Genomic DNA, 72089 nt, shown 5'->3' with positions numbered 1-72089 from the left:
CACGTCAATTTCACTCGTAATATACAAACGAAATTTTCGGATGCACCTTTCTCTTAAACTAAAACTCCTACCGCGTTTCTAAAAGCATGGGATTGTTCGTTTAGGATTTCCGCAATTCGCCAGCTTTTCATGAACGTGCAAGATCTGAAACTCTTATTGTGATGCAACACATATTGTGATGTGTTGACTACAAAAGCCGATAACAAAACTGTAAGTCTTTAATTTTCTTCCGTTTTTCGTATTCAAATGTAGCTGGCGATTTGCGTTGTTGTCGATACTTTAATTGTGGAGAAGGATTTTTCAGTCCATAAACACAGTTATGAGAAAGGTGCTTTTAAAATTTAATGATAAAACAGGACACTCCAGCATCCCCTTAACCTCTTAGGCACGGCTGAATTTTGCGCGGGGCTCTCTTCTCTGTACGGCACAGTTCAACGCGAATTACGCGTAAACGATACAACACTGTAACGTGTGACGGACAATGCTGTTCTCTACGCGAGTACATTGGAATGAAGTTTTTGATGATTAAATTATAATTTTTCTTAAAGATATGATATACATACTTTAATTTTAACAATTTACTTTAATAATTAATAATACAATTGAGTATGATAGTATATATTTTAAAGCACGGTACGACACATAGACCCATGTTACAATCTTCACACTCATAGTGCGATCTTCATTTTTTATATTCTTCTTATCAGGCATGTTTTTGTTTATATCATTTTCGATTTCCGAGTCTATTCTTGAATTGTAACAAATTGCTCTTCGTTTTCTATTTATTTAAATGAAAAGCAACAATTCATACCTGACATTGGCGTATCAAAAACAAAGACTGTATATTCTGTCTGTATATTGTTAACATTGTTATAAAACGTTGTGAAGGCAAAAAACGTGTGAAACAAAACATATGAAAACGATCATTTAATTCAAACGGTGAGCGAGTGAGTCACAAGAGTGAGCCACTATAGTGGCGCGTCGTTCAGAAAGATGACGTCCGCGAAAGCCACTATAATGGCGCATCGTGCCTAAGAGGTTAAGAGAAAACGCAATTTTTATTCTTCTTCTTTTGAGTAACGATTATATCATTATAAAGAATATTTTCTTGATAATATAGTTATAAAATACTTTCATTATTTACTTGAAACAAATAATATTTACGTATACATATATATATATATATATATATATATATATTAGGGGTTTGCATTAAAAGCCGCTGCTTTTTCTTTATATTTGAGCACTTATTTCAATAACAAAATATATGAATACTTCAATCAAAGTATTTTCCCTCGGAAGCTATGACTTTTTGCCACTTTTCAGGCAGAAGTTGAATTCCACGACGAAAGAATAGTCTGTCTTTTAAGTCAATCCATTCAGCAACTCAATTTTCGACTTCGCTATAATTATGGAAGTGTATATCTTCTAGAGCATGTTGCATCGATCGGAACAGATGATAATCGCTTGGTGCTAAGTCCGGAGAATACGCTGGGTGTGGGAGAACCTCCCATTCGAGATCTATCAGTGTTTGTTTCACGGCTATAGCAACATGCGGCCGAGCGTTATCATAGAGTAAAATCACCTTTCGACGATTTGATGCAATTGATGATCGTTTTTGCATCAAATTATCATTCAAACGTTCCAATTGTTGTTGATAACGCTCGGTGGTGATTGTTTCGTTCGGTTTAAGCAGCTCATAATACACGACACCTTCCATATCCCACCAAATACAGAGCATTGCTTTGTGACCGTGGATATTTCGCTTTGGAGTCGATATTGATGGTTGGCCAGGATCAACCCATGATTCTTTGCGTTTTGGGATGTTGAAAAAGATCCATTTTTCATCGCCAGTCACGATACGCCACAAGAAACTCTTCTTGTTATGCTTTGCAAGCAAAGAAATTGAGATGTTTAAACGATTGGCAATGGCATTTTCGGTCAATTCATGTGGCTGCCATTTTCCTTCTTTCTGAATCTTTCCCATAGCTTGTAAACGTAAAAAAATAGTTGATTTATCGACTTTCAATTGTTGAGACAATTCTTTGAGTGTTTGAGCTGGATTTTCTTCCAATAGAGTTTGCAGTTGTTCCTCTTCGAATTTTTTCGGTTGACCTGTTTGTTGTTTGTCGTGAACGTCACAATCACCACTTTTGAATCGTCGAAACCAGTCTCTACATACTGTTTCCGATGGAGCAGATTCACCATAAATTTCCGCAAGCAATCGAGTTTCAGCTGCACTTTTTTTCAAATCAAAAGTGTAAAAGTACACATCGGAAAAACAACTTATCACGTTCCATTTTAATTCAGTTATAGAAAAGCACACATGTAAACAAGGATGACGTCTGTTGATTGAATTTTAGTAGGAAATGTTCACATTTAAAAATGATATAAGTAGCAGATGTCTCTGACCATAGCATACGCAGTTACTGCCATCTAAACGTGAACAGTGGCTTTTAATGCAAATCCCTAATATATATTGGATCATCTAAAAAATATCCACGGTTTTTTCAATTTTTGAATGAAATTTTTCTTTATTGAAAATCAATTGTAATCAAGTATATATTGGCCATTATTATCTATAACCTTTTTCCATTTTTCGGGTAATTTCATAATTCCATCCGTGTAGAACTTTTGTGGTTTATCAGTGAAAAACTTTTTCAAGTGATTTTCTGCAGCTTTTTTGTCGGCCAAGAGAGTTTTTCTATCAAGAGAGTTCTGCAGAGATCGAAACAAATAGTAGTCAGACGGTGCAAGGTCCGGGCTATACGGTGGATGCGTCAAAACTTCCCAACCAAGCTCCCTCAATTTTTGGCGCGTCATCAAAGATGTGTGTGGTCTGGCGTTGTCATGATGGAAGACAACACCTTTTCTGTTAATCAATTCTGGTCGTTTTTCCTTAATCACTTCCTGTAATCTATCCAGTTGTGAACAGTAGAGCTCTGAATTAATCGTTAGGTCATGTAACATCTCATGATGGACGACTCCCTTCCAATCCCAACATGCACACAGCACCTTATTTGCCACCAATCCAGGCTTTGAAGTCGTATGTGGTGGTTCGCCGCGCTTATTCCATGATCTTTTACGAACAATATTTCACTCATTTTTCATCGCCTGTGATGATTTGCTTCAGAAATGGGTCGATTTCGTTGCGTTTTAGTAGTGTTTCGCTGATGGAAATTCGATCAATCAAATTTCTTTGCGTTAATTCATGTGGCATCCAAATATCGAGTTTCTTTGCGTAGCCAGCCTTTTTCAAATGATTCCAAACTGTCATATGGTTGATTCTTAGTGCATTAACTATCTCCTGACAGCTCACATGCTGGTCTTGTTTGACCAGTTGCAAAATTTCATCGACTTTTTCAATAACTGGCCGACCAGAGCGAGATCGATCTTTGACATCAAAATTTCAAGAACGATATCGAACAAACCACTCCTGCGTCCTACGTTCACTTACAGCATCCGCGCGTAAACTTCACAAATTTGTCTGCATGTTTGTGCTGCGTTTTTGCCTTTTTTGTAAAAAAGCATCACATAGCGTATTTCTTCAGATATTTCATTCACTTTCAAACCAATATAACTTTTGACACGATTGATGAATCACCAAACTTTGTTTACAAAAAATGTAACCTAAAATGTCATCTTTCAGACGCGCGTTCGTTTGACACATTAGTGTTGACGGATTAGTGTTGCCCGATATATGACCATCAACATCTAGTGACAAAAAACCGCGGATACTTTTTAGATGACCCAATATATATTATATATATATATATATATATATTAATTTATATAAAACATTTTTTTGTATATACATCTGCACGCTTCAGAACGAACTAAACTGAGTTTTTTTCCAACAGTTCTTAATCATTTTGCAATTTTCGTAATCGAGATATTATTTCTAAAGCGCCGAATATAGTTATTGATAGCTTGTCGCGCGGGGAGTGAGGAAAGCGCCCCGCTCATCGTCGCGAGTCGCTAAGCTTGAACGGCGCGATGCGCCTGCTAGGCCATTCCCGCTCCTCGCGGTCCGCGCGCCGTGCGCTCGGTGGGCCGTACCTTCGACAACAATAGGTCGGGAGGATGTGCGTATTCGGCTATCTTTAAACGTTAATATCTCGTTAATTATTGCGAGCATTGCAAAATAGTACAAGACTTTTCTACTCAGTTTAGTCCGCTTTATTTGCTCAGGATGAGTGGGGTCATATATTTATGACACATGAACATACGTTCATACATATGTTTATACATACGCTTATACGTACGTTTATACATACGTTTATCTTCGATGGCGGTGGACTTGGCGGACTTGGCGACAAAGGATGGTACCCCTTTCGCTCGATCGATTTTCGATGTATTTATTCTTTTACTCGGTCCATATCTTAACGCTCGTAACTGAAGCTTACGATTGAATGAAAAAAGTCTTATACACTACCTATATACATTGCATATATGTACTATCAGATCGGACATGTCGCGATGCGTATAACAGAAGCGTCGATGTTTTCGGATACATATATATGTTTATACGTATACGTATAAACATATACGTACGAACGTATATGTATGAACGTAGGAGAGACCGGAGCTAATAGACTTTTTCAGTTCGAATTTTTACAGACAAAATTAAGAGACTTATCGAAAAAATGAATTCTACACCCATTACTACATACATTTGACTACCTAATAATATTTTAATAATAAGGGGTAACTGATAACTAATATAAAAAAAAATGCATTCCATTTGATTCAACTAGCCCCGAGACTGGGGTAATTTGTCTAAGATTATTAAAATAAAGATTAATGTATTTTAAGCTATATTTTTGGCTATATATTAATAAAACTTCTATAAAAATATATTTTAAACACTAACATTCGCTTCCCAGAGCAAACAATACTTTTTTTTGCAAAATTTGTTCATTTTGTGCAAAAACACGTCGAATAAGCCTAGTTTTCGAAATTGGACATGAGGGAACTAAATATAACTTATAACATTTATCACTGACGAAAATCTCTTTAAAAGAATAAAATTTTGAGTAAGTATTATAAGAGTCGTCACTAAATGAGTGATACAGTTCCATGCTGTGGATAGTCTATTATTCTCATCCGTTCATTTTTTAAAAATATTATTGTAACAATATACGATAATAGAAACACATAAACAAAAAAAATCTGTTGGACTTTATTAAGTAAGAACTACACTCACTATGTAAGTAGAAATAAAATATCTTAGACAATCATATACGATAAATAAAAACTTTAAAAATAAAAATATTTACTTAGGTGTACGATTTTTTAAAATTGTGGCATAACTTCTATTATAGATATGTTCGCAACAAGATGTTACAGCAGACTTAGCGGCAGTCGCTGCTGCGTGCTCAGACACGCATTTCTCGCGTATTTTGTTTTTAATGTAGCCTCGATTATTCTACTTATCGCTGTATTCAACTGACCCCGGTCTCCCCTATATGTATCCCAAAACATCACTTCTTATACGCATTGCGACATGTCCAATCTGACAGTACATATATGCAACGTATATAGGTATAAGACTTTTTTCATTCAATCGTAAGCTTCAGTTACGAGTGTTAAGACATGGACCGAGTAAACAAATATATACACTGAAAATCGATCGAGCAAAAGAGGTACCATTCCTTGTCGCCAAGTCCACCGCTTTCAAAGATGAACATACGTATAAACATATGTAAGTATGTATTTATGTATTTATTATGTAGATATGTGTTGTATATACAGGGTGTCCCATTTTAATTGCCCACCCCAAATATTTCGAAAACTACACATCCTAGAAGAAAAAGTTTTAGACAAAAGTTGTAGGGTTTCGAGGGGGGCATCCAACAGTGACCTTGACCATGACCGTTACCATGGCCGTCAAGGTCATTTCAAGGTCAAGTCAAAATTTTCAAATGGAACGCCCCTTTTTTCACACCGCAATTGGAAAGAGGAAGAAATTTTACGTCCGAATATGACCTTGACCGTGACCTCAATGTCAAGATCATGTCAAGATGAAATCCAAACTATGTGCTATCTTGAAAACTATGTGCTCTTGCAAAAATGTTCGACACCAAAGTTGTGAGGTTCGGCGGGGGTTACTTAATAACCATGATCATGACCTTCAAGGTCATTTCAAGGAATTAGAAAGAGGAGGAAATTTTACGGGTCTGAATTTTGTGTGATCATAAAAGCAAACTCCCAATGAAGAAAACTAGTTATAATGGACCATTTTATGAAAATTAACCCTTACTCCATAGCCCTTTGTTTCGGCACCTTAAATCTGTAAACCATGGTCTTTTAGATCCTGTGCCTTTTTTAAACGGTAAAAATGCTTTGAAAAATCTGCAGAAATTCATGAAGCTTCTTAAAACTCTTAACTACAAATCCCAATTAAATATTTCGGGAAAAATAATTTTTTTATACATTTCTTACTTGAAGAAAGTGGAAAAACCTATGGAAAAATCACTTGCTCTTGCACTTGCGGCAGGGTCTTGTAGATCCTGGGTTACAGGTTAAGGGTTAAAGATTTACCTTCGACATTAGTGTTAACTGACGTGTACGGCGTGGAGGTCCGAATGGATTTCACACGTCATTGGCCTTGAAAAGGGCCGATATTAGTCAGCAGTTGTTGGACCATGTAAATAACTGAATGCCAACAAAAGTTGGAGGAATATCTTGGCATGCCCTTCGAATTCTGTCCTTCATATCTTCCATTGTTATGGGTTCCGTTTTATAGACTTTCTCTTTGAGATATCCCCAAAGAAAGAAATCCAAAGGAGTTAAGTCCGGTGATCGTGGTGGCCAAATTTGTGTAGTACTTCCCAGACCAATCCATCTGTTTGGGAATCACTCATTTAAGTAATTTTTTACTTGTCGAGATCGATGTGCCGGGGCCCCATCTCTGGAACAACATTATTTCCTGAATATTATGAGGTACATTTCTTAAAAGATTTGGTAACTCAGTTCGAACAAAATCTAAATAGTTATTACCATTTAAATTTTCCTCAAAAAAATATGGTCCCACAATGTAATCCACAATGCCAGCCCAGACATTAAGCGACCATTGACGTTGGAACTCCTTATGTCTTTTCCAGTGTGGATTAACATCTGCATAATAATGCATATTATGCCTATTAACGTCACCTCTATTGGTGAAGGTGGTTTCATCGCTGAACAGTACCTTTGCAACGAATGCTGGATCTGCTTCCACCTGGCCTTACACCCAGTTGCAGAAAGCTAAACGTCGAGGATAATCAGTCTCTTCTAATTTTTGAAGCATGTGAATGTGATAGGGATGGAATTTTTGAGTCTTCAGGATTCGATTGGCCGTTGATTTTGGGATACCATGTCTTTTTTCTATTTCTCTTGTTGACATATAAGGATCCACAATAGCAGCTGCCACAACAGCTACAGATTTTTCTTCACTAGCACCTGATTTTCGTCGCTCTCTTTTTAGACTTCCGTTCTCAGCTCTGGTGCAAAGCCTTTTTATAGTCTTCCTATCAGGATGACGCCTGTTCGGATATTTTTCAGCATAAAAGCGCGCTGCTAGTGAATAATTATGCTCAGCTCGACCAACTTGGCGAATCATATCAACAATTTCATTAGACGGATAATCGCCCATGATTACGGTTTACAGAAAAAAAAGACAGAAAAAAATCTAAAATAACCGTTAAACTACTACAAACAACAGAAATCCAAAGATCTTGTTATTGCTCGAGACAACATCAAAATTTCTTACTTTATGAAATAAACATTGAGTATAACTAGATTAAATGATAATCTGCCTTCCGCATGAAAATTAAGAATCTTCCAGTTATTCAAGTGAATAAAAGAAACTAAAACGAAACATGGGTTACATAAATAGAAATTGACAACTTTTCAGGTACTACTAAAACAAATGACAATCTGCCTTCCGCATGAAAAATAAGAATCTTTCAGTTATTCAAGTGAACAAAGGAAACTGGCTGGATGCTTAATTACATCTGGCCTTTGTTGGCATTCAGTTATTTACATGGTCCAACAACTGCTGACTAATATCGGCCCTTTTCAGGGCCAATGACGTGTGAAATCCATTCGGACCTCCACGCCGTACACGTCGGTTAACACTAATGTCGAAGGTAAATCTTTAACCCTTAACCTGTAACCCAGGGTCTACAAGACCCCGCAAGTGTAAGAGCAAGTGATTTTTCCACTTTCTTCAAGTAAGAAATGTATAAAAAAATTATTTTTCCCGAAATATTTAATTGGGATTTGTAGTTGAGGGTTTTAAGAAGCTTCATGAATTTCTGCAGATTTTTCAAAGCATTTTTACCGTTTAAAAAAGGCACAGGATCTAAAAGACCATGGTTTACAGATTTAAGGTGCCGAAACAAAGGGCTACGGAGTAAGGGTTAATTTTCATAAAATGGTCCTTTATAACTAGTTTTCTTCATTGGGAGTTTGCTTTTATGATCACACAAAATTCAGACCCGTAAAATTTCCTCCTCTTTCTAATTCCTTGAAATGACCTTGAAGGTCATGGTCATGGTCATTAAGTAACCTCCGCCGAACCTCACAACTTTGGTGTCGAACATTTCTGCAAGAGCACATAGTTTTCAAGATGTTTGGATTTCATCTTGACATGATCTTGACATTGAGGTCACGGTCAAGGTCATATTCGGACGTAAAATTTCTTCCTCTTTCCAATTGCGGTGTGAAAAAAGGGGCGTTCCATTTGAAAATTTTGACTTGACCTTGAAATGACCTTGACAGCCATAGTAACGGTCATGGTCAAGGTCACTGTTGGATGCCCCCCTCGAAACCCTACAACTTTTGTCTAAAACTTTTTCTTCTAGGATATGTAGTTTTCGAAATATTTGGGGTGGTCAATTAAAATGGGACACCCTATATATATATATATACCGGGTGTCTCAGAGCACCCGTACCACCCTTTTAAATGGTAGGGATGTGTTTGTACAAAAAAATGGTTCAGACAAAATTTGCAGGATTTCGGGAGATCTATCTGATGGTGACCTTGAATTTGACCTTGAGGTCGACCTTGGGCATAACTCAAGGTCAAAGTACCGTTTTACAAATGTAAACCCTTATTCATGACATCACAAATGAAAATAGCGGAAAATTTTACGTCCGAATACGTTATCAAGCCTAGGTCAAAATTACCCTTAGAGGTCATGTGGAGGTCAAGTTACTTTTAGAGCACCCGTACCAACCTTCTAAAAGATATGGATGTGTTTGTACAAAAAATAGTTCAAACAATACTGGGTATTTACATAGCTATGATGCATCCATCTGCTGGTGAATTTGAATTCTACCTTTAGATTCATTTGTAGTCGTGTACATCGATTTTTAAAGATTCCTAACTATCAAGATCTTGAACAGTCGATGCCGCCTGTGTCAGCGTTACCCAAGATGTACCACGTGGAGGTCACAAGATCGGACTTACACCTCGTCGGGGTGCTTTTTTAAGGTGGTTCCCCTTGCCGTCACCTTTGTTCGTACGCATGTGTTCAGTCTAGATTTTCGAAGTGTCCTGCACGTGCATGTATGCAGGCTGTTATTCTTCGTTGAAAATCATCCGTCACCCGACGAATTTCGACAGGATCTAGAGACTGAATGGCTTCTCGAATTCTGTTCTTCATGTCTTCTGAAGTCGTAGGTCGTTCGCGGTATACGAGGTCTTTTATTCTTCCCCACAAATAAAAATCCAAAATTGTAAGATCCGGTGATCGTGGTGGCCAGTTATGTGGACCATATTTACCTATCTATTGGCCGCGAAATATGCGGTTCAGTTGTTGACGAGCAATGACAGACGTGTGGGCTGGACATCCATCCTGTTGAAACCACATATTTAGACGTAGTTGAAGTGGAATATCTTCAAGTAAACGTGGGAGTTCGTTTTCGAATAAATTATGAATCTCTATAGCTATTTTTTTTTGTTAACAAGGTCTGATTTGTCGATTGACTGACTGACAATGAGTGACTGATCTATCGTTGAAGAGTTCTACGAGCACGAGTTGCATAATGCTCATCCAGACATATATCTCCGGACGTGGAGAAAGTACTGCGCAGAAAGGGAGACAGATATGTCAAATGTTTAAGATTCGATCACACGTTCGTGGACGAAAAAAAACCAATGTCATTTGATACAATTTTTGATTTGTATATATTATTTTATATGAGATAATACAAAATAGTAACATATAATATATAAATGTATATAAATGTAAAAAAAAGAAAACATAAAGTGTAAATTAAAATAATAATACGTATAAAAAAAATTAAAAAAAAACATAATATAAAATAATAATACATATAAAGAATTAAAAAAAAACATAATATAAAATAATAATAGATATAAACTATTAAAAAAAAACATAATATAAAATATTATATATAATACATATATTACAAAGTATCCGCTAATGCCCCCACGGTAACGTCTCCGTCGAGTCCAATACGACGTATCGTTTGTCATCGTATGGATTCAGAACGATTTTCAATTCAGATATCGTGTACATCTCATGTAGTTTAGATCGTATACACGATTTTCGACGAATCATTTCGATTTCTTCGTTCAAACACCGCGTGTAATCGTCGAATGTTATCGTTCGCGCTACGACGTTACTCTTTACACCTTTCGCCTTTTTAATGTCCTTCTTGCCGTCCATCCTCATCGCGTACATCTTCGCTTTGAGTCTAACAAATTCGATTACATTAATACATCGTTGTTCTCGTCCTTCATCAGGCCGGGTACTTTTTTATTCGTGGCATACCATACACGTTATCCGCCGAATAATCGCTCGTGTCGTATCTAGCGATATCGCATTTCATTGCATCGTACATCATCACATTTTATATGATAAATGAGATGTCAGTGTCAGTGTATATAATTTTGCATTTTTCGCGATACATCGGTAACATATCGTGATGAAATTTGTACAAACAGACTTATGATATGTCCAGTATGCACCCACGTAAATCAGCTTATTGAACTTTACCTCGAATTTGCGCATTTCGACGGCGATCAAATTTTCCGCAAAGACGCTGCGGCTATGAAAATTCGATTTTGCGATCATTGCTTCCGCGCCGTCCGTCCATCCCATTTTTTATTAATTTTACATCAACATGATGCGTACATTCTCCATAGTCTTATCGAATACCGCGTTGCTCATTAGTTTATACAAATTTTTTTCGAAATCGTTTTTCGCGCGCGTTCTAAATTGTGTATTAAGTTCAATGTCAATCGCAGAGCCATGGAGCGAATTGTAGCAACCGGTGGATCTTTGTTACGCGAAGACCGTGACGAAACATACATTGCTGCAAGTTGCGGTAGTGGATGACGTAACACTACTTATCGTACAACATCATAGAAGTTTATCTTCGCGCTTGCCGGGCGGTTTATCGCAGTGTTAAGTCGAAAGGTAGGTCAGTGTAGATGTTACGGATACTCGAGAATATAACCGGTAGGTGAATCCAGAGTGATCGCGCTCACGTTCGCAGCGTTTTCGACCCATCGAAACTCGCCGTATGGCAGAGGTTCGCCCATTCGTACAAATTATTCACATCGTAATACGTCAAGTACGATGACGGTTTTAATGGGTCGAACGAACACATGTACTTGTTATTAGCCTGCGCGTATCTGCCGGAACATTGACTGAGACCGCCGCGTATACCGCGCTCGATAATCATATCAATGTCGTTGAATCTCGCTGAATCTTACGCGCGTATGTTTCAGCATGGCGTTCCATGTGAAACCTGGGAATATAATAATGCGCGGGATCGATAGTAACTCGTGACGCAACTATTGTGGAAATTTTTGGCTAATAACAAGACATCAATTTTCAAGTATAGATCACTGTACTCACCGAGCGTTCGGATGGAGAATCGCTGCCAGACGTTCGCGGCGTGAGCGTAATCGCTTTCAAATACTGTATCGTCTGTCAACGAACTGAAAAATAATTCGCAAGGTGGTAAGCGTGTGTACTGCAATTTTTCGACGCAGTCAATGTATTCGTACGGAAAGACACTTTTCGTGAGAAAATCGAAATCTTTCGCGCTGAGCTTGCAAAATTCGAAACAACACAATTACAATTTTTAATTTATCTTTGTCGAGATACGACGCCAATTTATCGAGGCTTGCATTTAGAAATTTGAAAGAACCAATAAACCTTAATTTTACACAATTTTTCTGAAAATTCTTTTCATTTTTGTCTTTGATGCTCGACATATTTAGAGAATGAAATATATTTTTCTTTAGTTGTCGGTAGTAAATCTACATGTCCATTGTACGCGATAGCAATTTCCTTAATTATAAAATGCGCATCGTAGCCTGATAAATTGTGAAATACTGTGACGACGACGTGGAATATAAAACGAATTTTTACAATTCTCACAAATGCGCAGCACCGCGGTATTTATCGATGAGATGACAATGATCGCGAATCCGCGTATCGTCTGGCGCGAACGATTTCTCGCACATATGACAACGCGTCGCGCTACGCCTCCCATTGCTGTTTAGATAACGTTTCCATGGGCACGTTGACGGATACAATAGTTTTCATGCGATGCGCCAAATCGTTGAGTTGTCGCGCGAACCATGTTATACAGCCTTCATCGCGATGGACAACGATAACGCCATCGTACTCGCATCGCACGAAGTAACCTATGCTAAACACTTCATGCTGTTGATACGCGTACGACGACACGTATTCCTTGTCGAATTCCATCTTCCGTAGGACGCATTCCAGTAAACGATGAAGAGCACTCGTTCCTGATTGTTATAGTTGCTGAATTCGAACCATTTGTGGTCTTCCCTCGGCAATCGAATGGCACAATCGTTCACCTTACCAGTCTTCACTGTGGATCTCCAACTTTACGCTCGTGAGCTGAAGTAATGAAGGCACCTGCAAATAATAGAGAAATCATTTTTCTATTTCTTTTTACTGTTTTAAAATATTGTTTTTTTATCAATTTTTCTTATTATATTTACCGATCGCAAAAATATTTCCTGTTCTCAGTAATTTGTGATCTTATAAGGCGGGATAGATTGTCTATCTATGCAAAGTGTCTAATGTTGTCGTGAATCTTGCAGGTACAGGATATTGACATACTTGTCTCTCTTGTCATTGGAGTCATAGAGGAAAGACCTGCTTATCTTCGATGCTGTACACGTTGATCGATATGTTGTTGAGATTTTCGAATTTCGAAATGTCTTTGAACGTTATCGGAAATTCGATAACCGCGAGATTCAACATTGTCGTGTAATACGGATACGACGATTTTCTATCCACATGACTTTTAGCTAGGTATAAAGCAGTTACCACCGATCACGCGAAACACGCATTGTCCATGATTTGATAATATGGATGCGCTCGCTTTAAAAGCATTATTAGAATATAGTCGAATAAGTACAATAGAAATAAAAATATATATTGGGAGTACAAATTAGTTCGGTCCATTTTTTTGTGTGAATGACTCGAAAATTTCATTTATATGCTACGTCTGCTACGAGATTGCCGCTTGTCGTTCCAACATCCGACCAGAATCAAAGCTCAACCAAAACATCGCGTTCCAAGCTCTGATATATGTATATGTAAATAATTCAGTAAATAAAGTTATTTGGAAAGTTTAGACATGTATTGTATATTTGTACACACCACACACGCACGCACGCACGCACGCACGCTTGCATGCTCGCCCGCTCGCACCCTCCCCCCCCCCCACACACACATACACACGCATACACGCGTGTGTATGTACTAGATGGGGTGAAAGGTAACCTCCTTGACCGCCAGAATGCGCCACTACTGCAAAAAAGTTTATGGTGCCTTGTAGTCCGTTCATATTTAGGCAGACATGCCAAGTGGCAGTGCGACACTGCCCTTAGTTTTGTTTTGAGAGCTGATTGTTGTTGACGTGTTTGCGAAAACGATTTTCGTTCTCTCATAAAACATTATTTTTTGAGAGGCAAAACGGCGAAGGAAACAAAAGAAAAGTTGGATAAATATTATGTGGCTAATACTCCGTCAGATTACACCGTCAAATATTGGTTTCGAGAGTTTCGTGGTGGCCGCAACTCCACTACCGATGAAGTCCGCAGCGGCAGGTCCTCCGATGCGGTTACCGAGGAAAATGTCAAAAAAATACATGAAATGGTGTTGGCTGACCGGAAAGTGAAGGTGCGCGAGCTAGCAGATGCTACAAAGATTAGTACTGAGCGAACACGCCATATTTTGGGCGAGATTCTGCATAAGAAAAAAATTTTTTTCATTCCCAGGGAGGTTACTTTTCACCCCACCTAGTATGTCTATTATATATATATATATACATATATATATACACATATATATATACATATATATATATATATACATATATATTGTGCGAGAGCGAACCAGAGCGAGAGCGCTGACGTGAAATTTTAGAGTGATGCGGCGTTTGTCTAACAATGTTTCTCGCTAGTTCAAATCCGGCTCGAAGGATCAGAAAATGTGCGAGAATGCACCGCGCGGAAAGGTTCGAGTGAGAGAACGGCACACGGTTGATATGATACGACAGTAAAAAGAACTTCGTTTCCTTTTCAATTTAACAAAAGAATTATCTTTAATATGATCAGTTACAGAGTCAAAATTATAATTAATTAAATACTAAATTAACAAAATATCAAATGCGGTCACCTTTTCCAAAATTGTATTTGGAATCGCGGTGATGGAAAATCTCGGCGATTTTCTCGGAAAGATTCGTTTTATAGCGGTTTTCACTGAGCGGTTAGCACGGCGGTTTTACGAAGCGGTATAGTAGCGAGACTATGATTCTGAGAACTTGAAGAACTTTTAGAAGTAAGAACTCTAAGAACTCTAAGCGGTGTAAACGGTGTAAGCGGTGTAAACTATCTAAGCAATCTGCCCCGGAAGGAACGGCGAGATCGAAGCATTTATTGCTTTTGGTCTGGGCTTTCTTCTTGGAAGAAATCCAATTAAATTTTGCCACAATCGTAATTATCACGTGGCATTGGTTGTACAAAATTGATTGGCGCTTTCGATTCTTTTCCAACGACGTTCAACGTAACAGTCATGCGCGACAGAAAATCCGTACGCGGGATTGGTGACAACGCGTGACGTATTCGTCGGAGCGCGGCGCTCGCGTGCGAGAATTGAATTGTTCTAGAACTTTCGATGGTCCGTCCGTTGCCGGTGCCTGTTTGCGTGAACCGAATTGTTATGAAAAGACTAAAGAACAATGAATCCCTGACTTTGACGAGGCTTAATGTCAGGCTCGAGATGAAATCACGAGCTCGCCTTGTGCGTGCGTTCAATAACAATTACAGTCGGTCGACCGAAAGAATTCTTACCTTTTTTTTTGAATTACCGATCTCAAACATATACAGGGTGGGCCATCTATTGGTACGTTTTTGAATTTCGTCGTATGGCAACACCGAACGAGCTACAGACCCGAAATTTTGACAGTTTATTAGTCATACCGTCCGCGGCACGAAACAACATGTTTTCTCTTGAAGAGCGTTTTGAAATTTTAAAAACTTATTTTCAAAGTCAGTGCTGTGTCGCCGAAACTGTACGAATTTTGAAAAGAAATATGGGTCGTGATAGAGCACCCACCGAAGGAGCTATACGCAAATTGGTGAGGAAAGTTCGTGAGAAAGGGATGTTAGTGGATGACATTATATTACGACTGTTTTGAGTGAAATTGGCGCCGAGGTAGTCCAAAATGTCATTAATAATTGGGGTGACCGAATGGCATACTGTAAGGCCAGTAGAGGGAGCCACATGAACGAAATCGTTTTTCATTCTTGACGCGGATACTTTTAGCTTCACAACAAAAAAAAATTAATAAAAAATATCAATGTATGCTCATTTGATCGCATTTTTAAAAACGTACCAATAGATGGCCCACCCTGTATATATATATATGTATATATATATATTTACAAAAAAAATATATATATATAAAAAAAAAATAATTGGAAAAAATAAATAATAATATGATAGTAATAATAAAAATTAGTTATAAAGGTTCTATATACAAAAATATGAACATAAATACATATATATATATATATATATTATATAATAAGAGAAACTCAGGGATAATATAATAATAATAATAATAATAATAATAATTTTTTTTCTCTTTTCTAGAATCACTACACTAAGGAATACTAACAAGAGATTTATATAGCTGATTCTTACTGGAGTAAGATTAATTAAGAACAACATCTTTCCTTTATTCTTAGACAAATTGTCTTGCTTTCCTCCTCCCTCTTAAAAGAATTTCTCTCGTATGCAAAGCCACCTGATCGTCAATTATAGCCTATAATTCGCCAGTGCTATCACCATCTCCGGATCACTAGATCGTATAAAGATCTTTGTACTCCAATTAAATGGAAAAATTTAATTGACAGTTTCGGTATTTGATCGAAACCCCAGTGCATTATGTCATTGAAGGAACGCAGAGTCTATCCTGATAAAAACCTGCGACCGTTGCCAGAAATCCCAAATAAAGGATACTACATGGCCCTTGCCTCGTCCATAGAAAGTCTGTGGAAGACTAAACTACAAAACCTGTTCGATCTGCGGTAAAACGACAATAAATGTCAAGCCGCGAAGGAATAAGTGTCGAAGCCGCATCAAAAGATTTTGATAAGACACTTTAGACTGGAGATGGGAAGTATCTTCGACCATTGCATAGGTCAATGCAATAAATCTTTTTTTTTTGAGAGGTTGGCGACTTTCAGGTATTCATTCTTTCAAATATTCCAACACCCATTTGCCAATACTAAAGGAAAAGGAAAAAGAAAAAATAATATATATATTTAACATTAAAATATACACGCATATGTGTAGAGTTATACAAATTCTCCAGTAAAGATTGGTAAATCTTAGCGTTAAAATTATATCGCAGAAGTATCTTTCAATGAGCACTTAAGTACTTTAGTTGCATTATTATAAGTATATACACATTATGGCATAACAAGGAGCACGAAAGAATTCCAAAAGAATCTTATCTTTCTTTCCTGCTTCTTGATGACATGAGCTATAAACTTACGAATGGATATCAAAATGTTGATGCATATCAAGATATTCCGTTTTACCTGTAAAACGGAAGGACGAAAGAACTGAAGAGGCGAATTTTGGAAACGTCCTATTCTTTCCTGCTTCTCTAGTAAACCAAGGGACACACATGTAAAGAATAACACTTAAATGTGAGTCCGACCATATGTTCAAACCCCTCAAATTGTCGAAAGAAAAAAACCGACACCTTTTTTTTGCAAATGTTGCGTTTTCACACCCCAACATTTGTCTAAGGTTGGGGGTGTTATGTCCTACAGATGCCACGATTTTTTTTCTTCGCCGCGACTATGGTTGGCGTCTACGAGACCCGAGCGGCGCCTTCTGATAACGGACTGACAGAATTAAAAAAGAGACCGGAAAAACAGGCGCCGCGAAAACTCGTAAATGTCAATCAACCTGGAAAGAATAATAACCTTAATGTAGAAAAGAGACAAGATTGCAAAGACATTATAAATATACCGAAGTCACGCAATAGTAAAAATCTAGGCTTTATCATCCGAGACTGACTAACAACTTTATCTTAGAAAACAGGCGCCATGTCGCACTTAAAAAAACGTAAACGCATAGAATAACTTCCAACAGGAGCGTTATCTAAAACCAGACTCGCAACTGACAATGGTAGCAGGGTAACCATCAGCTTATCTAGCCATATTTTCCGCGAGAATCAATCTTGGCTCTTTAAGGAAAACCATAAATCACTTTCTTTTTTTTTCGAAACTACTCTATGTACTTTAGATCAACAACGATAGAACGTTATAAAAATCGTAAATCCCGAATGACATTGCAACTTAGCATCCTAAACAAAGGGCTCAATATCCTTTTTTCGGGGTATAAATAGAGGTCCCGCGGAAGTACAAAGCGTCAGTACGAAATCTTGAAGCACCCGGTTCACGTTACAATACATAATTTTAAACCATTCGGTCCACGTCAGTGGAGTTCGCGCTCAGTTACATTGTCTCGGGCAATCCGAAAATTACTATAACCCGCGCTAATCACGCCAGTTCGCGATCCCGTCCGAGTGCGAACTTGTAACCAAATCGCAACTGAAGTTACCAGCTTTACGCCACGGCGATTCCTTCGGACGCTCTTCGCTGACGGATCTTCTTGGCCACCCGTCTAGAATATATTATATATTTTGGGCCAGCTAATAGTAAGTCGCAACCATTTTCAGTCCAACCCCCCCCCCTCGCGTTTCCCCGCATGGAAAAACATATTCATTGTGCATAAATACATTTATATGCGTTTCCCACACACACACGCATTCATCCACAAAATAGTATATATTTTTTCTATAGATATTATAATATATATTTTTTATGTAAAGAGAAGTTACAATGTACAAAACCCTTTGTTTATTATTTTATTAATAAATGTAATTTAAGGCATTCCCCTGTCTTTTATTGATATCACCCCTCGCATTCACTTCCCTTGAATATCTGAGATCGCACGAGGTCCAGTCCCGGGTCAAAGAGATTAAGTTCCTTGACCGAAAAAGTAGGACCGATGTTCGCACTGTCCAGCGGAACAGGTGTCATAGCGTCCCTTCGGACGTTGATCCATATTCCGGGACTTAAAAGGTGCGTATGACTCACAAATGTTCGCCTCCGCACGTATACCTGTGAAATTGAGTCTGACCGTCCTTCCGTCTTCATACCCTCTCCATTCTCCCTCATTGTCTCCTTGACCAAATTTTCAAGGGTTTTGACGTAACACATGTCATGAAATTAAAAAACATCTTTATCTCTTAGCTTCCTAGAGAGATGATTAATTTCGATTCTCTTCGCATTGTCTAATCGATAACACATCATTTTGACACATATAATAAGAAATATGTTCGTCCTTATTCTACATACACAATCCGGAGGAACACATTGTTGTCAACTATAACTTTTGTATAATTTTATTTTTATATTAAAACGAGTTCGTTTTCCGAAATCCGTTTTCCAAGAGATGGAAAAACAGCTCCGGCTGTTGTGAATAGTTCATAGTGACAGCTGATTTTGGCGTTTTCAGAGAGGTTAGACATTTGCTAATAATATTCAATTTATATCGCTTTGAATTTCATATAAAAACCTTGATTTTTACTGTGTATGAAATGTCGAATTTTGTGTTAACCAAGCAGTATTTGCGGGAGGTTCTAATTTTCTGCTTTAATTGAAAGAAAAGTGCAGCTGAAGCTCGAATGCTTGTCGAAGTTTATGGTGACACTGCTCCAACTGATAAATCATGTAGGGAATGGTTTCGACGTTTCAAGGATGGAGATTTCAACGTTGAAGACAAGCCTCGCTCTGGATAGCCAAAAAAATTCGAAGACAAAGAATTAGAGGCATTACTCGAAAAAGATCAGAGTCAAACGCAAGAGGGCTTGCAGAATCATTGGGAGTAACTCAACAAGCTGTTTCTGCACGATTGAGAGCCATGAGAATAATTCAAAAACAAGGAAATTGGGTGCCTTATGAACTGAAACCGAGAGACGTTGAAAGGCGATTTTTCATTTGCACAACTGATTCAAAGATAACAAAAAAAAAGTTTTTTGTATCAGATTGTGACTGGAGATGAGAAATGGATATTCTACGACAACTCCAAGAAGAAAAAATACTACGCTAAGCCCGGTCAATTGTTGCCATCGACCTCAACATCAACACCAAAGCCGAACATTTATGGTTCGAAGATCATGCTCTGTATCTGGTGGGTATTCAAAAGGGTATTATTTACTATGAGCTGAAACCTGGCGATTCCATTACGAGCGATCGGTGTCGGCTACAATTGATTCGTTTGAGCCGTGCATTTCGAGAAAAACGGCCGGAATACGAGCAAAGACATGATAAAGTTATTTTTCTTCATGACAACGCTCGGCCTCATGTCGCAAAAGTCGTAAAAAAATATTTGGAAACGCTCAAATGGGATGTTTTACCGCACCCGCTGTATTCTCCGGACATTGCTCCGTCTAATTACTGGTTGTTCCGAAGAATGCAGCACGATTTGGCAAGTCACCGATTCACTTCTGCAAAATTGAATCGCCTCCAAAGACGAGTCATTTTTTCGAGATGGAATTCGAAAATTGCCTAAGAGATGGGAAAAAGTAGTAGCCAGCGATGGACAATACTTTAATTAATCTGTTCATTCATTTTGTTTTGAAATAAATGCATTTTTAAACACAAAAAAACGGACCAAACTAATTTGTACTTCCAATATCAGTTGCTGGTTCAAACGTTACGGCTAAAATTGCTGTTATGGCTAAAAGTTGAAAATAAAATATATTTGTTGCCGACAATTTTATAATATTAGTTAAAATTAAAAGCGTGCTTAAGGGAATGCTGAAGTGTCCTGTTTTACCATTAATTAAAGACTCTTATCTCTTAATTGTGTTTATGGATTGAAAAGTCCTTCTCCACAATTAAAGTATCGACAATAACGCAATTCGCCAGCTACAATTGAATACGAAAAACGAAAGAAAATTGAAGACTTACAGTTTTGTTATCGGCTTCTGTAATCAACACGTCACAATATGTGCTGCATTTAAAAGTTTCAGACCTTGCACGTTTATAAAAAGTAGCCGGCGAATTGTAGAAAACTTGAAAGAACAATCCTATGTTTTAGAAACGAGATAGCAGCTTTAGTATAAGAGAAAAAAGTCGCCGAAAATTTCGTTTGTATATTATGAGTGAAATTGATGTGAAGCCATGAATCGAGCAGTATTTTAGTTCCGCGATATTCCGACAGCGGCTCTGTCATGAAAAGTGCATCGCTGAATCATAGAAATAATCTAAATTATCGACCTATTCAGGTCCATATCAGTAAACGTTCTTACGTGCCCTGGTCAAAGTTTTTTCTTTTGAGAGGAAAAATAATAATAAAATAAATATGATATTAATTATTTCAATTTTATTGAAATAATTTCTTCATAAACAAGAAACGTTATCATGTTATTTACATATGAATACAAATGAAGAGAATTATTTTAATTGCACTCTTCTGTCTTTTACATACATTTTATTTAGTAAATTATTGATGCATGTATATAAAATAACATATATGTAATATATCTATATATACAGGGTGATCCAAAAGTATGGAAACGGCCAAATAACTGTGGAGGAATGCACTTTGGGGAAAAAAGTTTCAGACAAAAGTCTTAGGTTTTTTTCCTGGCTATTCAATCGTGACCTGAGATTTGACCTTGACCGTGACCTTGAATGTCATTTCAAAGTCAAATTTACTTTTTTAAATAGGAACACATATTTTTGACCACAGGAATGGAAACAGAGGAAAATTTTACGTCCGCCTGTGACTTTGATCATGACCTTGACCATGCCCTTGAAGGTCAGTTCAACGTCAAGTTGACATTGTCAATGGAAATTCCTGTAAATTGGTATCTAGGGGTTTTCGGGGTCGCTGATTGCGATTTTGAAGTCGATTTTCAAAAATTCAAGATGGTAGATCCAATATGGCTGACGAAATTTGAAAAAACTATTGAATTTTTCTGCAAATTGGTATTTGGGGGTTTTCGTGGTCGCTGATTATGAATCTGAAGTCCGTTTTCAAAAATTGAAGATGGCGGATCCAATATGGTGGACGAATTATTGAATTTTCCTTTAATTTGAATCTAGGAATGTTTTGTGTTGCTGATAACGTCTAGGATCTGCTATACCTGAAAAAGTAAGGTACACCCAGGATGTGCCACGGGGAGACTCCTAAGTACGATTTACATCCCATTTTTTTAACTTTTTTTATTTTATTGTTTTTTTTTTGGTTTATAAATTTTTTTGTGTTTTTTTTTGTTTTCTTTTTATTTTTTATGATGAAGTGAGTACCCAGCCAACTAAGGCAAGATGAAGTGAGCACCCAGCCAACTAAGACAAGATGAAGTGAGCACCCAGCCAACTAAGGTAAGTGTTAATGTAGCGGGTTAAGATGATCTTTGTACACAAGCTTTTAAGTGTGTCATCTTAAAATTACTCTCTTCAAAGCTTGTGTTCAAAGTGATTACCGTCAACTTCTTGACAAAACGCCATCCGATCGTAAAAACTTGATACTGCCCTCTCAATCATGTCTTGTTCAATGGCAGTGATTTCATCGTGTATTCGCTGTTTAAATTCTTCAATATTCGCCGGTTTTGTTCGATACACTCTTTGAGATAACCCCATAAGAAGTAGTCAAGTGGTAAGATCTGGTGATCTCGCTGGCCATTCTATCATTCCTCGCCGACCTATCCACCTGCCTGCGAACACTTCTTGTAGATAATTTCGAATATCTCTTGCGTAATGTGGTGCTGCACCATCTTGCTGAAACCAAGTGTGATCGAAATGAACTCCTGCAAAGACCTGAATAGCGGAGACAATTTGGTTTCTCAACAACTCCTCATATTTTCGTCCATCAAGATTACTCTCAATGAAGAAGGGACCAATTATCGTATTGTTTATAATTCCGGCCCATATGTTCACTTTTTGAGGATATTGAGTGGAGCGACTATCGATAATCCATTCTGGGTTGCTCTCACTCCAATAAGACATGTTATGCCTATTTGATGCTACCATTCAGAAAGAATGTGGCTTCATCTGAAAATACGATGCGCTTCAAGAAATTAGCGTCAGCATCCATCCTGTCCATCATCAACTCCGCAAACTGTACGCGCTTATCAGGATCATCGTCATTTAATTTTTGTACAAACTTTACTTTGTAAGGATGGAATTTCAGCATTTTTGTTAGAATCCGTTGCACCGAACCATAAGATAAATCATGCTGCTGCTGCAATTTTCGAATAGTATTATGAGGATCTTCCGTAATAGAGAGAGCCACATTTAACTGATTTAATTCAGTGGATATTGTTACTGGACGACCTGATTTTGGGAGATTTTTTACACTGCCAGTTTCACGGAATCGTTTCACAGTTTTATAAACAGTCGCTTTTGAGATTTGTTCTTGTCCTACCCTAAATGATTCATTGAATAAATGTACAACATTTTCAAATGATCTCTCCTTGTCACCCCAGCCTCTCATCATCAAAATGGTTATTCGCTCACGTTCAGTTAGCAGTGCCATTTCAAAATCCAATAGTAAACACTTAAGGTCAAATAATTTGAATAGAGTAGAAAATAATTCAGAACAATGGAGATCTTGGTAAAAATGCCTTCAACAAAAAAATATTCAAAGTAACCGTAGCCTTTTTCCTACTTAACAAAAGTAGGAAGAAGACACAAAGGCTTCATTAATTAAATTTAAAATCAGGTCGTCCAGTAACAATATCCACTGAATTAAATCAGTTAAATGTGGCTCTCTTACGGAAAGATCCTCATAATACGATTCGAAAATTGCAGCAGCAGCATGATTTATCTTATGGTTCGGTGAAACGGATTCTAACAAAAATGCTGAAATTCCATCCTTACAAAGTAAAGCTTGTACAAGAATTAAATGACGATGATCCTGATAAGCGCGTTCAGTTTGCGAAGTTGATGATGGACAGGATGGATGCTGACGCTAATTTCTTGAAGCGCATCGTATTTTCAAATGAAGCCACATTCTTTCTGAATGGTAGCATCAAATAGGCATAACATGTCTTATTGGAGTGAGAGCAACCCAGAATGGATTATCGATAGTCGCTCCACTCAATATCCTCAAAAAGTGAACGTATGGGCCGGAATTATAAACAATACGATAATTGGTCCCTTCTTCATTGAGGGTAATCTTGATGGACGAAAATATGAGGAGTTGTTGAGAAACTAAATTGTCCCCGCTATTCAGGTCTTTGCAGGGGTTCATTTCGATCACACTTGGTTTCAGCAAGATGGTGCAGCACCACATTACGCAAGAGATATTCGAAATTACTTACAAGAAGTGTTGGCAGGCAGGTGGATAGGTCGGCGAGGAGTGATTGAATGGCCAGCGAGATCATCAGATCTTACGCCACTTGACTACTTCTTATGGGACTATCTCAAAGATAGAGTGTATCGGACAAAACCGGCGAATATTGAGGAACTTAAACAGCGAATACGCGATGAAATCATTACCATTGAAAAAGATATGATTGAGAGGGCAGTATCAAGTTTTTACGATTGGATAGCGTTTTGTCAAGAAGTTGACGGTAATCACTTTGAACACAAGCTTTGAAGAGAGTAATTTTAAGATGACACACTTAAAAGCTTGTGTACAAAGATCATCTTAACTCGCTACATTAACACTTACCTTAGTTGGCTGGGTGCTCACTTCATCTTGTCTTAGTTGGCTGGGTGCTCACTTCATCTTGCCTTAGTTGGCTGGGTACTCACTTCATCATAAAAAATAAAAAGAAAACAAAAAAAACAGAAAAAAATTTTAAAAACAAAAAAAAACAATAAAATAAAAAAAGTTAAAAAAAAATGGGATGTAAATCGTACTTAGGAGTCTCCCCGTGGCACATCTTGGGTGTACCTTACTTTTTCAGGTATAGCAGATCCTAGATGTTATCAGCAACACAAAACATTCCTAGATTCAAATTAAAGGAAAATTCAATAATTTTTTTTTAATTCGTCCACCATATTGGATCCGCTATCTTCAATTTTTGAAAACGGACTTCAGATTCATAATCAGCGACCACGAAAACCCCCAGATACCAATTTGCAGAAAAATTCAATAGTTTTTTCAAATTTCGTCAGCCATATTGGATCCACCATCTTGAATTTTTGAAAATCGACTTCAAAATCGCAATCAGCGACCCCGAAAACCCCTAGATATCAATTTACAGGAATTTCCATTGACAATGTCAACTTGACGTTGAACTGACCTTCAAGGGCATGGTCAAGGTCATGATCAAAGTCACAGGCGGACGTAAAATTTTCCACTGTTTCCATTCCTGTGGTCAAAAATATGTGTTCCTATTTAAAAAAGTAAATTTGACTTTGAAATGACATTCAAGGTCACGGTCAAGGTCAAATCTCAGGTCACGATTGAATAGCCAGGAAAAAAACCTAAGACTTTTATCTGAAACTTTTTTCCCCAAAGTGTATTCCTCCACAGTTATTTGGCCGTTTCCATACTTTTGGATCACCCTGTATAATATGATGCAAAAAGGTTAAAGTTATTTAGGAGAAAAGAAACTCTCCTTGATAAGAGAGACGCGAAGCTAAAAATAGTTATAATAAAAGCAAAAAAGCGGAGTAAGCAAAATAATAATTTATTACAGAATTCTTGGAGTTGATCTCGCCATTGGACGGATGATCAACTCATCGTACAATATTGAAAAGTTTACGCAAAATTCGGATGTTTACTTCGAGAAGATAGGGAAAATCCCGAAGTCCATTGGAAGTTAGTCATACATACGGATGTGACAGCATTAATTAATTAGCGGTATTGCAGGAAAATGTTCGCAAAGCGGAAGAAATGTGTGAGTACACTATTCCGCATGTGAATACATGTAAAAATTTATATACGATCGCTCAAAAGGGCCATGATAGAGTTAAAAATTTAATAGTCGCTATTCAAATAATTTACAAGTAAATAAAAGACATGGACTAATAGACGGATTAGGAACCATAGAGCAAAGACGTTATGAGTATTTGGAACAATGGACGCTAACGACGAAAAAGTTATTAATGAACAACTAACGTTTTTACATAATGGGAATGCGCTAACTCGATATATTATAAGCAATCAACTCAAAATCATAAATTCAACAATTAGTCACATATACAATTTAGAGCACGCAGTAGAGAATAATGAAGATAAATTAGCCGAAGCAGGAAAAATCACGAAATAGGGATTAATATTCAATCAACAAGAGTTAGATGAATATTTTACACTAATATTTTACATGACAACTAATGATTTGATACGCGAAACGGAAGATGTATTAAAATATTTAACATACGCTAAGGAAGGAATTTTACCAATAATTTTATCCATTAATGTCTATAAAACATATAATAGATAATCTTAGGGAAGCAGCCGCGACCTTACTAGAAGGATTATATTTTCCATTTACATTAAATGAGCAAGAATGGATTAATATCGAAGAAGTGATTAAAATTAGCGCCTTTTGCAACGAAAATATATGCAGTGTTGCGATTCCCATTAACAGCGTCACCGGTATATGAAATACTACACGATTACCGATGACCATGATAGTACTTGTTTGAATAAATGTCAATAACCTATAGCAATAAGACTGAACAACATACATATATACGTTATAGACAACGATCTTCATGAATGTATTAAAATAATTCGAATTAGCTATGCGAGCGAAGCTTTGCTGTAAATAGAATAACTCCCAAAGCGATTTGTCAAGTACAATTATATAATACTTAAGACATGAGCAGCATTATAAATATTGTGATTATAAATATGTATCATCTCAGAATGTAATTTGGAAAAGACTTGAGAATTCTCGGTAATATTCTACATCTACAAAAGAAGTAATAAATATAAAGTGCAAAAATTCCTCAGAGGTAAAAGAAACTGTAACAGACAAAATAGTATTACAGGATGACTGTAGAATAATTACAATGAATATCGTCATAAAATCACAATTATCCGAATTACGACGATAGATTCCTATTTACCAAGTATGAACATAATACTATTACGAGACGTACGACTACTTGAAAATAAGACAGAACAGATAAAGCTAAAACAACTTGTTCGAGATCTAACTGAATTGAAATATCTAGGTATGAAATTAAATAAAATACATGAAGAGTTACAAAGTGATAAAAAATTCTACAAACAAAAACAATTTATTTATCCCATGGCGACTAGCGGAATAATTATTGTTATTATGTTAACAATATTAACTCATTTTTTATGCAAAAAATAAAAAGAAGCTCAATCCTACCTTCACTATCTTAAATTATAGGAAGGATGAAAATTTATACAATATATACTATGATAGCGGATGATTATATGATAGCAGAAAACTTCGTGCCATCTATCATTACTTATTTTTCGTCTAAAATGGGGGAGGGATGTTGTAACAACTCAACTATTAGGTGTATAACTTTGCTTATACCTTTTTCGTATAAATGGCTTTAGCGGTAAGTGAAATAAATAGATCATAGACGTCACACAATAAACTTGGGCATCTGTCAACATAACCACATAGAAACATTAGTCGATTTGTGTCTGCATCATAAAGTTATTCTCGAAAATGTCAATTTACGAGCCAAATTCTTGTCATTTGCGGGAGGTTTTAATTTTCTGTTTCAATATGAAAAAATCTGCGGCTGAGGCTCATCGAATGCTCTCAAATATTTATGGTGAAGCCGCTATTAGTGAAAGAACGTGTCGTAAGTGATTTCAACGCTTCAAGAACGATGATTTTCACGTCGAAGACCAGCATAGCGATGGAAGAGAGAAGGTTTTCGAAAATGCAGAATTGAAGACATTACTTGATCAAGACTCTTGTCAAAATCAAAAAGAATTGGCACGATCATTAGGAATGACTCAACCAGCCATTTCAAAACGTCTCAAAGCCATAGGAATGATTCAGAAACAAGGAAATTGGGTGCCGTACGAGTTGAAGCCGAGAGATGTTGAACGGCGTTTGTTTGCTTGTGAACAGCTGCATTGTGACTGGGGACGGGTTCATTACGATAATCCCAAGCGCAGAAAATCATGGGGAGTTCCCGGCCATGCTTCCACGGCCAAACCGAATATTCACGGCTCCAAGATCATGCTCTGTATTTGGTGGGACCAGCTCGGCGTAGTATATTATGAGCTGTTAAAACCGACTGAAACAATCACAGGCGATCAGTATCGAACACAATTGATGCGTTTGAGCCGAGCATTGAAAGACAAACGGCCGCAATACAACGAGAGACACGATAAAGTGATTTTGCATGCTCGACCCCATGTTGCGAAAGTGGTCAAGACATACTTGGAAACGTTGAAATGGGAAGTCCTACCCCACCCGCCGTATTCTCCAGACGTTGCTCCCTCTGACTATCACTTATTTCGATCAATGACACACGACCTGGCTGACCAGCACTTCCGGTCTTATGAAGAAGTAAAAAATTGGATCGATTCGTGGATTGCCTCAAAAGATGACCAGTTTTTTCGACGCGGGATTCGTATGCTGCTCGAAAGATGGGAGAAAGTAGTGGCCAGCGATGGACAATACTTTGAATCATAAATGTATAACCAGTTTTTTACAATAAAGCCTCGAATTTCGGAAAAAAAGGTATAAGCAAAATTATACGCCTTATACAACTAAAATTTAAAATAACATTTAATCATGTAGTAATCCGAATTGCATTAATATATTTTTAATTATTTTTTTGCGGAATATCGATCCAATTCAAATAATTTAAGAAACGCTTTATTCGCGATTGTGAATATGTTTCAGTAGAACAGTTGCGATGAATTAAACCATGCATGAATACTGTATCGCATAATTACAAGAGATGCCAAATGCGATCGGTCAGCACCGACCGCAATTGACAATGGAACCAGGGCAAGCCCCAATTAAACTGACCAGCTCAGCATCTTAGAATAAGATATATACCCGCTTCTTGGACCGAGAAAACAGAAGTCAAGTAAGCGCGGATACAATATCTTGCGTAATCAAAAAGTACCACTCTATAAGTGGGAACGGCCGATATCTCTCGATAACGTGATACCCGAGCCACGATAAAGTCATTGATTGTATGATAAATTGATCAACAAGCAAGTTGTGTATTATTAGTGAGTAAAAAACCATTCTGAGATTCTTCTAACCCCACGACCTGAATCCTCGTTATTATCCCTATGAGGAGTATAACAGTAATTACATTGTAATTATATTTGGTCTTTGAATAAGTTGTTACGTGCTTCAATTCGAGTTCTAATACATCATTGATTTCGGAATTAGTCGACATTAGAGCCGTGAAAAATTCTGAAACATCTTGTATTCGTTATTCAAAATGTTCTCTGACAGATCTTCTAATCGCTAGAATATTGCAACACTTACGCTCAGCATACGCGCAGATAGTATCAATGGGTTCGATATTTTATTTTTCAGTATTTGTTGCCTGATGATGACCCAATAAAACCTACATTGCAATATTACATTAGCGTAACACGAAACATGATCGTCATTGCGTCAGAAGCTGTATATTTTCCATGTATACTTTCTGGACTCTTTCCAATTATACTTTCTGGTTCCTCGCAACCATAATTCTGTACATCATCAATGATATTAGGTATAGCCCATCGACAGTTGTGAACTTTCACAGTCTTTTTCTAGAACGAATTGATTTGTGATAGCTGAGCTTTGAACACAGACCTCAGTCGATTATATTCTACAATGACTCCCGAGTTTGCTTTAACGGATGCCGGATTAAAATTTATCAAATGTATCTTCCAGTGTACTCACTCGTGACAAACCTATATAGGCATGACCATCACTGAACACACTCGTTCCTAGATCCATCATTGTATTTTTATACGTAATTCCTTGATTTTTGTGTAGTTATTTCATAACTGAGAGACAATGGAAATTATTTCCGAACCACCATTTTGTGAAATACTTTGAATTTAATATCTACTTTTGTTATTGTGATTTCTTTGTTATCTGAAATAACTATTTTAATGGAATCAACGATTTCCGTCAATAGAGCGATTAACTGCAATTATATTGTCTATTGTTCCATTGACAAATCCCAAAGTTACATCAATGTTTCGTTGAATCATCATTTTAGCGTCAATTTTAATCTCTATTACTCTTTCAATATTAGCTGTTTCCGAAACTTTGTCATCTTTTTCTTCTAAAATTTTGTACATTTTTTTTTCCATTGCTAGAACACAATTGACATCATCTCTGTTATCAGTACAATTTCATCACCGTCAATTTTATCGAGCATTGTCGTGTTCAAAACCTTGCACAAATAACACGTGAGTAAACATGTTGTATCAACCAAAAATAATTGATTGTAATTGATTCATATAAATGCAAAGTTTTTTCAATCTTTCGTCGCAACTATTTCCTTTGAAATTGGATTTTTTTTGACTGAAGAATATTGATATCAGAATCCATTAATAAATCTCGTATTCTAGAAAGTATATCATGATATCTGTTATCACATTTTTGTCGCATATTAATCAAGAGTTCGTCGTAATCGAACAATCTCCACAAATGAGATCCATTATGGTACCTAAATACTTATGAATTTCTGATCGAGACGAACGGAGAATGTTCTTTTACTGAGGAGAAAGCTGTAATAAGTCTCCAAAGAGAAGAATGTTTTCTACCAAAGAAACCATCATCTATATCTGTCATATCAAAGATTTCACATAATTGTAGACTAACTTATCAAAGATAAACATAAATGTCACATTCGAAAATCATGAATACTTCATCGATTATAAATAATTCGACTCTAATAATTCGATTCTAAATAAGTCTTTAATTTATTTCTCAAAGTTTTCAAACTATGTCTGACAAGTGCGTATATTTTGCCGTAGATTCATAGGTGATAGATAGCTGAAATATTCTATGAATCATCAAGCCATCGATATTGAATGCTGCGATACCTGTGAGAACAGGAAGTAGCTTCTTTAAATGTATTCTGATCCAATATTTAATCATTTCAATAAGAAAACTTTTTTCTGTACTACCTTCGCCATTTACGCATAATCTGATTTTTATTTTGTAAAATTTGACATACTGTATCGAAGACTTTTTTCTGGTCTTCGTTCAATCGCGACATCATTTGCGATAAATCAATCGGGGCGTCAATCTTACCAAAATTTATCAGATCTTTCATCGTGTTGTCAGCTTCTATCGGATTGCAATCCAGTTCATTGTCATCAAATTTATCTCCTTCTGCTGTTTTCAAATCATTTTCGCGCTTCTCGATTAATTCGCAAAGCGTTCAAAAGCTGACTGTATTTCATCGAGCGTTTCGTGATATTTCATCGCCTTCGTCAAAGCAGACGCTGAATCTTAAAAGCATCCGTGTCACATATGCACGTCTGATTTCATTCAAATCTCTTCACGGTTTTAACAAAAGAAGCAGCGAGTAAAAATATTTTTCGGGTTCAGTTTTTACATTAAATTGATAATGGTTAATTAAATAACACCTTCGTTTTTTTTTTACCAGGTATACAAGTATGAAGTGTGGATTTGAGACAACAGATGGTGCAGTGTGTAGTATAAAGATTTGACATATATGCCATTTTGTTGTGCCATTAACAAGTGTCAAACGCGCATAAGTGATAAATTGAAAAAGTGCATAGTATTTTGCTGTGTTCAATATGTTGAAATTTGTGCCAAATAAAGAGCATTCGCGGACAGCATTAATTTTTTGTTTTCATTTGAAGAAAACTGCTGCTGAATCATACCGATTACTTCGAGAAGCTTATGGTGAACATGCTCCATCGCAAGATACGTATGAACGATGGTTTCGGCGTTTCAAAAGTGGTGATTTCGATGTTGCAGACAAGGAACACGGAAAACCGTCAAAAAGGTACGAAGATGTAGAATTGCAAGCATTGTTGGACGAAGACGATTTACAAACATAAAAACAACTCGCAGAACAATTAAGCGTTAGTCAACAAGCTGTTTCCAATCGCCTATGAGAGATGGGAAAGATTCAGAAGGTCGACAGATGGATATCACATGAGTTGAACGAGAGGCAGATGGAGAGGCGCAAAAACACATGTGAAATTTTGCTCAAACGATACAAAAGAAAGTCGTTCTTGCATCGTATTGTTACTGGGGATGAAAAGTGGATATATTTTGAGAATCCCAAGCGCAAAAAATCATGGGTATACCCACGCACCATCCACATCGACCGCAAGACCGAATCGCTTTGGCAGGAAGACGATGCTCTGTGTTTAGTGGGAAGGGTATGGTCTATTATAAGCTGTTAAAGCCTGCTGAAACGGTTAATACCAAACGCTACAAACAACAATTGATCGATTTAAACCGTTCGCTATTCAAAAAACGACCAGAATATCGAAAAAGGCAACACAAGATCATTTTTCTCCATGATAATGTTCCATCACATATGGCAAAACCAGTTCGCGACACGTTGGAAGCACTCAGCTGGGAAGTGCTAGTCCATGCGGTTTACTCACCAGACTTGGCTCCTTCCGATTACTACTTGTTTGCATCGATGGGTCACTTGCTGAGCTGCGCTTTGGTTCGTGACGAAGATGTGAAAAAATGGCTCGATGAATGGCTCGTGGCAAAAGGGGAAGATTTTTACTGGCGTGGTATCTACAAATTACCCGAAAGATGGGAAAAATATATAACTAGCAATGGAGCATACTTTGAATAAACCACTTTTTATCATTCTTCCGAATTTAACGTATTTTTTTCGAAAAAAAATCCGCATTTCATATTTGTACACCTGGTAAATAAATCCGATACAAGTTTATAATATTCATCTTTTTCATTTTCAGTCTCGTAATTTCCCAAAATCTAGCAAAATCGTACAAATTCAATGATTCTAATTCCTTAGGACTGCTTGGATAGTAATAGTCGATGAACGACGGACAATAAATATTCGTAGAGTTTTCATCGAGAGCTTTAATTTCATTAAATTTTAACTTTTCTGCTTCTCATCTCATTAACATCAATCCATTTGACAATGGTATCACTGTCTGTACCATACAAGGGATTCCCTAGCAGTCTGTCTGCAGCTTCTAAAGCATCACATTCTCTGTTATTTGATGAACGCATCGCAAATTTCCACAGTTTCGATGCCAAGAGCCTATTGGAATATATCATTGCAAAGTCTATATTGCATTTCTCCTACTTTGTCGTGTATTTTGTTAAATACGAGTTTAAAAACTCTGATTTTTCTTCAATAAATTGTATGTCCATAATACCTTCCCGGACTAACTTGACAGCCAGATTATAATCATTGATAAACCTTTCCGACTTTTTGCGAGGAAGATTATACAATCTGCTCTTACTGTATAAAGTTTTTCTGCCCATTATCGAAGCAATGAGGTCTCTTAAAACGAAATTGTCAGTAACTGGCTGAGGAAAATCGAACCGATATTTTCTGTAAATATTCGTTTCGGTATTTTTCGTACGCATGCAATATGAGTTATGTTTATGATTTTGATCCCTTATAATCGTTTCATACAACATTGGCGAAACGTTTTCATCTGGAATTTCGCACGTCACGTATTTTCGAATAAACGCAACAACTTCTTCATCTGGCGATTTTCTTAGCACTAGAGCATCTTTTATCCAAATCATACAAAGCACGTGCTGGATACCTCTCTTTTGATATTCCAGTTACCATAAATAGTGAAGAATCTCTCCTATTAGGTTATCGGACGAACAAATAAAATCAATTAAGGTTTTAAATTTTATACACATGAATCTAGACGTACTTACAGGATCATAAGCGATTGATTAGCTAATAAGCAACTTCTGTTTATCAGGATTCATGTCTCGTAAATATTCACCCAAATCGGATCATTTCCATTCACTAGACTCAAAGTTAAAAATCACGTCGCCGGACCATAATGCAAAGTCATGCATTTGATATTATTGGACGATTGTCTCCAAAATTGATCCGTATTTCTCAGTTTTGCAAAAATACTCAATGAATTCGATTCCAATTTTTTGTCTTTTAATTCATTCAAGCAGCAGCGTATCTCTCTCGTGAATTAGCAATCATCATAATATAACAGACACCATTTTTCAATTGTCAGTAATTAGCATCATTGAAGAAAGAACAGATATTGTAGATTCAACCTGAATCTATTGTGTTTCGACATCTCTTTCTGATAAATAAATAATCCGGCAATGCAAAGTTTCTATCTTCGCGTTGTCCCTCGGGATATAAATCAGGGAAACACATGATATTTATAACGATCCAGATATTTTTAACGATTACCTATTGGAACATCTTCAATTTTCAACATTTGATAAAACTTGAATGCAGATTCGTTATCGATTCTTTTCGCATGCATTGGGTATATTGTATATTGATCATTAATATCCGAATCTTTAGTGATTGCGAGGAAAGTCTTACGTTTTAAAATGACTTTATCATTATTATCCTTGTTATGCTGTACAGTGTTCTCAATCACCTCGTCTATTTCATCACTGTTGCTTCCGTCACCGACGATCCGATATTCTATTTCTTGCAACTTATCATTTATAAAATCGTCAGATGACGCTGGAAGACGAATTTCCGAGTAGTAAGGATTATGGTCTTTCAACCATTGTAAAGCCTTATACACTTTATTAATATCCATCAAATTTTCCCAAACAACTTTAGACCTTTTGGATATATCTCGAACGAGGATGTGCAACTTGTGATTTAAATTTGTAAGAGGACATACCTTATCCAATGTTTCTTGTAAAGGCAAAGGCAAATGAAATGATGTTCTATCTTTTACTTTGCGAATCATTTATCTGTGCGGCATATGTTTGTTCGAAACACAACCCATCGTTTGCACCACTTGGAAGCTGTTCACTCTCCTGATTAACATTTCTTCGTAATCATTGAAATTCGATAAAACATCTGATGATGATTTTATGGCAAGATTATACAAAATGCAAGCAGAAGGCAACAGGCCTCTGTGAAATTTGTTCAAACAAAGCTTACAAATGAATCTAGTATTGGTATTGTGATCTGTAGGTCAGATCTTTCCAGAAAGGTTCATCCACTGTTTTTCTCAATTTCTCAAGTTTAGAAACGTCTCTACTCGCACATAATTTTTCGCATGAGATATAAGGGAGACATGGTAGATCCAACAATCGCTTTTACATAACTTTAAACGCTTCGTAATTTTGCGAGAAAATCTTTTCCTCGTCCAAATTAACGTCCGTTAAATTTCTTGGATAATATCTTGTTTTATTCTTTAAATCATTGGAAATTTCAAGCAATTTATTCATATTGACGAATCTCAAAGTTGAAAACTGACGAAACTTTTCATAATTGTCTATCAATTTGTAGACATTTCTTCGAATATTCCTCACGAAAGGAAAATGAGGCAATAAAATGCTTATCGTTGCAATGTATGACTTGCACAGATTAGGATTTGTATAGCATTTCGGAGGATGTCCTAATCTGGTACTCGCGTGTGAAATGGAACAATTATGTAAAACGGAACAATATTAAAATATGGTTGCGTTCTCACGAGAGTCAGCGAGAATCCCATTCTGGAGAGTTTCATTCTTTATTTTTAGTATATTCGTACAATCCACACGATCCAGATTGTGACGAATCATGGGTGCTTTGAGGCTTACCTTTTTGATATACAGCGTCGCCGATTTGTGCGCATTGTCATACGATTGCGGATACGGCGATGCACACGCTGTTGTTTTGCCCATCTTGGGTCGCGGAGAGGACGTCACTTTTTGAGCGATTGGGGATCAATGTCCTTGAATATAGTCAGACTCCATTGTCAGAGCGCCTGTGTGCTTCGCTGCGTATTGGACGGCCCTCGCGGATTTCTGCGAAACCGTCATGCGTAAGAAAAAGCGGGCCGAGTAGAAGCGTCAGGCCCTAAAGAAAAGCAAAGGGCTCTTTTAGCTCGGGCCCGTCTGGAGTTTGACGGCAATCATAAAAATGTACATATTTAGGATAGTATTTGGCTATGTGCTCCGCTGCGTGTTGGACGGCCCTCGCAGATTTCTGTGAGGTCATGCAAGAAGGAGTGGGCCAATTGGGAGCGTCAGGTCCTTTAGGATAGTATTTAATATAATATAGGATAGGATTCTAGCTTTAAGTAGTATACCGGACCTTGGAGGTGGGAGCATATACTCCACGACTCGGGTGCATTCTGATGAAATGCCGGATAGGAAGTTCCGAGGTGTGCCCAATGTAGTCTTGCGGAGATGCTGAATAGGGGAAGTTTTTTAGGTAAGCGATGATGTCCATTGTCCTTCCTTGTAGGAGGGACGCAGACTCATCGAATCCTGCACAATTAGGAGACCGATTCCTGGGTATCTTCCCCTCATTCACTTAGGTTCTCCTTCGGGAGCATCCCGGATAAAGAACTATGTAAAGATTTTTCTCCTCCTCGGAAATAAAGAAAGAGTATTCATACAATATTAAAAATTTATTCTGTTGCAAACGAAATAAATATTAAAGGTTGAGTTAAAATCGGAGAGACAAAGAATATATGGTTGCGTCCTCACGATAATGGGCGATGGAGGTGCCCATTCTTTATTTTAAGTATATTCATAATGACATGCGCTACATCAACTGGGACGTAATGTCAGCTTTATAACAGGCGATAATGACCATCAGTACACGTCCACTAGAAGTCTGTATATATATTTTTTTATCTCTTTATCGATCAATTTAAAACCGTTCTATTTTAAATGTATATATATATATATATATATATATATATATATATTTATATATTATATATATGTATATATATAAATATATAAATATATTATATATATGTATATATATATTATATATATATATGTGTATATATATATATATACTTGTCACTTTGTAATTATAACATTGAAAATGACCCAATTGGGCTCGAAATGCCGTTTATTATTTTTAATTTCCCTTAATTCTTTATAATTATATGCAAACTTTGAATAGTCTTTTCATCATATTTCTTATTTCGTAATTTTTATTTAATTTTATTCCTTTTTTCAAACTGGGATTATCATTTATTAACATAGATCTGCAGCATACGATACTTGTCCATTATCTATTTCCTGCAATCTTCGAAAGGTTAAGAAGTCACCCATCTCACGTTAAACAATTATTAAAAATGAAATAAAGAATTCAACTCTGATGACGCTGACCGTAATATATAGTCAAGGTAATGACCCTTAGTGATAGGATAATTCATCTTCGATGTCCTTGATCTTTCCATACATTATGAAGATTATCACACTGAACAATCTTCGAAAAGTTGTAGCAGTCACCCATCACGCATTACAAAGCTATCCAAAAAAAATTAAAATGACCCTGAATCATATTGTTAAAGTCACGACCCCGAATGACCATCGGACTTTCAACAGGCGACAATTGCCTATTGAGAAGCTATTAAAATTAAAATGGACCATTCACCTCCGATGACTTTGACTCTCCCAAACATTATGAAGGTCAGCCCGCGAAACATTGTAGCAATCACCCATCACGCATTATGAAGTTATACAAAAAAATTAATTCGACTTTGAGTCACATTATCAAGATCACGATCCTGAGTGACTATCGGATATTTTCAGCAGATGAAGATGAGAAGGACGAAAGAGAATGAGATGAGGCAAAAAGATAGGGGTGGTGGGATTGGGTGATGGAGAGGAAGGGCGAGGGGGGTGGAGAGATGTGAGTGAAAGATGAGAGAGGTGCATGTGACTGCGGATAGAGAAAAAGAAGAAGAAGAAGAAAAAGAAGAAGACGTTACTTTATTTTTCACGAAAATCACCATCTTTGACCGCTATATGTCTAGAACGGCTTGACCGATTTTTATTTCTTTTGACTCAAATTATTCGTGGCGATGCCGTCTTTCAGGATATGTGATTCAAAATTTTTTATATTTTAGTTCTGTACTCCCAAAAAATGGACTTTGGTGGCTCGAGATAAGAGATTTGTAATGTCTTTATGTCTTTTACTTTTTTTTTTAACATGGCCGAAGACATGTTAAAAACGTGTCTCTTGATATTTTTTAATATTTCATTAATATTAATAATCAGGGTTGGGAAATAATACGTTACTTATAACGCCGTTCCCCCTCGTTGGGCGCCACTTTGTCGTAGTGAAGGGGCTACTCGCGTGCCGTTCTCCGCGAGTGGGGCCGCCAACAGCGCTTACTGTCGAGGGATGCTGATGATTCCAAGAGCGTCTAGTATGAACTCCCCGTTAGATAGGGACCCCTTGACAGTCCGTCATCCTGGTGATTCCAGGGTGTCGAGGGCTACGCAACCTTCTATCAGAAAGATGAGAGTGATCCTCGAGCCTCTGATGGAGGTGATCCTCCATTACGGGCGCCCCATGGGGAGCCTTTTCAGTGGGTTTCGCGCGCCGGTTCTTCGAACCAGATGGAGGAGCCGAAACCTCAGTAAGCGAAGTCTCGACTTCACGGGCTTTCGTACTCCGGGGAGGGGGGGGATAGCCCCAGTACGGTGTATTCCGGCCGGTGCGTCCTAGACTCCCCCCCCTCCCTCACACGAGTCCACAGCGAGTTGACTCGCTGATGAAGAGCCGAGCGCTGGGATCCAGCGCAATGCTAGATGTATGGGGGAGATGAATGCTGCACGCGTGCCTCCCCCTTCCTCTGATGCTGCGGTAGTCTTCCGCGGGGGGGAGGAGGAGGGGGTTCAATGGGTAAGGCTCTTCCGTTTTGCGCCTCGCGGAAGAGGAATCCCACTACCCAGGTTGGTCGCTCCTCAGTGTGCATAAGCATTTCCCCCGTAAAAAAAAAAACTTGTAATGCCGTTATCGCTTTCAATAACAGTTACTTAATTTTTTCTGTCATGATAATATGTCATTAAGTACATTTCTATAATAACAGTAACGAATTTAGTCATTATTTTTATCATTTTCCTCTAATTTTTTGTTATCTTTATAATTATTCACTAGATCGCACATTTCTTTAAAGGAAGTACAAACATAATGTGATTTTCATACAAATGTGCTAAAATTTGAAATACAAGTAATCTGAAATATTCTCTATGTTTGTGTGCAATTGGAAGCATATTGACCGTTTAGTTTTTGAGATAATTACAATTAAAATGTATAATATTTAAACATTTGATGCAATTCAAATTAATGTCAGATCTTTAATTATCCAACAAACGAGAATACATTGAAATGGATTCAAATAGATTCAAATTTCCAGAAATATAGATTCATGAATGTTAAAATGAATCCTTTTCAATTCTGAATGCATTTTTATTCATTTATAGAAATTGCATAAATCAAATGTCTATGCTTTTTCAATCCTGAATGCATTATTATTCATTTATAGGAATTGCATAGAGTATACTTCTATGCCTTTCAATCTAAAAATAATATTAGCATTTTCTATGCATCGTGAATATTACTCAATTCCGAATTGTAAATAGAAAGTACCATTGTTTTGATTCAGTTAAATTTAAAAATAATATCAGCAATTTTTGTGCAATGTGAATATTGCTCCATTCAATATTCTGAATATGAAAATTTTTTTTTTCATATTCAGTTTTTCAATTTAATTGAATAAGAAAAGTTTTTATTTAAAAATGGACATACTATAAATGCTACTTAAATTATTCAAAATTGTAAGTAGGAAATTTTTCGTTTTAATCCAACTAAGTTCAAAAAAGTTGTAATGTAAAAATAATTGAACTATATTCTTTTGTTTCTCTTTGATTAGAAATAAAAGATCGATGTGAACACTCGCAAACCAAGTCGAACACAGCCCGAATATTACACTGATCACGGTGCACGACATCGGTCAAGCGAGATTAGATTATCCGACACTTACCCAATGTTATCTCATAGTAATGTAAATTATTTATATTTTATTATTTTTGTTAAATAATGATATTTTTATTATATCTATATAATTTTGTTACAAGTTTAACTTACTTAACTTGTAATTGAAGTAGAGAATGAATAATACATTTACCGATTGAAAATCAAAATATTATACTAATCGGGCTCTCGAGATTTAAAAACTATTAAATAATTTACGGGACAATTAGAGCGTTACACAGCGTGGGAATTGGTACGCAATTTATATAACAATCTTAAAAGTTCACATAATATATTAAAAACAAAGACTTCCAATACAAATTTCTTAGAACGTTTCGGTTTACTTCGAACCATCTTCAGCCAATTCGTATAACATTATAATAAATGTATAGATAGGAAAACGTTGAATAAGATTGAAATTATGATTTATGTGAGGATGAGTACCTCCCTACTATAATATTTGGTTGGGAGTAGCCCAATGCAAACTATGTTGGTCAAAAAGGACATCTATTAAAAACGAGAATAAAAGAATATTGAAATGACATCAAAAATCCTGTTATATTGTAATCACATAACATAGGTTGGAACATAATCATGAATTTGAATGAACGTAAGAATCCTACATAGAGAAAGACAATTAAGTAGGAGGCTCATTTCGGAGATGCTGAATATTAGATTACAATCAAATAGTTTAAATTTGCAATCAGACATGGAATTTTTGCATTCGTATGTGAACATATTAAAGAGATTCAAATAATGACATTGTGTATCCGCTTTTAAGGCATTTGTTTATTATACTTTACGCTTTGACGTATAGTTATATTTATTTCTACAGACGAGGCGCTTGATTTGTATATGTTGGCGGTTATTGCGTATTTGATTTCCATTTGGATAACACATGTGACGATTACATATTTTATATTGTTCCATTTTATATTCTTGTTGAATGACAATGTGTGTCTTGTAATAGCACCTCTTATAATTGACTTGCACTTTGAACTGAGTTGATGGAGAAGGAGGGTGAGTGAAATAAGTATTCATTGAATTATAATGTCTAATAATTATGTCTATTATACTCTTTAGTTAGTCACTTGGCTAAATAGTGAAGAGACAGAAATTGGGCTACTCCCAACCAGACAGTAGGGGATACTCATCCTCGGTCTCACATAGAGCATAATTCACCTTATTCATTTAACAAAAATAATAAAATATAAATAATTTACATTACTATGAGGTAACATTGGATAAGTGTCGGATAATCTAATTTCGCTTGGCCGATGTCGTGCACCGTGATCAGTGTAATATTCGGGCTGTGATCGACTTGGTTTGCGAGTGTTCACATCGATTTTTTATCTCTAATCAAAGAGAAACAAAAGAACATAATTCAATTATTTTTACGTTACAACTTTTTTGAACTTAGTTGGATTAAAACGAAAAATTTCCTACTTACAATTTTGAATAATTTAAGTAGCATTTATGTCCATTTTTAAATAAAAACTTTTCTTATTCAATTAAATTGAAAAACTGAATATGAAAAAAAAAATTTTCATATTCAGAATATTGAATGGAGCAATATTGCACAAAAATTGCTGATATTATTTTTGAATTTAACTGAATTAAAAAAAATGTACTTGCTATTCACAATTCTGAATAAAGTAGTATTCATGATACACAAAAAATGCTAATATTATTTTTAGATTGAAAGGCATAGAGATATGCTCTCTGCAATTCCTATAAATGAATAGAAATGCATTCAGGATTGAAAAGGATTTATTTTAACATTCCTGAATCCATATTTCTTAAAATCTGAATCCATTTTAATCCATTCTTATTTGCGGAATCACAAGATTCTTTGAATATCCATTTTGGAAATAAACTTTGTAAAAAGACATGTAATTGGTTTATTGATCTTATGCCAGCGTAAGTACGCCCTGCCGAAAATGGCCAATTAAAACTGATTAAAATATAATCCATTTCAATCAATTGTAATCAGTTTCAATCGGTTCAATCCGAGCTCAGATTAAAAAAATAATAATCGATTTCAATTCCGAAAAAATCGTAATCGATTTTGTCATTTTCACGGATTATTTCCGATCCGAATACATCACGTTCTAATTCATATTGTTAATTTATTATTAATTCAAATAGATCCGATTAATTGGATGAATATGTAATCCAAAATAATCCGCTCGAATCATATATTTTTCTTGTAACGGCTCAATCCATTTCATTTACAGGATCACCGATTCAATTGGTTTTAATTTTATTTGCTAGGAAAGACGATATTAATCCGGTTGATTTGATTGGAAGTTCTCCGATTTCGGGGATGAAAATAAACTCAGATCTAAAGATCTTTAATTCATAACTAGTAATCAAATTTGTCTTTCACCGACAAAAGTAATCAGATTGAATCACAACTTCTCCGATTTTGCGATATTGAAATCTGTTTTTAATGCAACGAGGATTAACTTTTTTTGACGGTATTCGACTTATACTTGTTTCCACTAAATAACATATGTTATGTTCATAATTAAATATTAAGTATAATATTTTTATCGCATACTTTATAAGAAATGGGATATATAAATAATTTTGAAATCATTAAAATTAAAAATGATCCTTTTTGGTCAAATTATTTTAGACTAATAGTGTTTCTTTGTTTATTGGATACATAAGAATTTAATTTTTGTTTTTATTATACATACTTGTAACGATGAAAATAAAATTTTACAAAAATTTGTACATTGACAATTTATTTTATTATAATTTTTATTGAAAAATCGGAGAAATTCTGATTTAATCGAACGATTTTTATTAGTCATGACAAAATCGGATTTACGTTGCAATAAATCCCATTTAATTTTCAACCATTAATTGAGAGAAATTCCGACTGAATCGAATATTTTTTGCTGATCACGACAAAATCAGATTCTCGTTATATCAAAACCGATTTCATTATCGTCCGCAAAATCAGAGAAATTCCGATTAAATAGGATTACTTTTGCCGATTGCGAGAAAATCGGATTGTTTTAAAACGGATTCCAATATCGTCTGCAAAATCGAAGAAATTCTGATTGAATCGAATTACTTTTGTTGATCACAACAAAATTGGATTCAGGTATCAAAATTACATTAAATACGATTTCGTTTTCATTCATGGAAATATATAGGAATAGGGGAATTTATGATTAAAACAGATTCATTGATCCAATTATAATTCGTATGAAGCGCATTAAATCCGATTTATTTATTTTTAATCGCTTTTAATATTCTATTCTCGATGCAAGAATCCCGATCGATACAGATTATTTTGGTTTTAATCGATTTTAATCGACTGTTTTTGGCAGGGCGCCCCAAGAGACAGTCAATGAAATTTTAAACTTGACGTTTTCACACATACATCACATAAAGTGAAAACAAATGTGCATGATCTCACTAAAATATTGAACTCTGAAATAATGTTAATCCATTTAGTAAAATATTTGAGAATTTATAAATGTTCAGAAAGTACTTTGTGTCAAGAAACTGTTCGACGAAAATTAGTTCAATGTATATAATATATGAATTAATAAGAACTGAAGAGAAGAAAAGAGATTCTGCAATTTGACGCAATACTCAAAAATTTTGGGTAAGACCAATTTTTACTATTGAAAGACGAGTGGCACAAGGAGTTAGCAATAATTTGGTGCAAGAAATTATTTTCGAAGACAGAGAAAAATTGTTTAATTATTTTTGAATAACCTTAGAAACATTTGAAAATCTGTTGCAGATTGTTTCACGTATATATATACAAAAATAATTTCTTATTCGTGAGTTAATTTTTGCTCGCATTCGTTTTCAAATCTGCTAGCGATATTTAATTTGTGCGTATGTGTGTAACGTATGTTGGAACGCTAAAAAAATCAACGAGAATTTGTGGCATAACGGGCGTCAAGCCTGTGATTGGCCTAGTTCCTTTACACCTTTATGCTGACTCCATGGGATTTTACCTTAAGACTGGTGTCTCATGGAGAAGAAATTTACTTAAAATTAAATTGAAAAACTGCATTTCAGAATATTGAATGGAGTAGTATTCACGTTGCACAGAAATTGCAGATATTATTTTTGAATTTAACTGAATTAAAAAAACTGTCCTTCCTCTTCAATTCTGAATTGAGTAGTATTCACGATGCACAGAAAATGCTAATATTATTTTTAGATTGAAAGGCATAGACATTTGCTTTATGCAATTCCTATAAATGAATAAAGATGCATTCATAATTGAAAAGAATTCATTTTAACATTCATGAATCCGTATTTCTGAAAATTTGAATCCATTTTAATTCATTCTCGTTTGCTAGATGACTTATTGATCATTACGCTGGCACAAATGTGCTCTATGGGACACTCGATATTTGTGCTGGCGAGAACGGGCATAGATCCTGTGATTAGCTTCCTTTACGCCATATACTGATATGCTGTACGCTGGGATTTCACCTTTAGACGTATTGTTACGCTAGTATGACCTTAAGGCGATGCTGAAGTGACAGAACTTGATGTCGATAGTGTAGACTTTTTAAATTTCAAAATAAAAAAAAGCGATAATAGTGACATCTTTAATTCATTACTTACATTATCATTCTGTCTCATTCAAATGCATACATTTAATGCATACATCTAATGCATACATTTAATACATCCTTATCTAACATATTGCCATTTCGTGCACCTATTGCTAGACATAATTACTGTTTTATTTATTACTCTGAGTCTTCGCTCAACATGCGTATACACATAATTTGCAGAGATCAATGCGAATCTTTTTAAATAAAATAAAAATAGAATCAAATAACAAGAAATACAACCTTGTCGAAAACGCCCGATTAAAATGTAATTCGTTTTAATCGGTTGTAATCGGTTGTGATCGGGTATAAGTTTTAATTGGTTCAATCCGCGCTTGGATTAAAAAATAATTGGTTTCAATTCCGGAGAAATCGTAATCGGTTTTCATGTCACTTTGGAAGATTATTTCCGATTCGAATTCATTACGTTCTAATTCATATTGTTATCAATCCAAACAGATCCGAATAATCGGATGAATAGGTAATCCAAAATAATCCGCTCGATTCGTATACTTTTCTTGTAACGGCTCAATTCATTTCAATTACAGGAACACCGATTTAATTGATTTTAATTTTATTTGCTAGGAAAGACGACATTAATCCGGTTGATTTCGAAGTTCTCCGATTTCAGAGATAAAAATAAACTTGGATCTAAAGGTCTTTAATACACAACTAGGTAATCAAATTTGCCCCTCACTGGCAAAAGTAATCAGATTGAATCAAAACTTCTCCGATTTTGCGGGATATTGAAATTTATTTTAATGTAGGATTAACTTTTTTCGTATCCGTGATAAAAGTATTCGACTTATATTCGTTTCCATCAAGTAAACATATATTATGTTCATAATTAAAAATTAAGTACTTTTATCGCGTACTTTTTAAAAAACGGGATATATAAATAATTTTGAAATCATTAAAATTGAAAGTGATCCTTTTGCTCGAATTATTTTAGACTAATAGCGTTTCTTTGTTTATTAGAGACATAAGAATTTAATTTTGCGTATATTAATTTTAATTATTCAGCTTATTTATACCTAATTGATACAACGAAACATCAATATTTGGCGATTTTGGTAAACACCCTTCTTAAGGCCGATTGTTCCACCTTTCGGTAAATTTTACCTGTTAGGCAAATAAAGCAGATAAATATGGCAATTAGCTAACAACAAAACATCTGTCTTTAAATATAGATCGCTATATTCACCGAGCGTTCAAATGGAGAATCGCTGCCACATGTTGACGGCGTGCGCGTAATCGTTCTCGGATATGGTATCACACCTGTCAACGATTTTTTAAATTTGACTCAATGTCATTGGAAACTGGATGTCTCTAAGATTTAATACCGTCGTACAATGTGGATATGGTAACTCTCAATTTGTATTACTTTGAGCCGGGTGTAAAGCGGCTATCACTGACCTGGCAAAATATACATTGTCTAAAGATTGAACGTTGATTACAACTTTCTTCGTTTTAATTTCCCTCGGTAACTCCAATGTGACATCCCACATGCAATAGTACTTGTTTATGTTAACAGTCAAATTTAAGATACAGCGTCCATCCGCTATTGCGCTTCTGAAATTCCTCGAGCGATGCTAAGATGGGCTTGACAATGCATAACGCGTACCATTCTTGTAAATCGGACGAATTAAAAAATTCATAGTTTTTCGTACTGATACTTTTATTCGAGCGTTTATCATCTGATATAAATTCACCATTAAACATAGTATTTACTTTAATATTGTTATGTCTCTGCATAACAATTTGCACACGCTCAAGCACAATTTCTCTCGCGTCTTATTGTAGCGCTATCATATTACGCGCGCCGCCAGCATCCGCCACCGTATTAAACGTTCTCTCTATTTAAGTCATTAAATAATAAACATATGAAAAATATTTTTGTGTGCGAGAAGAAGATATAACGGAAGTAACAACGCGGCGGAAACATAAGAGGAAGAGAGATATGGTAAGTACAATATATGCAGTAAGTGTATGCAAGCCGATACATTTTTGGGGAAGGCGGTGGGCAACGGCGGGTGGCGGGTAACGAAAAAAATACGGAACGCATAGCAGAATGTCATCACGCGTATCATGTTTATGTAATTCATCGATCGGAGTCTTATGTTTACATAAACAGCGATGTCGCCGCTTGGAGACCTTCCTCGCGCCTACGAGAACCTCCGCGCCCCGCTCCCTACTCAGAGGATTCGAGTTAGAACCCGCTTAGCTGATCTACTCAATGAAATTTAATGAAAATATCACAATTGTTACATAAATTTCATTAGAAATGTATAATAAACACTTCGATTAATAAATTGAGCCATACAAATAATTGTTACGTTCATCCAACTATTTGTAAAGTGATGTCTCTTTCTGTTCAGTTATTATCACCTCATTTTCCAAAGATGAGGAATATTATATATTTGATCAAATGACCCAGCATTTTATATAAAGATGATAAATCTAGAAGAGGGAGGGGGGCTATAAGTTCTGCTGATATAGATTCATTAAATAAAATTATAATCTTGGAACAACAACAAATAAATATATACAAACATCATCAGACTTTAACTACTTTAAGTTATAATATTATTTCTAAATATAGTAAAGCATTTAAAGCGTTTACTAATCGTTCCATGGACACACCTCGATATGTTTCATGTGAAAGACTTTGTTACAAAAGAAGTGTATCTGAAATTAGTAAGATTAAAGTACAATTAGATATTCCAATTTGGAGAGATTTAATGGCGTAAAAAATCATAATATTAACCCACAATATATATATATTATAGTTATTGCGAACGAAACTTTCGTAACAGATTAATGCCTACGTATTGTGTTTTAAATAATCTATGTATACAAAATGTTCTCGAAGTAATAAGAAAAAATTACTTTTTTTGTTGGGATAATTTTTTTATAACGTAAAAAAATAATTTTCATTTAAGAAAATTTTTTATTATTGTTTGTGTGTGTTTGTGACGCTAGTCTCACCTTGTATGGAAGGCTCGCTCACCAAGGTGATGTGTAAATAACGACGACTCTTTGTTGTAACAATTCAGAATTTATTGTTGACTCGAATTAAGATTTGTTCGAAGTGGGCGGTAAGCGATGCGGGCGTATAAGCCGACACTTGATGCGTTCGGTTCGATGCGTGCACAGGTAATTCGACGTCGAATAATTTCTTACAATCGTTCGAAAGAAAATGTATTGCGAGTAGCAACGAGACCGGCAAATCTCGCCGGAGATTCATGTAATTCTCACGCACTAACTGCTCTCGCGGTACGCGTATGAGAACGTTAGGTAATAGAATGCAGCGGTAATACGCGATGGAACTTCGGTGTGGTTCGGGTTAAGAAGAGTTACGAATGACTATCGATAGATAATCCGCATTGATCGGGAAGCGAACTGATTTCTCGCACATGAAACATGTTCGCGATCGTCAAATTTTCGAGTGTAGCGCAAGAGGGGTCGCACTGTCATCTGAGATAGACAGCGTGATTGGAACAGGAGCGAGATACACGCATGTTTTGAACGAAATGTTGGTCGCGGGTATGTTTGAACAGGAATGGTTCGATATTTATGAGCCGTTTACTTGCCATTCCCGAGAATACATTGAAATTAACGATGATTCCGGAACATACCGCCCGCCTCGAATGTTGCAAGATACATTAATGATACAACGAAAATGAATTAATATAAAAATCGGAACAAAATATAATCGAAGCTTACGGTTTGCGATATCAGTAACATCGAGTACGTTCAACGGAAACTCCGCCCGTCGTGACGGAATCTTTAGATTCTTCGGTATTGATCGCGACAGGTAGAAAATAAAGTTTTACAATTGGTTGTACTACAGAACGACCCGTTTTTACAGTTACGACGCGAGTTAAATTGTTATCACCAGGATGACAATTCACGCTGTGATTCGACCAAATTCTCATTGACACGGTGAAGCCAGAGGCGACTTTGGTCAGTCGCTGGACAACGTGCCATTTTGGACGTTGTTAAAGGGTATGCAAGTAATCACCGGATCAAGACCTCCAGTTATTTGTTGAACCATTTGCCAATGCGAAAGTCTATTTTCATTTATATCAAGCTTGGTTCGGCGAGAGCGATAAGAGAGGTTCCAACCAAAAAATGATCGGAAGTCAAAGCGTCATAATCATCGAAATTACCGGAAATGAAAGCGATCGGGCGTGAATTAAGGCACTTCTCGATCCGACAGAGGAGCGTGACATCTCTTCCAAAGTTAGCGTGTGGAGGCTGATGTATCGTTTTAAATGATACTTGACATTTTTAACACAGGCCGCCGAAGTGCGGCGACGCAGGGGGTAGGAAGTGCCACGTTGTTCCGTCTATAGAGTCGGTTTCGGAAGTTAGGATCACGAATTTGCTTTTGCATGTGTATTGAATAATTCACGATCGGCGCCGTGAAATGTGGTTCCGTTATCAGAATATACGTCAGTAGTTCTTGGGGAGAAACAAATCGTTGATACGCTACGATAAAAATAGGAGAGGTATAATCGCTGACGAGCTAAGTGTAGAGCTTTGGTCGTGAGGCATACGAATAAAGCGATATAGGCGATTTATGCTCTCAATCGGGAGTCGTTCGGATAGCGATCGGACCTGCGTAATCCACGCCGGTATGGACAAAGGCGAGCGGTTCGGTTGACTCTCGCAGCCGGGAGGTCGCCCAGTGAGTTTGACGGCGGCGCATTCACGCGTGCATAATATGCACTTATACAAAACAGATCGAACGGTGGCACGGGCCCGGAGAATCCAGAATTCGTGTTGCAATGACGCTAGAGTTAATTGAGAACCGGCATGCAACGTTCGAAGATGATGGTGCTGGATAATGAGGACTAACAGCGAGTGCGCGCGTAAGTCGATGGGATTCCTTGTCGCTCCTGAGAGAGCTCGACGGAGTCTTCCTCAAATGCACATAAGTCTACCCTCATCCATATAAGGATTGAGAACAAAGAGCGGGCTGTTCTTCGGCACCAGACGCTTATGGTTGAGCCGCGATCTCATTCGGAAACATGTCGGACTGGTTTTGAGTCAGTAGGCCAGTAGGCCGTTTGGCGTTCTGAATGTCTTCGGGGAGTAAAGTCGTGGTATTCGCTTGTGGATTTTTAGAGCGCCGGAGTCGATTTAGAAAACGATACAGATAAGCGGTAGTTCGTAGCAATTTTGACCACGAAGAATGACGCGACGCGAGATCCCACATGACGTTATGAAACTCCAGGAAGAAGTGATTGCAGAACTGAAACGCAATTGGCGACGAAGGTTTTCCATCGGGAAGGTAACTGAGCCAGGCGAGTGTGATGGTGAAGTCCGTTCAGCAGTGATACTCAGAAGTTGGAGCGCTGAACGCGTGAAATGCATCAAGCGAGCGAGAAGCAACGCCGCGGACAACTCCAATCGCGGGACGCTGATGGATTTAAGAGAGGCCATTTTTTATTTGGCGGCGAGAAGAGAGACGGTGATTGAGCCATCCATATTAATAGTACGAAGATACACAGCAGCAGCGAAAACTATAACCGATGCGTCGGAAAACCCATGAAGGACGCAGTGTAGAGTGTGAAATCCGTAAGTAGTTCAGCGAATGCTAATGCTATTGAGACACGGAAGTCGCTGATGATAATCGGATCAGCGATCAAGAAATTGGCTAAGAATTTTGTCATCCCACTGTATTGGAGGGACCAGTCGCTGCATAAAAATTTTGACGGTAATACTGACGGGAGTAGCCCATCCTAAAGGAAATCTTAGTGATCGTCGACAAAATGGCTCGTTCGGATGATATCGATACGATCACGCGGAATTGAAAGATATCTTAAGATTCCAGAGTATTCCTAAGACCTTAAGGTGCTCGTCATCTTAAAGAACCTTATGAGTGGCTAAACCATGATCCACGGGATCGAGCTCCCGATATAGCATCTTACCGGTGTATGGGAATGTGTGGCTTGGAAGTGCTCTTTGCACTGGTGCTCCTCAGGGCTCCTTCGAGGCAGAGTTTTCTGAGGCATTTCTTCAATTTCAATCCAAAAGCGACGAAGATCGCGATCGAGAGTTTCAAGAACAACTCCGTGATGCGCAAGTGCAGAAATTGACTCAGTAGTCGAAAACGAAACTATTGATCCAGAAAGAATCCAGCCGAGAGTCATATTTTGTGCGATGGGCTTATGTTCGGAATCTTTTCGAACACCGCCGAGAACGAGTATGCCGAATAGATCGGCACCGATTATGATCGATCGGATCCGAACTCAGGGGGTTACGATCGGCCAGTTTGAGTCCTGCGACGTGTTTCCAATCGTATACGGTATCGATTTGGTAAATATTTCGTTAATGATCGAAGTATAAAGCAGGTCATAGTATAAGCAAGTCCATCGCGAGACGCTGGAATAATTGTAATTTGGGCAGCGTGACTCACGACGGACTGCATTTTGCTAATGGAAACGGAGCGATTAATTCTCGAAAGGCGTAGGCGTTGAGCAAGCGATTCGTAGATAGACATAGAGACGGATCCTTGATCAAAAAGCGCGCGAACGGTGACGTTTATAAGGCGAATAAACTTGCATGCGCGCGGTCGCGAGCAAGATTTTGGAACTTGGCGTTATGGTTTTCGATAATAAGTGTGTAGTGACGGCGATTACATTCTTGCTCGTGGATGCGGACGTCGACGATTGCTTAATGTCGACAAGCTTAACGGAATTATTAAAATGTAACAACGTGTGACGTCGTTTACCACATTGTCAATACGCAGGAGAATTTGTACAATCTTTCACAGCATGCTTCATACTGAAACAGTTCACACAGCTTTTAGTTTTTAATGAATTCAAAACGTTGGGATGGGGTTTGCTTGAGGAACATAGAACATTGATATGAACAAATAGTTCGCTTTGCATAATGGACACAAGAACAGAACGGTAGATGCGAACGGTATGTAATAACGAAAGTTTTCCTTTTGGAGGTCATCTGTGATTTTCTCCGTTGCAATCGCGTCAAACGCGCGAATGCGAGATGCGAGAAATTGATCAAGTTCGCGATAACGTGTAATAACGGGTAATCTATCATCGAGTTTAAATTCCCAAGCTTTTCATGATGATCTTCGCGATCGAGTTTTTGTGCAATTAGAAAAACAAGTCAAGCGATCGTGCAAAGATCGTTGGAGGTTTCTGTCGTGAGCAACGGTAAATTGAAAAGCGATTGTAAATGTATCGTAATAAGGCGATGTTTATTATCACCACCAGGAAACGAAAATATTCCATGCGATAGTGAAATTATCATTGGTTATCGCGAGATAGTCAAGAGCGGTAGTTGCATTCCCCTTTACACACGAATACAAATAATGCATGCGTTCGACATTCGTTAAATTCTGATCATCATAGATCATCGATTTAAATTTATCGCGAAAGCTTTCCCATTTATCAAAACTTCTATCGAAAATCGGCAGGTTGATCCTCGAAAGATGTGACGATGACCGGAACGAGTTATTAAGACCACTTACGTCATGTGCAGCGAGACGGGGTTTACGGACTTCGTGGTAGTCCAATACCTCAGCCATGTAGTCAGCAGCTTTGTAGTAATAGTCCTCACACGTCAGGAAGTAGTTGTGAGTAAAGTACGCATGGGTTACCTTCAATTTCTCGTTCCCTCCGCAGCCAGCGTAATTTTGCAATCCAGTTTCTGGCATCTGGCAAAGATCTCTTTGAGGATTGCGAGGCGTTGCCGCGTTATGGTACGTGTCATCTTGGCTTGTCTCAGCTTTTTAAAATTAGTGAGTGTGAGAGATATGACGCCTATCTGCTGTATGTCGAGAGACGACATGATTTCCAACGGAAAAACGACTCGGAATGTTCGAGGGTTAAGCAAAACAATAACTTTCCTTAACGACGATCCGGCTCGAAGAATCAAAATATGTGTGTGTGTGTGTGTGTGTGTGTGTGTGTATTTGTGACGTTGGTGTCACCTTGTATGGAAGGCGCTCGCGAAGGCGTGTAAATAACGACGACTCTCTTTGTTGTAATAATTCGAAATTTATTGTTGACTTGAATTAAGATTTGTTCGAAGCAGGCGGTAAGCCGATACTTTATGCATTCGGTTCGATGCATGCACAGATAATTCGCACTTCGTACGACGTTGATTTCTTACAGCCGTTCGAAAGAAAGTGTATTGCGAGCAGCAACGAGACCGGCAAATCTTGCCGAAGATTCACATAATTCTCACGCACTGACTGCCCTCGCGGGGCAGTATACCGCGTATACCGAGAACGTTAGGTAACAGAATGCGGTAATACGCGATGGAACTTTGTGTGGTTCACTCTTCAGGTTCGGGTTAAGAAGCGTTACAAATGACTATCAATAGATGATCCGTATTGATCGGGATCGGTAAGCGAACTGATTTCTCGCGAAACGTGCGTGATCGTCAAATTTTCGAGTGTCGCACAAGGGAGGGTCGCATGCCATTTGAGATAGATAGGTTGAGTCAGATTGATTAGAACAGGAGCAAGATACACGTATGTTTTGAACGAAATGTTGGTCGCGGGCATGTTTGTACAGGAACGACTCGGTATCTATGAGCCGTTTGCTTACCATCTCCGAGAATATATTGAAATTAACGATGATTCCGGAATAGTTACGTATTAAAAATATATTTTTTTTATTTTAAAAAAGTTGTAACACATATAAGCTACTTTTTTAATTTAATTTTAATAATAAGAAATAACCCAAAAACTTCTTCAAATCAGAAGTCTATGTCAATAAGTAACAAATAAATAACAATTTCACCCATTTGTGATGTGACACATTTTGCATTGCATAAATGTTATATATGCATTTCATCTTAATACATAATTGTTATGTACCGATCATGTCGCCGTTTTGTATTTAAATCATATTAGTGTTATGTAACTATTATAGGTAAAATAGGACGACAAATTTGAGAATTCATTCTGCGTAAATTTATGTAACTTTTGACATAACTGTTACAAGTCAAAAAATTAAAATTATGTATAATTACGTGTTTGTTGGGTTATTATCTTAAACGGCGACAGCGTGGATATCTTATTAATCATTATAAATATAATATTAATACGCAGCCAGAAGAATATCTTTTTTCATTACTTCTTATGTTCAAACCGTGGCGAAAAATAGCAGAGCTTAAAAAGATGTGATACATGTACAGAATCGTTTCATAAGATAGAATTATATCTTATTCAAATATTGCAATATCATAAAAAAATGGAAGAATTGCAAAATGCATTAGAAACAACAAAGCAATTAGTTCAACAACAATTAGACGAGAAACAGCATGAGTCACAAGATGTTCCTGATAATCCGATAGGAATTCAAAATATTCAAATGATGAAATAATGCAAGATTTTAAAGATCTTGATAATAAATGTAACAAAAGAATCGATATATCTAAAATGATGTTAAATTAAATGCAGATCAAAAAAGAGTATTCGATAAATTAGTACCATTATGTCAGATAAAAAATTATTATGATTATATGTTGGTGGAGAAGAAGGTATTGGAAAAAGTTTCTTTACTAAATGCTGGATAAAACAAAGTCTCAGTAAGGATATTGCTATATCGGCACCTACTGGTATAGCAGTGTTTAATTTTGATGATTTGACAGTACATAGATTGTTTCAATTACCAGTTGAACATGGTAATATTTTTAAGTACAAATCATTAGGTGATCATGTTTTAAAAGTTTTACGAGCAGATCTTAAAAATGTTTTTCTTTTTATAATTGATGAAGTACCAATGATATCTAATTTAACTTTATTGTATATACATCTACGATTATCTGAATATTCAATGTTATGACTGTGATGATGGTTGGTTTGGTCAAAAGCATATTCTTTTATTTGGAGACTTGCTTCAATTCCTCCTCCTGTACATGAAGATCTTGTCTTTATGTTTATCAAATGAAAAAATTAAAAATTTTTTTGGTTTCGTACTGTTAATGGACTACTTATTTGACTATGACAAATTGACGATTAATACGCGCCAGCAAGAAAACAAATCTTATCGTGAATTACTCTCGAGAATTCATATTGGTTTATTAACAAAATCTGATTCTGATATTCTCGAAAAAAGAAAAATATTCCTTAAAATGTGAGCCTCAAGAAGCAAGATTAAATATGTAATTTTATAGATAATTTATCTTTTGATACTACTTGTTTACTGACCTTTACCTACTTGTAATATGTGTGACGTTCTCAACACTGCAATGTTAAATCGTATTTCTTCAAAAGAAATATTGTTAATTGCTGAAGATGATATTGAATATATTTCATATATCAAAAAAAGATCAAAAATATTAACTATAATAATAATGATAATAATAATAGAATAACTGGATTTTCAAAACAAATTTCAATTAAAATTGAAGCGAAAGTTATGATAAGATGCAATATTGATGCCAGTTTGGATCTTGTTAATGGCACAATTGCTACAATTATTTCAATTGTGCAGGATACACTAATTATATAGAAAAGATTAAACTTTCTTCTTTTATCATCTAGTTTAGAATATTTTATTGAAAGAGTAAGTGTCAAGTTTCAAGTGATGGCTAAAGCACTTGTTATTCAAAAATAATTTCCTTTATCTTTAAGTAATGCTATCACTGTTCATAAAAGTCAAGGATTAAATATATAGAAGATATATATTGTTATGGATATAGGCATTTCTGTAGTTGCGATCAAATTTATGTATTAGGTGTTGGAATTAATTCGTAGCGTTTTACAAGTGATGGGAAGTACTTTCATTAATGTATTTTTTAATGCTCATGTGAAATAAATAACATTCTTTCATTAAAAAACGCTACGAATTAATTCCAACACCTAATATTATTTCGAGTAACTTTTTAGATGGATTGTATTTGATTAATTATGATTTTTCACGTAATTTGTTTATTAATTTTTGAAATTTAATTTCGTGTTCTTTTAATGAATTTGCATACAAAACGATGTCGTCTAAATAGACGAATATTTTCGTTCCTTGTATTCCAGTTAGTATCCTATCCATTAATCTTTGAAATGTGGCCGGAGCATTTTTTAGACCAAATGGCATTCGGTCGAACTAGAAATGGCCATGAGAAGTTGAAAAGGCTGTTTTATGGCTGTCGTCCGGGTGCATTTTAATCTGATGAAAGCCAGAAGCTAGGTCAAAAACCGAGAAATATTTAGCACCTCCTAATTGGTCGAGAATGTCTGTTATATTGGGAAGTGGATATGCGTCGCCGATGATTTTTTCATTTACCGAGCGGAAGTCTAACACCATCCTCCACCGTTTGTTGCCGTTCAAATCGGTCTTTTTTGGGACAATCCAAACTGAAGTGTTATATGGAGATTCTGATGGTTTTATAATATTTTGGTCTAGTAAATCTTTTACTTGATGATCGATTTCTTCTTTATGCGTAAGGAAGGAATCAGTACTGTCTTATGTGTATCGGAACGTTATCATTTGTATGAATGTGATGTTGCAGAACATTAGTGAATCCGAGAGACTCTCCTGGCAAATAAAAGCAATCTGCATTTTGTTCTATTGATTTTTCAACAGCCATACGCTCTTCATTGTTCAAATGATCGAGTTTGATAAGTTCTATTATTTTATTATACCGAAAAATTTTGTTTGTTTCTACACAAGATATTCCATTTAATTCTAAACTCGGAAAAATTGTATTGAGTTTTGAAGTTGGTCCAGATTTTAAATGAATTTAAGTTGAAGTTAATATTAGAATTTCGATTTGAATTTGAATTTGATATTGAATTTGAATCTGGATCTGAATTAGGAATAGAGTTTGATTTAGAAATTGAGATTGATTTTGATCCTAATTTTGATGTTGAATTTGTACTTGAATTAGAATTACAATTTGTATTTGAATCGATTTTTGAATTAGAATCAGAATTCGAATTTGAATTTATATTAGAATTAGAGTTAGAATTTGAGATTGATTTTGATTCTAATTTTGATATTGAATTTGTGCTTGAATTAGAATTGCAATTTGTTTTTTAATCGATTTTTTAATTCAAATTTGAATTATAATAGAATTAGTTAGAATTTGAGATTGATTTTGATTCTAATTTTGATATTGAATTTGTACTTGAATTAGAATTGCAATTTGTTTTTGAATCGATTTTTTAATTAGAATTCAAATTTGAATTAGAATTAGAGTTAGAATTAAATTTAAGATTAGTTAATTCATTGAATTCGAATATTTGTATAGTGGGCACAAATACATCGTAATCTTTTTCGGTCGTACTTATTACCTTTTATTATTATAGGTGTGCCTTTTTATCTCGTACGGTCACCAGTGCATTACTTAAGTAAACGCCTTCGGCCAAATTTAGTTTAGGGACATATCCTTCTTTTAATTCTGAATTAGCGATTTGAATGTATAATTGTGAATTTGCCCTTGCAGGAATAGTTAGAATTTCCTTAAGTTCGATGATATTGGTATCCTAATATCATCCCATTCCAGGTGATTTGTCTTGTAGTTTACGTTGGCTTTGCATTGATTAAAGAAATCGGAGCCTATTGTTCCGTCCTGTGGTATAGGAAATTCGTCTTCCACTAAATGATACGCGACTGGACGTCCTAAGATGTCCTAACCCTAAAGGTGGACACATGATGCGCCGTGATTCCCGTTAGTTTTAGAATCTCGTTCTTATTTACTTGGACATTAGATTTTAGGAATCCTTTTTTGATAATGTTTGGCTTCGAACCGCTATCTATTAGGAATTCTAAAGAACCGTTCAAGTCTCTGCTTTCTAGTCTGACTGTTAGTACTTCTTCCGTGCGCGTTAGATTTATTGTTCGATATCCGTATTGAATGCCGTCGTTATCGCTCGAGCGGGGTATATGTTTGTATTTCCCAGAATCGCCCCTGTTTTCGCAGGAATTTCCCCGTTTCCCTGCGCTTGGCTATTACGAACCTGATTGTTAAGTGCTCGCTTGCAGCATTTTTCAATTGCATGTCCCACCTTTTTGCAATATCTACATATAATTTGAGACGTTACCAGGATTTTTTGGTCCTCTCAGGGGTGGTGGTATTCGCGTATTGTTGTAATTTCGATTATTCAATGCGAAATTCGTTTGGCTTGAGTTTAGATAAAAAATTTCGTCTAGGTTGATTGCTGCTGATAAATCTACAATGGTCGGCGGTATGCCCGATTTTATAGCAGTATTGGCACGTTATCGCTTTGGCATCTACCCGACGCATGGACGCATTATCTGTGTGTTTGTTATCGCTAGACGTTTTTTCTCCAGCACTACTTGTCTTATTGTTTTCATAGTCTCGAGTTCTCTTTCGGCGTCTATAGCTCTCCAATTCCTCGAATATTCCTTCTTTTGATATTACTATTTCCGAATTTAAATCACATAGGAAATACACTCTTAAATGTTCGTCCACGGACTCTTAAAATCGTGACTAATTTCATTCGATTATCGTTTTTGAGCGTCTATTATACGTTTTCCTATTTCGCGGACACAATTCGCATAACTTTTTCATCTCTCTTCTGACATATGTAAGTGAGTTGAGCTTACGCCTCGTAGACTGTTTCTCTAAGGCCATACTTGCTACGTAAAAATTCGACTAAACCCTGTAAAGAATTAAATACTCTCCCGAGTATGGATCTATGAGGATGGATCACCCTTTAATTTGTTACATATTGCGCGCACTAAGATAATTTCTTGTGAAGGCGCAATCATGCTGAGCGCTTCTTCAAATCCTTCCACGAAATGAGTAAACGCGATATTGTCTCCGTCAAAACTAGATACAGCTTCTAACGCGTCTCTGATTGAAAAGTAAATATAATTCCCGAAATTAAGGTCGGTAGATGTTGTAGATGTTGAAGTATCTTGTAATTGTTCTAAATGTTCTTGCAATTAACGAATGACATGTTCTTGTTGTTGCAGTCTTCGTTGTAGATCGACGATATCGACTTTGTCATGGTGGTATTATTTATTACGAGATTTTTTCCTGGCGAAGTATGCACTACCTTGCTCATAGATAAAACTTTCGCATATCTTAGTCACTTGCGATTTCCTTTCCGCCTAACAGAGCGTATCCCACCGCTGTCATCAAATTTTTGTTACGATGAATGTTGCTGTTGATATTTTTTCCGTTTTTTGAGTCAATGTATTTAAACAATTTACTCGGGGATCGGAGATTAAGTTATGCCGTTAAGAATGCGGTTCACTGGAAAGTACCGGATAATTTATAGGAAGGATAATCTTGAATCTGGTGCCAAAAAGATCGCGAAGTTTATAGACGAATCTACGTGGATCCCTTTAGAATGTTTTTGTAATTAGGAAAGTGAGGTTGACCTCCAATTTCTTTAGAGTGTAGACAAGTTCGCGGAGTGAGTCTATCGGTTTGTTTTGATCTAGTAATTGCGCAAGTTTTTGAAAATAGGGGAAAGGATCTTGGTTTGAAATAAGGGCCGATTTAATTTGGAACCTTAATCTCTTTTCTCTTTGTCTTCGTCCGCCTTTGGCATGAAGGTAATGCACAAAAGAATTACAATAATAATGTTCCGGAGAACCGTCGTAAGACGGGGGGGGGGGGGGCTACGCTATTAGCAGCGACAGTCGTAACAGCTCTCTAGATATAAGAAAATTATGAATTCTCCGAGGAAGTGTTAATAAACGGGGGCCACGCTATTGGCAGCGACAGTCGCAACAGCCTCTCGGATACTCATATATATATATATGTGTGTGTGTGTGTGTGTACTTGTATGTAACCGAAGATTAGAGATTTAAAGATTCCGTCGATAGATTCGATTTAATATTTCCGTTTATTAAAATAAGCAAAATTATTATTAATTAAAATAAACAATGCGAAAAAGAAAAGTGAGGTTCTGATGAAGCGCGAGGATAGTTCTCATCTTGATTGTATAATTATAACTGTAACTGCAACTGTAGCTGTAACTATAACTAACTGACTGTAACTACGTGACTGTAACTAACTGACTGTTTCTGTTTTTGACAGCTCCTTTTATATTTGAAAATGAGTGTGGGAGTGTCCTTTCAGGACCAATCAATACTCCTCAAAATTTGATAGAACCTATACTCGCGCTTTCCTTGAGATAAGGCAGCAAGGCTCCGTGTAAACCCTACTCCCCACTCTACAAGTTTATTCTTAATATAATAGTTGAGTTTTAATAATTTGTAGTAAAAATTCGGTTTTCCTTAATATCCTTTATGCGAAGCAAATTCACTACATTCATATGTTTAAAATTAATTTAATTTTATTAGAAAAAGAAAAAGGAAAAAAAAGATATTCGTTCTCGCATTCAGGAAGATTTCTATTTTACTGCTAATTATTTAATTGTTAAACGCTAATATAATACATACTATTACTAATGTTAATGTACACTTTTATATTTGTTATTTTATAGGAGGGCTTCTTTGAGAAAGATCGTGTGATATTCTTAGATATTCTTTAGAATAATCTGTAGATAATTTGTATGACGCATATAACGTAATCTATCTGTTGATTTGAATGTTTAAATAAAGAAACTGAATATACTCTCCTATAAAAGAGAAAAGGAATTTTCGGTTTTGAAAGATAAAATAGGGACGAAAAATTAACTTAGGGATAAGATAATGTTACGTCCAAACCCTTGAAAATTTGGTCAAGGAGATAATGAGAGAGAATGGAGAGGGTATAGAAGGACGGTCAGACTCAATCTCACAGGTATACGCACAGGTACGAACATCTGTGAGTCGTACGCACCTTTTAAGTCCCGGAATGTGGGTCAACGTCCGAAGGGATGCTATGACACCTGTTCCGCTAGACAGTGCGAACGTCGGTCCTACTTTTTCGGTCAAGGAACTTAATTCTTTTGACCAGGGACTGGACCTCGTGCAATCTCAGATATTCAAGGGAAGTGAATACGAGGGGTGATTTTAATAAAAATAGAAGAATATCTTAAGTTACATTTATTAACAAAATAATAACCAAAAGGTTTTGTACATTATAACTTGTTTTTACAAAAATAAATACATACTATCCATAACTTGTGAATGCGTATATGTGTGTGTGTGTGTGTGTGTGTGTGTGTGTGTGTGTGTGTGTGTGTGTATTGATGCTCAATAATTGAGTTTTTCCATGCGGGGAAACACGGGGTGGACTGTAAATAATTACAACTTACTATTTAGCTGCCCCCAAGATATCGAGTAGATTCTATGTGAGTGGCCAACGAGATCCGGCGTCCGCGAAGAGCGTCTGATGGGCAGTTGCCGTGGCGTATAGTTAACTTCAGTTGCGATAAGTTTACACTCGGACGGAATTGCAACTGGCGATTTCTGGTTAGCGCGGGTTATACTGATTTCGAAGTGAACCGGATGCTTTAAAATTTGTAGGACGTAACAATAAAAATAAGGTATAAATTGTATATGTACAATAAAGAATGAGAGGATTTTATCGGGACACCGATTGAAAACTGATTAACTTTTGTCCAAACTAATTTTTGTCAGATCATCGGAAGTGCTAGAAAAATCGTGATCATAGTTATGTGGATATTATATTAGGTGTTGGAATTAATTCGTAGCGTTTTTAAATGAAAGAATGTTATTTATTTCATATGAGCATTAAAAAATACATTAATGAAAGTACTTCCCATCACTTGTAAAACGCTACGAATTAATTCCAACACCTAATATATCACCCTGTATTATATGTAAGGTCCAAAAAAACCTCGGATTTATGAGCTCAACATAAAGATGACTATAACTAATTGTGAAGGAATGTGAATCGTACTTATATCGGCATACATAGTACAGCAAAATATAATGCGTTGACCCATGACTATAATTCACGTTCTATGACTCAATTACGGCCATCCTTGTGCTAAGGCCCTTACATTTTTGAAAGAAACGCTTCGGACAAAAGTTGTAAGGTTGCAAAGAATTTATTTACTGATATTCAGTTTGACCTTGAGTGGCGTTTGCAGGGTCACATTAAAGTTACATCCATGTTTTTTTAAATGAAACATATTATTTTTATTGTAGACTTTAATACACGGTTATTATTGATATGTTGACTTATACGAGGATATAAGTTCGAAAAATTCTCGATCTAATACAGAAATGATTCCATAAATATCAAACTGCTAATTTTAGAAAAGTTTGATCCTTTACAGAATTATTGTTAAAATTTCAAACAGATGTGTTCAGTTTAGTTTCTTTGTTTCAGTCATGTCAAGCAATCAGTTTTTGATTCCATCATGACAATGCATCCATTCACGTTTCTTCAATTGCAGACGCAAAATTCTACAAATTGGTTCCGTAATCGTATTTCACCAGATTTGATAATCGGAATGACAATAAATTAAAAATAGTCAGTTCATGATGAACGCCTACATTTATTTGTAATTAGCCAAAGCACGATTTATGGCTGTGGCATTTTGTTATAGGTCGCCAGCCCACGATTAACGTCTCTGGCAGTAAATTAAAAATAGTCAGCCCACGATGAACGCCTCTGACATTGGATCATAATTAGCCAAAGCACGATTTACAGCTGTGGCATTTTGTTATAGCTCGTCAGCTTACGATTAACGCCTCTAGCAGTAAATTAAAAATAATCAGCCCACGATGAACGTCTCTGACATTGGATCATAATTAGACAAAGCACAATTTATTGTTATAACATTTAACCATATCATTTGTATGATAAATAAAAGTAATATTTTCACGAATGACATAAAGATATTAACTTTTCCCATTCTGGTTTTACAGAGTGCCTTCTAACAAGAGACATAGTGTGACACGATATATCATTATAGTCTTGTTCGTCAATGTACGGATGTAAGGATGAGATAATCACTACGTTGTACTGAGTGAATCGCTTGTTAGAAAGCACCTATAACCTTCTTTTATCAAAGGCAGACAATTTTCTACTACTATATTTTTTCTATTTTGTGGACACAAAACACTATATAAATATATATATACATATATAGTATATCGATGTGTGTAGAACACTACTACACTACTGAGTTGACAGTTGTTGCGCGGCAACGATATTGTAAACGCGGATCACTGGTTACAGCTAATTGATTCATATAACGTCGTTATTTTCTACGCGTACAGCGTCATGCAAAAAAACAGAGAACTAGCATCCGTGTTTGTGATTTAAAATTCTTTTATTTTTCGTCGTCTCGATAAAGCAAAGCAGAGAAAAACAAAAAGAACTAGCAGCTCCGAATGTAAGTCTTCTCCGGTGAGTCTTCGCGCGGACACGCTGAGCTGGGCTAGTCTAGCAAAACAGCGAGTCTGTCTTTTTCTCTCTGATTGCTTATTTCTAGCGACCGAAAATTTTTCTTTCTCGGCGATCTCGGTCGCTTGGCGTGTATCATAAGGGGGAAAGAGACATTCTAAATAATACATAACTTTTATTAAATTATATTAACTCTTTGCCCTACGATTTAAGTTACGATGACGCATAATCAACAGCCTGGAATGTGTTGTTTACGTTTGGCCTGATAGACGTACCACGGCTCTCATCTATGATATTCATGTTTGGCCCGATTTCTTTACCACGAGTCTCACGATATTGTAAGCGGAATAGTTAATCATATACTTTTCTCATAATAGAAAAAATGATTTCACGCGATAGTTAACGAGATATAGTTTACAATTTTCCGTGTATTTTATGTACCGCGTTCGTAGAGGTGATACGCAAAAATTTAACATGGTCTCGAGCATTAGCTGCGAGATCAGAATGTTGAATTCTACGTTCAATCCTGCTTTTTTCTTTTTCGTAATTTTTTTTAATATATAATAAACATATTATTAATAAACATATTACTCTAAATATATTTTTTTTAAATTACAAAAATTATATGTGTACTTCAGTATGCTCGGAATTAATTGCACATTTCGAGCCAATTTCTGAAATGCTGCCTACTTTTCCCTTACAACCGCTCAATGCTCAACGACCGAACCGCTGGATCGCGCACGGATGTACATCTCAGGAGCGTCACGTTTCGAGTATAGAAACATGCTGCGATCATATCTTTCAACAAATTATCATGAAAATGTTTTCCTTCTTACATAATTGTTATTTTCTTAATAACAGTGATTGGACATCATATTAATAAGTAAAAATAAATACATTTTACTGAATGTAATGAACTTTTAAAATATTACTTTATTATTTTTATGATACATCCGGTTTTCTTTCAAAGAATTATTGATGCTTATATGCCACAGAATGTAATATCTTTTAATATAGAATACTAATAATACCAATTTAAAGCTAATAAGAGTCGACACAGAACGAAATGCGTAATTTTAAACTGGAATGACGACTTAACTCCAATAACTCCGTGATGTCTTCTTTATTCAACATATGAATAAAGAAATCATGTTGAATAAAGAAGACATCACAAAAGACTAAGGAAAGTAAAGGATTGATAATTTGCTGAAAGGTACGATCGCAGCATATTTTTTATAGTGCAATGCTCCTTAGATACATGTCCGTGCGCGATCCGGTGTGGCGGCTCAACCGTGCGTCGAGCGTTGAGCGATGGCGGCGGGGGAAAAGAAGGCGACGGTTCAAAAGTCAGCCCAAAATTTAATATGTATTCCAACAACTATAGGAAGAATCACTTTAATAAATTAATAAAAAATTATTTGTATATTGCACATATAAAGGCTTTTTGATTTATGAATTATAAAATTATATTGACATCTTAATAATTATATTAATCATCGCACTTTTGCCATTTGATTCATTATTCAGAATTTTCATACATTCGGATGATAGTTATAAAAAAAAACATTTCACAGAAAGTACTAATCGACATCAAACGTAACATTATTACAAAAACATGATTTCTTTTCGGATTTTTTTCTAGAGGTAAACAGATTTCATTTACATATACAAATACTGGTTTTCTATCTATTCGACGCATACTACGTCAAATTATTTTTGCTGCAATTGTCGATTTAACATTTTTAGAAATACACATATAATTGCAATAATTAAATAAAAATATATTTGGCCTGTAATGTGCTTATTAACAATGTCACTTATTTAAACAAAAAAAATTACGAAAAAAGAAAAAAGGAATCGATTGTGGGACTTTAACGTTCAGATCTCGCACCCTACGCGCGAGATCACACTGAAGTTTTGCAAATCACTTCTGAACGTGGTATATAACGCTCATGGAAAATCATGGAAATGTCAATATCTCGTAAATTATCGGATTTTGAAATTATTTTTGTTATACATAAATTGGAGGGATATAGGATTAATATAATTTATTAAAACATACGTTATCTATAATGTTCTTTCTCCTTTTAGTTATATACGTTGAGCAGCCGAAATTGCCCAGAAAGCATTTTCGATTGCTAGAAACAAGCGATAACCATAGAAAGAGAGAGAGAGACAGACTCTGAAGTATAGATTCGCTGTTTCGCTCGACAAGCCCAACTCGGCGGGCAGAGCCTCACCGATTACAATCGGAGTTTCTATCCTTTTTTCTCTGTCTCACTCTGTCATACTTCTGTTTCGATAATTCGTTCTGCAATTCAAGAATGTGATTTTCCTCGATTTTAATTTGGCATCGCCGATGCGGCAAGGACGCACGATTCCTTTTCTAAACAACGATCTTAATATATATTTTTATATATATTATATTAGGTGTACAAATAAGTTTCCGCCGCTTGACAAAAGACGGCGCCACTAGCAAACTATGGTTAAAATTGTCTGATGTAAAACATTATATCGTAAGGTTGGACATCTGTCAACAACATAATCTTGAAATACTAGCGATTTTGTATCAGCATCATATATTTTTTTTTTGTGCGAAAATGCCGAATTTTGAGCCGAATAAGCGTTATTTGCGGGAACTTTTGATTTACTTCTTTAATTTGAAGAAATCTGCATCATCGATTGCTTGTAGAAGCATATGGTGAGGCTACCTTAAGTGAGAGAAGTTGTCGTGAATGGTTTCAAAAATTTAAGAACAGTGAATTTGACGTCGAAGACAAAGAACGTAACTGAAGGCCGAAAGTGTACGAAGACACGAAATTGGAAGCATTATTGAATGAAGATTCGTGCCAAACGCAAAAAGAACTTACACTTACATTAGGAATGATTCAACAAGCAATTTCACATCGTTTGAAATCATTGGGAATGATTCAAAAGCAAGGGAATTGGATTCCATATGAACTGAAGCCGAGAAACGTTGAACGCCGATTTTCCATATGTGAAATGCTGCTTATCAGGCATAAACAAAAAGGTTTTTTACATCGTATAGTCACTGGTAATGAAAAATGGATCCACTACGATAAACCAAAGAAGAGGAAATCATAGGGATCACTTGGCTATGCTTCAACATCGACAGCCAAGCCGAATATTCATGAAAAAAAACTCATGTTGTGTATTTGGTGGGATCAGCTTGGTGTCGTGTATTATGAGTTGCTCAAACCGAACGAAACCGTTACTGGGGCTCGCTATCGAACACAATTGATGAGATTGAGTCGAGCACTCAAGGAAAAACGCGCCCACTACTACCCTAGGCATGACAAAATTATTCTCCTGCATAATAATGCTCAATCACATGTTGCGGCGCCGGTCAAAACCTACATGGAAGCACTCAATTGGGAAGTTCTACCCCACCCGCCGTATTCACCAGACATTGCCCCTTCCGATTACCATCTATTTCGATCGATGGCGCATGGCCTATCTGAGCAGCATTTCACATCATATGAAGTTATCAAAAATTGGATTAATAATTGGATAGCCTCAAAAGATGAAGCGTTCTTCCAATGCGGTATTCGTATGCTACTAGAAAGATGAGAAAAAGTAGTGGCTAGCGATGGACAATACTTTCAATAAAACATTATGTATCATTCTTTCACAATAAATGCCTAATTTTTTATTAAAAACAGCGGAAACTTATTTGTACACCTAATACAAAAATATATTATTATTATGGCATTTCCAGCTGATAATATCAGCTGTTGCTGCAATGGTTCAAGGTTTATGCAATAGTTCAGGTTTATGCAATAATTCAATCCATTCTGTAGTTGAATAGCAGTACTTTGTTTGTGCGCGACCGATAAGAGGAATGGTGTTTCTTACTAAATCGACACTTCAACATCCGAGTCGAGTCAAAAATGTGCTGTATATAATAATTTCAGATTTTGTATGTTTAAAATAAATAGCTGGCGATTTACAGAAAACCTCAAAGAACAATGCTTACAGAAACGAGTTATGAGCTTTAGTATAAGAGCAATGAATATTCGAAAATTTCATTTATATGTTACATCTGCTACGAGATTGCCGCTTGTCGTTCCGACATCCGAGCAGAATCGAAGCTCAACGATCGCGTTCCGAGTTCTGATATATATGTATATGTAAATAATTCAGTAAATAAAGTTATTTGGAAAATTTAGACATGTATTGTATATATGTACACCACACACACATACACACGCGCGCGTGCGCACACATACATATGCACGTGCATGTCTATTATATATACATATATATATATATATATATATATACACATATGCATATATAATATATATGTTATATACATCAATAATTTACTAAATAAAATGTATGTAAAAGACAGAACAGTGCAATTAAAATAATTATCTTCATTTGTATTCATATGTAAATAATATAGTACGTTTCTTGTTTATAAATAAATTATTTCAACCAAATTGAAATAACTAATATCATATTTATTTTATTGTTATTTTTCCTCTCAAAAGAAAAAACTTTGACCAGGGCACGTAAGAACGTTTATTGATATGGGCCTGAGTAGGTCGATAATTCAGATCATTTCTATGACGCTTCAGCGACGCACTTTTCATGACAGCGCCGTTGTCGGAATATCGTGGAACTAAAATACTGCTCGATTTCATGGCTTCACGTCAATTTCACTCGTAATATACAAACGAAATTTTCGGAGACTCTTTTCTCTTATACTAAAGCCTCTACGTCGTTTCTAAAAGCATTGGATTGTTCTTTCAGGTTTTTTTTTCTGCAATTCGCCAGCTACTTTTCATGAACGTGCAAGAAATCTGAAACTTTTATATAGTAGCACATATTATGACGTGTTGACTACAAAAGCCGAACAAAACTGTAAGTTTACAATTTAATATTCAATTTTCTTTCGTTTTTCATATTCAATTGTAGCTGGCGAATTGTGTTGTTGTCGATACTTTAATTATAGAGAAGGATTTTTCGATCCATTAACACAATCAAAAGAAAACAGGACACTCCAGCATTCCCTTAAATCACACATGGTTTTCACAAGCAAATTTAATTATTGATGTAGCTTGTCAATTAATCTGTTATACAATGTTGCTAAATACTCCCTGACAAATATTCTTATAAAAAAAACTGAAGATATCATCACGCATAGCAGTTGACTTTTGCAGAGAGATAATTTATGTAATTTAATAATTTGGAAAAAATGTATTTATTATAAATATTCAATCACAACAATCTGGCTTCTCAGCTCATGTATCAATGGTTAAACAATCAAAATCGAATTGGAGAAGGAATTATTGTCGAAATTGACGAGGCAAAAAAATTTGGACGAAAATTTCATCGCGGACGACTGGTTACAGAATAATGGCTTTTCGGCGGAATAGCACGGAATACAAAGAAAATGTTTATCGTATCAATTAAAGACCGTGACGCACAAACATTACTATCGTTCATCCGAAAAAACATCACTCCTGAATCAATAATTCATACCGATTGTTGGAAAGCATACAGCAAAATCGACCCAATGTATCAACATAAAACAGTTAACCATTCGCAAAATTTTGTTGATCCAGACACCAGGCGTTCATACTCAAAATATTGAACGTCTATGGAGAGATATTCGCGGAATTATACCTCGAAATTATACCTCGGTCGTAAACAATCCCATTTCGTCCATTACCTTGCAGAATTCATGTTCAAAACAGCATTTGAGGTACGTGAACGATTAGATGCTTTCTTTGACATAATGGCTAAGGAATATCCAATATCCGAAATATAAATACTGAATAAATCAAATAAACATTTTACAACACACAATAAATGCAAATTCTATGCTTTTAAAAGAACAAATTCTCTATTTTAAAAATACAAATTCTCTGGTTCTAAAGAAACACAAAAATTATATAAGAAAATATTTTGCGTCGTTAGAGCAGGGAATTTGTCTCATCGCAGTGCAATCATGTCCAAAAGTTAGGCTTTATTGAAAAACTTTTTTTGTTAATAACTTTTTAACAAACAACAAGCGACGGCTAAAATTTGTTCAAGGTCACTCAGGGTCATGACCTAGACAACATATGTCAAGGTCAAGGTCATTGGAGGATAGTGTCTTATACTAAATAATTATCCAGTACAATTACGAAGTAATACATCGATCGAGTAAGCGTATGGCGCATATAGACGCGCTGAGTCGATGTAACAGTATTTTAGTAAGAAGGAAATACTTTTGAACAAGTGTTATCTATGAAACAAGATCAAGATACAAAAATCTGTAAAATCCACGATAGATTGGAAAAAAGCGAAACTGTACAAGCTTAGAGATGGCCTCGTATATCGAAAAATCAATAAAAACAACAGAAGTTATTTTATGTGCCGAAGGTAATGGAAAACAATGTCATACGTACGTGTCATTGGCATGTAGGAGCGAACAAAGTAATCGCGAATATTACAAAGATCTACTGGTTTCCCGATATGCAAGTGAAAGTGAAAAGTTACATACAGAATTGTCTTAAATGCATTGAATATTCCCCATCGAGTAGACGACCAGAAGGGTATTTACACAGTATTCCAAAGGGGAAGCTATCGTTTCAAACCTGTCACATAGATCATTACGGACCTTCTGAAAAAACGAGAGGTTATAAATTTGTCTGTTGCAGACGCATTCACCAAATTTCTGCGTTTATATCCCTAAAATCATGAATTCTAACGAAGCTATAAAACATTTAAAGGAATATTTACAATATTACAGTAAGCCGCGACGAATCATAAGCGATCGAGATAGCGCATCGAGTGAATTTATGGATTTCTTAAATTTTTTCTTAAAGAAAGAATACGTTGATCATGTTCTGATAGCCACTGTACTCCGTGTGCTAATGGACAGGTTGAGAGACTAAATCGAGTCTTAATGCCTATCCTAATAAAGTTAAGTGATTCTCCCAATAAATAGAACCAAGTAATTAGTCAAGCCGAATTTACAATTAATACTGTTTGCAGATCTACTGGGAATACTTTTAGCCGACTGTTATTCGGATTAGATCAGTTAGGAGAGATACACGATCTTTTATGTTTAAGCTTAAATAATCAGACAAAAAACGATCGAAATCTGGCCGAACTGCGAGAAGCGTCATGTAAAATTATAGAGAGTCAAATAACAAACGAGAAAACGTACAATAAATCTCGGAAAATCGCGACGACATACGTAGTTGGCGATTATGTGAACATAATCAACACAGACACTATCGTTGGTGCGAATAAAAAGCTAATCCCGAAATATAAAGGTCCCTATGTTGTGAATAAAGTATTAAGTGCAGACCGATACGTTGTAACTGATATTCCGGGATTCCAGATTACATAAATGCCGTACAACGGTATCTGCGGACCAGATGAAAACAAGGATACGCGAATAAATCAATTAGAATTATGATTAGAGATTTAGTAAAGATTAATTCTAAACTGTGTTCTATATTATAATGTGAAATCATTAATGTAATTTTCTAAAAACTCTTCTGTTAATTTTCTAAAACCTTAAAAGCATACGTGACTGAGACGGTCAGCGCGTCAGGATGGACAAGTTGTAGGATTTTTAGTTTATTTAGAGCCTTATACTCTACGCAGATCCTGATTTCCGCACGGCCATGTAACGCGGCCAATGGGAAAATCCTGCACATTAATACACGCGACTCGCGAATCGCGAGCGTCCTGCGAGGCGTCCTGCAGGAACAGACAGGCGCAGATGACAATCTAACGTAGACAACCTGTGGGAAAGATACTGAATAAATACGTTTCCTTACGGAAATCATGACATTCCTCTAATTATCCTACAAATAATATATTACCATGACAAGTAACTGATACATTAATAAAGGGGCCAGTTCAAGTGAACATACATAAAGTGTATATATTATCTAAATTTAATATAATATATTATCATCAAAAGTAACTCATCTGGTATTGAAGGTGCGAGTTCAAAACGAACATACATACATATTAGTAAAACAGATTATAATTTCATTCTAGAAAATAAGTGCCATATATTATTCTTAGTGCGCGCACAAAACATAATAGTCGTTTATTGAGATTTGATTTGAAATTTATACTAGCCCGTACAATGAAAAATAATTGTTCGTAATTCCAGAGTACCAATTTGTTAATGACTCGGAAAAAGAATACGGCGGCCTGCTTTTAAAAAACTTTGATCAGTTTCTCAGTTCCACTTAGAAATAATGTCCAAGATTTTATAGAGTAATCGAGAGGATGGGTGGAATGAAGGCACAACTCTACTTAATATACCGGCCAACAAAATTAACGCAACACCTGTTTCACTCTACAAAAATAGGCAGACTTCAAGAGAGAATAACTTTGTTAAAAATCGTCGTATCGGGATATTTAAAAAAACATTTTACAGGTTGAAACTTCTACTTTTCAAATCGCTGTTTTATAAAACGATCTCATGAAGATTTCATTCTCAGAAGTTACACAAACATAAATGAAGATATATCAGATCTCAAAACTTTTTATGAAATTTGCGGAGTTCCACGGAGTGGAACACAAATGCGATTTACATCATTCGAAAGAGCGAATCTGATTTTTTTATTCAACGTTGAAGGTCATTTTGCAAAAATGACCTTTTTGCTTCAGTGTTGAATACGGAGCTTCGTAAAAAAGCAAATTAAAGGTAAAGATTCGCTCTTTCGAATGATGTAAATCGCATTTGTTTACAACTTTTAATCCATTCTGTGTGTATTTGAAATACAAAAAGTATTACATTTGAACGGTATTTTCAAAAGCTCTGTAACAAAGTGAATATATATTACATCAAATAATCAGTAAAACCATATAGCTTCTTTGTACTTGACCCGAGAACATTATATATATGAATTTTGGGTTTATTTAATATTTGTTCCTTTTCAGACAATAAAGCAATGTTTTTTGATCAATAAATCATTCGCTGAAACTATGATATAAACTCAAAATCGGAAGTTGATACGAAAATTCCAAATTTTACTAAAAAAATTGTAGACTTTTAATCTGAATCATTTTCATAACTCTTTTATTTCAATATTTCATCCATCGAAAGTTTTTTAAAAGCAGGCCGCCATGTTCTTTTTCCGAGTTATTAACAAATTGGTATTTTGGAATTACGAGCAATTATTTTTCATTATATGGACTAGTATAAATTTCAAATCAAATCTCAATAAACTTTTATGTTTTGTGCACTAAGAATAATATATCGCACTTATTTTCTAGAATGAGATAATAATCTGTTTTAATTGTATGTATGTATGTTCGTTTTGAACTCGTACCTTCAATAACGTATGAGTTATTTTTCATGATAATATATTAGGTGTTGGAATTAATTCGTAGCGTTTTACAAGTGATGGGAAGTACTTTCATTAATGTATTTTTTAATGCTCATGTGAAATAAATAACATTCTTTCATTAAAAAACGCTACGAATTAATTCCAACACCTAATATTATATTAAATTTAAATAATATATACACTTTATGTATATTCACTTTGAACTGGCACCTTTGATATTTAATATATCTATCACTTAATGGTAATATATTATCAGATAATCATTTAAATTCTTAAAGGTTTAAATTTTTTAGGATACACTTGATGTATGTTCACTTTGAACTGGGACCTTGAATAATATATCAGTTATATTTCATGGTAATATATATTGTTAGATAATCATTTAAATTTGGAAAGGTATACATTTTTGAAGATCTGTTTTTGAACATGGCTTGATCTTTTCATTTTAATAAATTT

The 72089-nt window shown here is 35.9% G+C and overlaps 1 protein-coding gene, 1 long non-coding RNA gene and 2 pseudogenes across 2 annotated transcripts; 2 read left to right on the top strand and 2 right to left on the bottom strand.

The window, feature by feature from the left end:
* Positions 1-22622: 22622 nt before the first annotated feature.
* LOC147908476 (uncharacterized) lies at positions 22623-23144 on the bottom strand. The gene has a single exon (XM_087409427.1). It carries the CDS (start codon positions 23142-23144, stop codon positions 22623-22625), a length of 522 nt encoding a protein of 173 aa, XP_087265553.1.
* Positions 23145-47026: 23882 nt separating this feature from the next.
* On the top strand, positions 47027-62032 carry LOC147908473 (uncharacterized). Its single transcript, XR_015546175.1, has 3 exons — positions 47027-51799; positions 61273-61416; positions 61493-62032. It is a non-coding gene; the product is annotated as an uncharacterized LOC147908473 (long non-coding RNA).
* On the top strand, positions 52593-54691 carry LOC147908475 (uncharacterized; annotated as a pseudogene).
* Positions 54785-58155, bottom strand: LOC147908474 (uncharacterized; annotated as a pseudogene).
* Positions 62033-72089: the final 10057 nt, after the last annotated feature.

This window comes from Acromyrmex echinatior, chromosome 9, assembly GCF_024713525.1.
Source record: "Acromyrmex echinatior isolate Ae372 chromosome 9, ASM2471352v2, whole genome shotgun sequence".
Taxonomy (NCBI): Eukaryota; Metazoa; Arthropoda; class Insecta; order Hymenoptera; family Formicidae; genus Acromyrmex; species Acromyrmex echinatior.
Note: the sequence above shows the minus strand (reverse complement) of the source record. Positions and strands in the feature narration are given on the sequence as shown.

Bases quoted from the DNA above. Each gene is read 5' to 3' on its own strand.
- LOC147908476 (XM_087409427.1), bottom strand. From the start codon at position 23,144: ATGGCACTGCTAACTGAACGTGAGCGAATAACCATTTTGATGATGAGA.